Raw genomic sequence first — 72,089 nt, forward strand, 5'->3', positions numbered from 1 at the left:
AAAACTACTTGTGTATTCTTCTTTATGAAATGTAAACGAAGAGGAAGGATAAACTAACCTGTGTCTTGCGCTAGTTTGTTGATCCAATCGCTCTCCTCTTCAACAGCTTCCAGCTCCCTACTCCCTTACTGGCCCAGCTTCACCAAATTCCTGCAAGATCACAGAAGAGAGAAACTACACGAAGATATAGATTTACATTCATAAAAAGCTCAGGATCAGATTAAGCTAAACATGCAAATATAACAAAACATCACTGATACACAAGCATGTAGAAGAAACTCAAATAGTTTTATTAATGCAATAAGAAGATCCAGGAAGAGATACAACCAAGTGAGTCCCGATCTAGTATCTACCTCCCAGCAAAGGAATCCCTTCCTCACCTCCAACAAAGTATAAATCACCCAATGCACTAATCTCAATCTCAAACCAACAACAATTCTCTGCAAAGTACAAAATTCCAGCCTCTAGATCTCTGGGATGAGGGATCCATATATAGATGTATGCAAAGAGGATGAGTCAGCTTATGTTTTGACTTGTGGCTTCTCTCTGTCAGTTCTTGCTTCCACTTGGAGACTAAGAGCATCTTACTCATCACTTGTTGAATTCAGTGAGGCAAGTGTCATTGGAGAAGATTCTGGAAGCTTCCATTATCTTTCCACCTCGTTGAATGACTTCGCCATTTGTCATTTCCCGCTCAACACACCCTGGTAGTGCATTCACCTGCGTTGCAACACACCTAGCCAGTGTATTTGGGTGCTTTGCAACGCAGGCAGCTAGTGGAGCATCTGAATTGATCCTGATTTGACTAGTTTTGAGCAGTTTCTGGTGGAGAACTTCTGGGAGAAGCTGTAATTTGTTGACCTTGTTTCTTTAGGAGCTGGAACAACATCTTTAGGGACTTAGGATCCCTTTGTTTATGGACATTTCATGCTTATAGCTGTAAGGCACAAAAATGTCTATAACAGTTAGGATCTCTACAAAGATAGGAGTAGGCCCTTATCTTAAGGAGGTAGCTCATAGGGAAAAGACCAATAGGCCAATTTGGGAGAATTCGACCTCATCTATGCCAAAAAACCTCCATCTCGCCGCTCTGTAAGCTTCTAGATCACAAAGCTTCTCCTCCTCTTTGGGAAAATTACCTTTTTGGGATCATCACAGGTATATGATGAAACAGAGCAATGCCATCATGGGTCTGGTATAGTGCAACATGTGACCATCACAGTTTTTAGCCTCATAAGGGTGATGATTCTCAAATTAGGGTTTAAGAACTATTTCCTTTAGGGGAATCTCAAGGAATTTTCCAATAAATGTCTTAGGAAGGCTCTGAAATACATATATGAATGAGTACACAGCATTATGTTCATGTTTCAGGCACTTCAAGGTATGTCACAGGGAAGTGTAGGAGGTGTGACAAAACACTGTGTAACAGATGCTCCCTAAAGCATGAAGGAAAAACGAGAAGTGATGGCTGCGATGCTTTACAAGATTTTGTAAGGACGAGGACAATCACTGTCAGGAGACCTGCAAATCAAGGATGCATATACATATACATATCTGATGTCAAACATGAATCCACCGTATGGCCGCAGCCATCCAGATAATAAGGATTATATGGAAGGATCCATGACATGGGCACAACCATCCAAATAAGAAGGATCATATGTAAATCTAAGATCCAAGGTATGGACACAACCGTCCGATATATAAGGATCATCATCATAAATATAAAGTCCCACGGTATGGTCACAGCCATTCGTATAAAAGAAACATGTGTACAATCATGAATAACATATAACTCCACGTAACCTGAGTCATATTAGATAAGACTTAGGGTCTTGCGCTCCATCATGACCCAATCAAAGTACAAATTCTAATATTTGAATGAATGTGTTGAAGTCAAACATGCTAGAAAACCACCTGATTACCAGCCAATGATGTGGACCATTAACAAGTACGCGAGAAACCACCAATAATGACAATGGATCTCAAGGTACAACAATATAATCCATGAATGTGATAATGAAGCTGAAGTCGAACACTCGTGGAATCACCCAATTGAAATCCAATGATGAAGACCTATTGTCGAATGTGAAGAACTGGCCATTAGGGCATGCCAACTCTAAGGTACTGAAAGGGAGTTTCTAAGTCATCTTCTTGGATAATGAGCTGAAGTCGACAAGAAGCGACCCATCGAAGGAGGGAAACGATGAATCCCCCATCATCAACATGAAACAAGGAATAAAGTGGAATAATTTTCAAGGCTGTAACAATGAATCAAAAATTGTATAGGTAAACTAATGCAGATTGAACTTCTCTTGAACACTGGCGACACAACTCTGGAGTGGGGAAATCTGACTCAACATAGGACTAAAGGGCATGATGAAAAAATGGAATAGTCAAATGAGAGGAAAAAATGGATCACCCAAACCCGAGAGGACAAGTGATTGAGTGAGGATATCCCAAACCTGAAACAAGAGAAAAAGAGTATCATGTTCAAGAACGACATGCCGCCTATACGAAGGATATTTCATCTTCACTTTTCCCTGACTATTTCTAGCAAGTACCTTTTTATTTTTACACAAGCTTGAATAGAATACCATATTCTTGTCGTATAAATTCATTCTTCGAATGAATCCATCCTAGTAAGCTTTACGAGCCCTAGGAAGGAGAAACTCGGTCTCATCATGGTGATGATTCTTTCGTCATAAAATTTTAACGAGTCTGATGTAAGACAAACTCAATGTCTTTTTCATGTTTAGAGAGTTTAAAAAAGAAACGAAAAAGAAAAATCCATCATGTCCCTTTTCATAATTTGTCTCTCGAATCTAAAAAGGTAGAAAACAATATCCGAGAGAACCTCTTGACCATGTCACTCAAGGTGTACCTTTTTCATTAATAGTCTATCTCAGTCCGGAAAAGGGTTAAACTTATATTGAGTAGATGTCGATTCATTTACTTTAACAAGTTCGAAAAGACAAGTACTCGATAATCTTTTCATATTTTTGGAGTTTGAAAAGCGCTGAAAGGAAACTCCACCTAGAGGAACGAGTGGTAGAAAAAGGATAGAAACTGGTTTTGGTGATGGTGGAACTGCTCAAAACATGTAATGGTCAAGAGGCTGGATAATAAGACCACTTATCACAGATGTTCCTCAGGCAAGGGTAAAACAACCAAGTGAAAGCATATGATCGGCCAAAGAGATGGTGACGATGGAATGAAAGAACCAAGGCTCATCTGGCAAAAATCCGCTGATAAAAATGGCAATCACGAGATTTAAAATGGGAATGGTTTCATTTTTATACAAGCTTGAAACATGAGAAACTATGCTTCAGTATACTTGAGGATTGTTTCATTTTTTCACAAGCTTGAAATGGAAACAAACTATGCTTAGGTTTGGTTTCATTTTTACACAAGCTTGAAATGGAAAAAAACTATGCTTGGGTTTGGTTTTATTTTTTACACAAGCTTGAAAGAAAGATAAACTATGCTTCAGATAATTTTGCATGCCCCCAGCATAATGACTCAATTCAAGGTACGTGCCCCCCAAGTTTCATGTCAGTCACCTAAGTGGATGGAATGAAGATTCACTTACAAGATCAAGTGAAAGATTCGACTGTGATTTTACGAGATTTGATCAAAGACTCGAATTGGAAGGGGATTTGTTTCATTTTTTAATGAGCTTGACACAAGAAAAGAACCATGCTCATGACACCTTGTTTCATTTTTAAACGAGGTTGACATAGTGAGAGAACTATCCTCATGGGGATCTATTTCATTTTTTAATGAGGTTGACATAGCAAAAGAACTATCCTCATATCCTTTGTTTCATTTTTTTTAAGGAGCTTGACACAAGACAAGGAACTCTACTCCATGGTCCTTGTTTCATTTTTTAATGAGCTTGATACAATATAAGGAACTCTGCTCCATATCCTTTGTTTCATTTTTTAAGCAGCTTGACAAAAGATAAGGAACTCTGCTCCATATGACCTTTCATCACAGACCAAAAGAGGCCATGGCTTCCAAGAGGTTCTCTTCAGATGGGAGAACAACTCTTTGGAAGGGATACATGTCCAGGGATCCAAATGAAAAATCAGGCTCCAATGCCCACAGTAAATGGTGTACTACATCACTATTATACAAAAAAATGACCTCCTCATCAACTCAGAGGTGAAAGATAGGATGATTGAAGCAAAGACCACAATTGCAGGCCTTGATTCCACACTAACGCTGGTTGCACACTGAAAACCTACTTTATAAATCTTGTTACCAAGCCTAAGGGAGCGTTAGTGACCCCACTAACTCATGTTACTAGTGAAGGGGCAGTGTTAGTGAAACTAAGGGAAGTTCAATGGGTCAAGCCAATGAATTGACTCACAAATATCTAGATATTTATCCCTAAATTTGCTCAAGAAAAGCAAGGAAACATCCAAAATCAAGATATTTGGAGGATTTCTAATCTAAGAAAAGAAGGCAAATGGGAAAGAGTTGAAAAGCGGAGCAAGTTCATTGCTTTTGCCCTAGTGAACTCTAGGAGGAGCTTGGAAACCCTAACTTGATTGCTATATAAGCAAAGTGAGGGTTATTGTGAAAGGGGTCAGAGCATTTGAAAGGATAGCCCACTAAGCTGTTGTGAATTGTCATACACTTGAAGAAGTGAGATGAAAGAGAGAGAGAGAGAGAGAGAAGAAGAAGGGGCAAGGGAATATTGATACAACGGATGGTTTTAATCACTCTTCCATTATTAATACAGAACTACAGTTGTGTTCCCTACTCCATAGTGTCGGTAACATTGTTCATTGAGTTGTTCATTTCGATACTTGTTTAGATGAGTGGTTTAGTTGTATGCTAATAGATGTTCATTGTGCATTCTTATATTAGTTTTCAAGATTGTATGCTGTGATTGTGTTTGCCTTTCCTTTGTGCAGGAATTGATTTGGAGCTGGCTTTGAGGGAGTTCTTCTTGGCTGCATAGCGATCTCCAAACAAATCTAGAAGGAGACTTGAGGTAATCCTCTTTCCATACTTTGTTAACTTATATTTGATAGATGAACATGTGTTTAACTTGGTAGCTTCTACAGATAATCTTACAGTTTGTCGAAGGTCCCAGGAAGGCCTTTGAGGGTAGTTTTCATTATCCATACACTGTGCATTTTACCCCATAGCAGAATTGGTTATTCCGCTAAGGACTATACATCTAGTTCCTAGTTTACCCAGACTCTTCTCTGTTCTCTCTTCTTTCTAAGAGCTCCCTATTCTTATGCATCCTTTTTCTGATCCACCAAATATCTTGCTGCATCCTACTAGTGTACATTCATCTCAGAAACTGATCTTGGAAACCATTTTTGTGCAATATTTCCCACACTAACGCAGCTTACTAGGCTACACAGAGCTTTATAAAGCATTGTGCCTGTGTATAGGGAGTGTTAGTGACCCTACTAACTCTCTGTAACCACTGTTACAGAGCGTTAGTCTCCCTTTGTCTTCATTTCCAGTAGTATCTGTGGACCAAAAGGGATGGAAAATCTTCTCATGGGCTGAAATAAGATCTGTAACTATATTATGTCAGCAAAATTGGTGTCCTAGAAATTTATTTTTAGGAAAAAGTTTTGGTTTTTCTCTCTTAAAAAACATTTTTTCTGAAAGAAAGACTGATATTTTGTATTCATCCTTTTGTTTAAATAGTTGTGAGTTGCTTCATTTTGGTTTTCAGTAGTTGTTAGGAAATATTGGAAAAGAATATTTTGGTTATGCATGTGTTGAAAGACTATAGATGCACAGACAAAACTATGAATATGTAGAATAAAGCTTGTTTGCATCAAATTGAATTTTTTTTTCAAAGCATTGTTTCTGCATGATTTATTGAGTCAAGAGTCTCACCATATTTCATACGTCAACACCCCTACCAAAGACAAATAATAAAGTACACATAAAATTTACATTAAAATCAATCAGTTACTCTTTTGAGGAAACCAACATTAGCTAGGCTAGGATCTTGGGATAAGCATGTGAGTGAACTGCCCAAGGTTGAAAACCAAAACTAGTGTCATTAACGAGCGAAAAATTCCTTTTGCACTCATATTACTGGGACCACTCCACTAACAATAGAGAAAAATACGAGACAACATCGGACTGTAATTGAAGGTAGCCCGCCTTCTCTTACAAATCCTTTGGGCATTCTGTGTACTGGGGGTCCCTTCAGGGATTTCAAAACTGAGTCGGGGACTCAGGTATCCTGCCCACACAACATGTTGTCTATGACTATGTTCCCCCTTGTGATGTGTGTGATCTAAGGTATCTCTAGTGGCCAAACTTATAGGGATTTACACAAGGTGACTGGGATGGGCTGTCCTGGTACCTAACACAGACAGACCTACTTTTTCTTTAGTTTTTGGGAGGGTGCTCATCTTCACGAGAGTACTTGGCCCCTCAATCTGAGGTTCAAGCGAAGCTCTAAAGTAACCGTAATTGTACATCTGGCCATCCTTCTCTGTTATTCATTGAGATACCAGGTTTCATCTCTGGTGATCAGTGCTTATCAGACGAGGTATTTTCCCTTTGTTTGCTGATTGATAGACTTAGTGTATTTTTTATATTAGGTACCCGAGTGTTATCATTTTGAGACTTTAACGAACATCATGATAAAATTTATTGATAAAATTAACAGTCACCGTGGCTACATCTAGCCCTCGTCGTCACTCTAGAAGATTGTTAGGACTTCCTCCACTCATTGTGGAGGATCTGCCGAGCTCCAGTGAACCGGATTCCCCATATTCGGGGAATCAGTCTCCGAGATCTCACACGGGATCTATTTAGACAACTGATGATTGAAGTTTTCCAGAGGATTTCTTCACAGAAGGATTTCTTCCTCATTTTAACCCTCCACTCACAAGTCAGTTAGACCCACTCTTGATTCCGGTGGCACCAGTACTTCCTGCTTCGGTAGTTGAAACATTTCCATCTATCAAGTAGACGACTAACAGGTTGTGGAACTTTAGGGACACTTTTGTTCCTTCACCACTCCCCCAGTCGATAGTCTCCACAACAACGGTAATGGCAAATCCTGCTATCTCGTTTGTCCCAGGTACAACCACTCACACAACCTCCTCTATGAGTGGAACCCAGCAGATGCCAGGTTCCACCCCTATGGTGCCACACTGCATACCTTCAACAAGTGCCAATGAAGCAAAGACCACAATTGCAGGCCTTGATTCCACACTAACACTGGTTTCACACTGAAAACCTACTTTATAAAGCTTGTTACCAAGCCTAAGGAAGCATTAGTGACCCCACTAACTCATGTTACTAGTGAAGGGGCAGCATTAGTGAAACTAAGGGAAGTTCAATGGGTCAAGCCAATGAATTGACTTACAAATATCTAGATATTTATCCCTAAATTTTCTCAAGAAAAGCAAGGAAACATCCAAAATCGAGATATTTGGAGGATTTCTAATCTAAGAAAAAAAGGCAAATGGGAAAGAGCTGAAAAGTGGAGCAAGTTCATTGCTTTTGCCCTAGTGAACTCTAGGAGGAGATTGGCAACCCTAACTCGATTGCTATATAAGCAAAGTGAGGGTTATTGTGAAAGGGGTCAGAGCATTTGAAAGGATAGCCCACTAAGCTGTTGTGAACTGTCATACACTTGAAGAAGTGAGCTGAAAGAGAGAGAGAGAGAAGAAGAAGGGGTAAGGGAAGACTGATACAATGGATGGTTGTAATCACTCTTCCATTATTAATACAGAATTGCAGTTGTGTTCCCTACTTCATAGTTTCGGTAACATTGTTCGTTGAGTTGTTCATTTCAATACTTGTTTAGATGAGTGGTTTAGTTGTATGCTAAGAGATGTTCATTGTGCATTCTTATATTAGTTTTCAAGATTGTATGCTGTGATTGTGTTTTCCTTTCCTTTGTGAATGAATTGATTTGGAGTCAGCTTTGAGGGAGTTGTTCTTTGCTGCATAGCGATCTCCAAACAAATCTAGAAGGAGACTTGAGGTAATCCTCCTTCCATACTTTGTTAACTTATATTTGATAGATGAACATGTGTATAACTTGGTAGCTTATGACGATAATCCTATAGTCTGTCGAAGGTCCTGGGAAGGCCTTTGAGGGTAGTTTTCATTCTCCATACACCGTGCATTTTACCCCATAGCAATCATCTACTAGATCATCAGTAGATATGGGCATGGAACAGGTGGCCACATAATTAACCTGTGCCGGGGGTAATACTGCTTGCACATTAGAACCATTTAGGGATGATGGTTGAGTGGGAGTTGATTCAGGACCAAGGAATGTAAGCTGATCAATGATCACAATGCTCCCCTCATGCAGGAAACACATCACTTGAAAGAGGGAAGAGACAAGAGCTCCCATGAAATAAACATAGTGAGGACCAAGGAGTAGAATAAAATCTAAAGGTCCTTGGACAACCATCACATCTATATAGATAGTGTTTCCTCCCAAAGTAATAGGTAACTTAGGAAGGATCCCTAACAGTTGAGTAGTTCCTCTATTAAAAGCTAACATATTCTGGGTGATAGGGACAAGCTGAGGAGAACCTAAATCTTGCCAAGCATTTAAGGAAAAAATGCTAACATATGCACCCTCATCTATGACTGTGCTAGGTACGACCATATGGTAAGCCTGCACTATAATCTGAAAAGGCACATAAGATGGAAGATGATATACTGCTAGTTGACTCCAATCAAAAGTAGTGACCAAACTTGGAGGGGGTGTCGTAGGAATAGGAGAGCTACCCTCATCCTCGATGGGAATAGGAGAAATTCTCTCATGCACCTCAGGAACAGGAGTATTTCCCTCTAGTTCATTCGAAACTAAAGTAACTAGAAGAACTTGAGTGGTATGGGGTTCACTCTCCACCGGAAAGGTACGATTAACTAAAGGTGGAGTCAGTTATACCATTTTCTCAACCAATGGTTGGTCGAGAATGGACTCACGAGACTCGTTTTCAGAGAGAGTGGGGTTGACCAAAGATGAATTTCGATCAATCACTAGATAAACTAGTGAAGGATCAAGGGAAAGCTTTCGATAACTAGCCGGAGGATGAGGTTGGAAAGCAGTAAGGTTTTCAAACTATTTGGAAGCTTCATCCATTAAAGGACAAAGGTGAATGGGATGATTACCTTCACACAACTTACAGGGAAATTTGAATTCTCCCTTTTTCCCATGGGATTACTAGTTGAAGGTTTATCACTAGCATGATCGCTAGAGGCTAATGACAAAGGTTGATGTGAACCTATAGACCACACTTCTAAGACCTTGGGAATACCAGGACAATTACGAAGAAGGTGGTCACCCTTACATAACATGCAAGAGAATTTTACTTTCTGGGGCTCATTGGAAGGTTTTTCTTCATTAGTTTCATCCATAACAATGGTTTCTTGGTTGCCCCCTTGCTTATTTTGCTTCTTCTTCTTCATCCTCTTCTTCTTCTTCTTAGCTTCCTGGTTACTAGAATCTAGACTTTCACCAGGAAAAGAGTCAGAACGAGGTGAAGAAGGGAAGGGGTCAACTTTAGGATCAACATGATGTTGATGTTGTTCAGGTGAAGGAGAACTCGGTTGAAAAGAATTTTGGACATTCGGAACCACTGAGGTCAAAAATAACCAAACTAGCAGACTAATGGTTAATCTAGGAAGGGAAAACATCGCCATATAGGGAGCACCAGTATTTCCAAAAGAAGGAAAAGGACAAGGATTCCCGTCAGAGGGGTTTCCTTGACAGGTAGACTCATGAAATGTTTCCATTGGTATTAACCTAAATAGATCCCGTGTGAGATCTCGGAGTAGCAAGCTAAGTGGGCTTGATTGTGGGGAAAAACTCCACAGTTAAGCGCGCTTGAGCCAGAGGAGTTCTGGGATGGGTGACCTCCTGGGAAGTCCTGGTTATCGGGTGCAAGCCCCGGAAGTGATGATTGATGCTATGTGATTCGTTCTCCACATTTCACTAGTTTCAATCCCACTTCTTCACCCCTGTGAGCATCACCCGATGCAATGAGTGCTAAGTGAACTATTCAAAAATCATGAGAAATTAGTCAGTTATGACTACCTCTCATGGAAATGGTCATACGTTTGAATGACTTACTTAACGCAGTTGAATCCCAAAAATGATATCTAATAGAATGCACTGCGTAAATCCCCCATACTTAAATTCAAAAAGAGTCAAGGGATCTCTACTTGAATGGTTCATGAGGCACAATACTTGCTAAGGTTTTGCAAATGGGGTAGCAAGCTAAGTGGGCTTGATTGTGGGGAAAAACTCCACAGTTAAGCGCGCTTGAGCCAGAGGAGTTCTGGGATGGGTGACCTCCTGGGAAGTCCTGGTTACCGGGTGCAAGCCCCGGAAGTGATGATTGATGCTATGTGATTCGTTCTCCACATTTCACTAGTTTCAATCCCACTTCTTCACCCCTGTGAGCATCACCCGATGCAATGAGTGCTAAGTGAACTATTCAAAAATCATGAGAAATTAGTCAGTTACGACTACCTCTCATGGAAATGGTCATACGTTTGAATGACTTACTTAACGCAGTTGAATCCCAAAAATGATATCTAATAGAATGCACTGCGTAAATCCCCCATACTAAGAAGGATGTTGTTCCGCAACTAATTAATTTTAGAATTTGAAATAAATTTTTTTCCTTTTCATGTTTTAAGAGCCGAGAAAAGGACGAAAAGGTGACTCTAATTGCTTTTGTTGGTTTAGTGATCTCGAAAGGACAAGTGCTCGATGATCTTTTCAAATTTAAGGAGTAAAAAAAGATCGAAATGACTACTCAGGATACTCTAGGCAAAAAGGATTACCAAGTAACTATGAACTGCAATATACACCTCAACAAATAAATTTACCAAGGACTTGATGTACGTGTAGGAAATCTCCCTGAATGCTGTGTTCGGTGTATCACGTTTATAGGGTGGCAGACTCGGCTTCCTATGGATAAAGGTTTGCAACCTATGAGGGTCTCCCTTTATATACTTGATGGTACAAGGAGCACAAGTCTGTGCTAGCACTATCTAATGCAAGAGTGAACGACAGTTGCTGAGTTTTATAGACGCTGAAACACGTCTCTAGCCTAGACCACTAAGTATGAAGCTTTAATGTTTCAAATGCTCCTTAGATTAATTGAGATAAATTTTAAGTTAATATTCAATTATGTTTCAATTTTGAGGCTCAAAACGATGTCACCTAAACACCTATGATGCAACTATATGAGAAAAGGAAAACTTTCAGTTTCAATAAAAGCTCGAATAATCAAGGGAAGGAATTTCAATCAATAATGCATCAAACAAAATGCATCACGCAAAATTCCTTCCACTAAATTTCACTTTCATCTTCCAAATGCAATGCCAAAAGTAAAAAATATTTTCACTTTTCACTATCCTAAATGCAACTTTTCAAAATAAAAATGAGTTTACTTTACAAAGATGCACTTATATGAATTATGTTTTTCTTTTTGTTTTGAATGATTTGATGCACCTAATACAATTTTTAGCTTTTGATCACTAAAAATGTGATTTATTTTCAATGATGAATCTCAAAAGATAACTTTTCAATGAAACTAATCTAACGCATTTTCACGAAAAGTAAATATTGAAATAGAAGCTAAAACAAATGCAAAATAATGTTTTCAATGATTTCCATAGAAAAAAAACACCCAATCAATCAACAAAACAAGCATCTCAATGACACCAACAAGCAACAAGTGATGACCAATTGACTAGAAACTCTAGAACTCAGTCAGATTTCACTTCGAAGCCAATGTGACAAATTTTGCAAATTAATCAAGGAAATCTATCAAAAAACTTTAAAATCCAAGCACATAGGATGGGAAAATACCTTAGGGGCCAAAGACACACTGGATTATTAGGAAGAAACCTAAAAAATTCTCACATTAAAGGATCATTGCTACTTATATACCAAACCCGCGATTACCGCTACTTTGCATAGAAAACTCGCGATGGCATCACTACTTTTTATAGCAAAGGTAGTGTGATTTCAGTGCGACCAAATAAAGAAGAATTTTTTTTCATCACAACTGTAAAGGTAAAAACCACGATGACATCGCAACTATTAAGGCTAAACCCGCAATGGGCGAGGAATATGGGAAAAAACTAAAAATATTCCAATAAATAATCCAGACTTAGCACTCTAAGGCAATAATCAATGATGGTATAAACCTAGAGTGATGCAGAGGAGCTGAAAAATCGACAGTTGGTCAAACTAGTCAAAAGATCAGGGTGAAGGATTCGATGGAAAGGATCATAGGCTCCCCAGTGGAGTCACCATTTTTTTGACAAGGTTAATCCTCTCTGCAGAAAAAGATGATCCCTCTAGCCCAGTGAGTGGGTCTAACAACTGAAGTGACAATCAACTAGATATCTTCCTAGGTTATAATTGAAAAGAAGAACGAAGGAGATGTCCTACCTCGTTCTGATGCTATTCCGAATTCCTTTTTTGAGGACCCTAAATCGCTTGTGTCACGACCTTATTTCTTCTTCTCTTAGTGTTTATGCACCTACACAAGTGATCAAGACACAACAAATCATGCCAAAAAAATAGCAAATCCAATAACAACCTACTTAACTGATCAAGGAATGTTAAGCTAAATGATACATTAACATATACATTTTGGGAAGATGAACCAACAATTGTGTATAATTAGGAAATAAAGGGAAGCTTAAAACCAAAGCCTTGATGTTGAAAGGTTCTCCTTGAGTGGTAATCCAAATCCAAGCCAAGAACTCTCCAAGCACTCCTCCAAGTCAAATGAATAGCCTCTAGGCACAAGTTTAGCATAAGGTTTAAAATAGACATAGACCAACCGAACCTCTAACCTAACCAACCATTTGGGAATGAGAGAGGATGAATATATAGGTTGGGAGAGGGAGTTAAGATCTCTCCAAAGATAGGAGTAGGCCCTTATCTCAAGGAGGTATCTCATAGGGATAAGACCAAGAGGCCAAGTTGGGATAATTCGACCTCATCTACACCGAACAACCTCCAACTCGCCACTCTCGAAGCTTCTAGATCACAAATCTTCTCATCCTTTTTGGGAAAATTTCCTTTCTGGGATGATCGTGGGTATATGAGCAAACAGAGTGATGCCATCGCAGGTTTGGTATAGTGCAACATGAGACCATCACAGTTTCTAGCCTCATAAGGGCAATGATTCTCAAATTAGGGTTTAAGAGCTATTTCCTTTAGGGGAAGCTCAAGGCATTTTCTAATGAATGTCTTAGGAAGGCTCTGAACTACATATATGAATGAATACACTGCATTATGGTCATGTTTCAGGAACTTCGGGGTATGTCACGGGGAAGTGTAGGAGGTGTGACAAACTACTGTGTAATAAGTAGACTTCCTTGTTGCCATAATTTTGCTTTCAAATTTTCTTGCCACTTGGAATGCCTTCCCCAATGAATTAGGTTCCCAAAGGAAACCCTCATGTTGTTTGTTATCCTTTAAAGTCCCTATGAAGACATCAATCCTATGATCCTCTAGAAAATCATTTACCTTGATATTCAATCTTTGGAAGTCCTCAATGTGCTCCACCATTGAACCCTTTTGTTTGAGATTTGTGAATTGGCTAAAGAGGGTATTTCTATTTGTATCCTCATGATGTGCTACCAATTCTTCCATAAAAATTGTCCAAGTGACAATTGATTTACATGAAAAAAACCATCGATACCATACAAACAAATTTTGTTCTAAATATAAAGATGCAATTCATACCTTTTGTGTGTGTGACACGTCAAGTAGATCAAATAATTGCTCCATTTTTAGTATCCATGTTACTTGATATTTGCCATCAAACTTTATCATATCGATATTTTGAATATGTTTGATATCCATCCCCGGTTTAGAGTCTCTAAAATCATTATTCACATTTGTTTTGTTCTCATCAAGAGTTTCATGGACTACCTTGTCACCATTAAGAAGCCTTTCCTGCAACAATTTTGTCAAACCTTTCATGTATTCGTTTAAACCTTCCATGTCACTTTTTATTTTTTCTTCTAAGCCATCCATATTAACATTCATCACTCCCAAATCATTTTTTCTTCTCTTTGTGAGAGTGAAATTTGTTGCACTTGGTCCTGTAAATTTGATATATCATGTTGCATTTCTTCTTCTTCTTCTTCATGCGTCATCGTAGAGATTTCTAGTTGCTTACTAGGTGGATCCATTTTTTTTTCCAAGGCATATTGGAACTAAATAATTATATCTATGCTTCACTATGCCCTTTGAATCACTTCAAACTAAATTTTCAAACAAAAAATTATGCAAATTTTAAAAAATACACATATTTTTTCTTGTTTTTTGTTCTTGATCTTGAAATTGTTGTATCTTTGTAATTTTGGCTCTTCAAGGTCTAAAATTTCATCCTTTGGTAGCCCTCTGAGTCTTATTTCCAATTCAAAAAGTAATACCAATACTGGATTCTTCAAGATAAAGTTATTCCCAATCTCCCACGATGACTTGATTATGGACTGGTTTAGTAAAGAAAACTTTTACAGAATTCCACATGTCAATGTTTCAACTTTTAGGCCTGAAAATGATACACAACAAACTACAGTCCATGCAATTTTAGTCACTTTTGACGAAATTCAAATTTGATGCTTTCAGAGAAATTTATGACAATTTTCCCTAAGTCACCTATTTGAGACTGAATTTTGGAGCATGCGAAAACCCTAACTTATTCAGACCATATCGTAGAAAATATAGCGAACCAAGATTTGAAATTTTTAGACAAAGTTCACCAAGATTTTAGATCCACGTGATTTAAATTTTAACTTTTTAAGCCTCATAGAAAATTTTTATAGTGGAAATTCCAAGATGACCTATTTCAAACAGCGAAACCGTATAATCCAAGCTTTGATACCAAATGTTATGCAACAATATCACAAAACAAAAGAAAAGATAGATCAACGACTTGAAAATTAGCCTCTTCAAGGGGGAAACCTCCTTTACATCACATAAATGAATTTTTTTTGTATTATACAAATGACAAGACATCCTTGGTATATATAGTAGTTTAAGTGGTCACAATATAATCAGAGCCTACGTAACAATAACAACGTAAGGGAAAAAAAATAAAAATAGTGGGCTTCTATGGGGCACAAAAATTACAATATGTGGGATACTTGGGCACACCAATAACAAAAAGGGGGCTACACTAGTATTATAGGACTTAACATAAATGGCATAATAATGTTGGTCTTGTTTCTGCCCAAGGACCACTCCCAAAACTGTGTCCAAGGCACCTGTGGAAATATGAAAAGGTATGGACCAATTAGGCCCCTTCAATATAGGTGCAACAAAACATTTATCTTTCAAAGTTTCAAATGCACATTGGTAATGATATTTCCAAAGAATAGAAACATCTTTAGATAACAACTTAAGTGTAGGTGTGGCAACCTTTGTTAAGTTCTCAATAATTTGTCTGTAGTATCCAACAAAACCAGGAAACCTTATCACCTCTTTTTGTGTTTTAGGAATTGGTAGTTGGGAAAAAAATTCTATCTTAGTTGGATCTACCTCAGTACCTGTAACTAAATGACCAAGCACAACACCCTTAGTTAGTAGCATGTGACATTTTACATTACTCCGAGTAAGATGTGCTTCTTGACATCTAATTAACACTTTCTCAATATTTCTCAAAGCTTCCTTAAAATAATCTACATAAACAGTGAAATCATCCATATATACCTCCACACGGTCATGAATAAGGTCTGATAAAATCCCTCACAACTCTTTGAAAGGTAGTAGGGGTGTTACACAGACCAAAAGGTAACACTCGATAGGAAAATATCCATCAAAGACAGGTAAACATATTTTTCTCCTGGTCATTGGGCACTATTTGGATATGGTTGTATCCATTATACCCATCTAAGAAAAAAAACTATTTTTTTCCACTAGGGTATTGAAGACTTGGTTAATGAAAGGGAGACTAAAATAATCCTTTATGGTAACTTTTTTTAGTTCTCAGAAAATCCACACATAAACACCATTTCCCTGAGGATTTAATTACTAAAACTAAGGGGGAGACCCACTTACTATCATATTTTGGGTAGATTAGATTGGAATCAAGAATCTTCTGCAACTCCTCTTTAACTACTTCGTTGAGTGCTGGGTTAATGTGCCTTTGGGGTTGCCTGAAAGGTCGGGTATCGATCTAAGTATAAATATGGTGCAAACATATCTAAGGGTCGATTCCATTCATGTCAAGGTAGTCCCAAGAAAAGGCCTTTATTTGTTCCTGTAATACTTGAATTAATTTTGTTCATTGATCATTAGTCATTTTGTTACTAATATTAAAAAAACCTCCCAGGACTTGTTTCAACAGGAATAAAATATGGATTTATATTATGTGAAGGAACTAATGTGGTGTTGTAAACTGTTAAATTATTGAATTATTGTACATGAAATTTTAAGATCTATTCCATTGGATTAGCGTTAGAAATATTGAAACAATTAGAATTACACTGGAAAGAATTAAGTTGATCTTCTTCTATACCTTCTTTAAAATTCCTCACCTAATCCATTATACACATCAACTGAACTATCTCCTCATCACTTATTGGATCATCAAACCATGAGACTTCCTCTGACTCCAAGAGAGAATTTGTAGGTGGGTACAATATTATTTGTTTGAGAACCCCTCCATGGGAGATAAACATGCTACTGGATCTGCATCCTATTAAGATGTCGATGGTAGCAGGCCATAGTCTTTCGAATATTATGGGATTCCCTCTTGCTAAAGTTTTAGTCTACAAAACCATAAAATTTACAGGATACTCGCATGAGTCTTAGGAGACAATTATATCATCTAAAACTTCTTTTTTAACCCTAGACATGTCTTCCAAATGTAGAACAATTGGGGTAGGTCATAGGTTTGACAACTCAAGTTGTTTCATAGTCTGGGCAGTCATAATATTAATGGCTGCACCCAAGTTGATCAATGTATTTGGTATGCAAAAAATATTGATGTCCATAGAAATGATAGGATTACCAAGATTTATATACTTCTTGGCTAAATCTTTTCCAGTAATCAAATCATCAAACTCCCCAACAATATGTATGGTAGGTTGATCCTTCCTTTTCCTCCCAGGTATTTTTATGTAGAGATCCCTCACTATTTTAGCATAAATAGGTATGTCCCTAATAACTTGAAGTAGAGGGATCCTAATGCACACATTCCTATGCTCATTAACCAAGTCATATTCGGGAAGGACCATTGACTTACTCACATTCAACCTTTCTAGATAAGGTGGATCTCTCAATGGGAAAGGTTGTTCTGATTGGATATTGTATTGCAAAATATCAATAGGAATTCTACTATAGGGTATAGGAATGGGGACCACTTCTTCCCTTTCCTCTTCAATAATAACGGGGTTGTAATCTTGCAACACCTTCCTACATTTCAAATGGATGTCCTATACTTCTACATGAGTAATAGTATAAGTAGGGAAGGACTATAACTCAAATTGAAAAGTAGGCTAGGCGGGCTTATTATTTGGGTTAGTAATGGGATGGATGGGTAACTAATTCGACTGAGGAGGTTGGGTGGAGGTAGCTAAAAATATTGAGGCTACGTGCTCAAGGCTTGTTGTTGTGATGCAACCATTTGTGGTGGATAATATTGTGGAAACTACTATGGTTGCATCAAATATTGAGGCTGTGCATAATAAGGATGTGGATTCCTATAACCAAACCCTCTCCAACCCTACTACCAAGGTTTATTTTAAGCTCATTGTTGGGGCCATGCTTGCCATGGTGCTAGAACATTATTCCATGGTACATATTGTTGTCCATATAAATATAAAAAATTTGTAGCAGAAGGATCAAAAGGCATACCTTGTGGTTGAGGTTTCCATGGATTTTTAGTTGCCAATGAGTAAAATTGTTCCACTGATTTATCGTCTCCCTGATACACTACTTTAAGCCTTGGTAATGATGGAAAACTATCATTATTATGTTCTTACACACAAATGGAACAAATAGAAACATCATCAAGAGAATGATCTTTTGTTAGGTGCTTCTTTTGACATCTTGGGAAAAAAGATAACAAGGGATGCCTGTTCTTATTCTTGTTTCTTTTTAAAGCTTAAAGTGTCGAGTTACAAATTAAGTGTACTAAGTATACATTGATGGTGCTAGACACACCAACATGTCAGGGGATCTCCTTGGTAAGAAGTCTCGACTAGACCTCTGACCGTTTGGTGGAGTCCCAACAGTGGGTCGTACGGTATCACCTTGACCACAGTTGCGTGTAGAGGCAAGCATGATGTCCTTGTTGGTAGCAAGGGTGTGACCAGCGTAGCAAGCCAAGGAAGGTGCATGAAGGGTTCTAACACACGGAAATCGGAATGAGTGTGCCCCTTAGAAACCTATGGAAACAAGCAGCTTGGAAGATAATGCACGAGAAAAGATACATCACAAGCAGAAAGGCAGGTGAACCAACGATCCAAAGTGATGGTTAAACCAACAACACATCTCAACAAGATTCATAAATACATATATAGAAAGAGTCCATACATACATGCGTAAGCAAACAACTACATATATCATTAGAGTAACCAAGACAACTGAAATACAATAATAACATATGCATGAAACGTGATGGCTTTGTTATATTAGGAAAGTGAAAGTTCCAATCATACATACAACCATCTCCAACTACTAGTCCTGACAACAGAACATTACAGTCACTGCCACCTTCTCCTCCAAAGAGATATACTAGCTCTTCACTGTGGAGAAGCCAAGGCTCGTTACAATACACTCCAATATTTCTCTAATATACACCTATAGGAAGCTTGGCTCCCAAAATCTTGTATAATGAGTTATAAGGTTATATAAATAGAAAAGGGTGGGGTGACCCTTGACATTCCCCTCTGTGACTCTTCACATACCCTCATGACTCTTCAACTACTACATGACTATTACATTGTACTATTGACACTTGGTCTTTCACTTTTACAAGATGTTACATTACAATCTACACATGTACCCATGTGAGACAAAATAGGCTTGAGTAACCCATGCAAGACATCACTAAGACTCAAAAACTGTGGGAAGACCAACTCTTCGACATCCTCATGATGATCAACGGTGGAGAACTGATATCAAGCTTGGTAGTACATGATGGTGTCCGTGTACTCTGTGGTGACATCCTTCTGAAGCGAACTCTTACCTTCGTTGCATCTGGGTACACTGATTTGGCTCCTCTGTCCAACTCCTCTGACAACATGCGCATCATAGTCTTAAGTACAATCAGACCAATAACATACTGATGTATAGTGTCTGCACTGATCTCCAAGTGTGTGCTGAGGGCTGTTCGCATCAACTTGTCGAAGTACATGTCTAGATCCAGTTGAACTTTGTTCTTTGTATTTGCCTCAGATAGTGTGCCAATGGATGAGATCGCCTGCGTGAAAATAATGATATCCATGCTCTTGTACACTCGTGCATGAGATCGATAACACTTCTCACCCTGTCCGGTTTGTGCTAGCTACTGGGATGGGTCTATATCCTATATGGGCATAGTTTCATCAGTTTGTGCATGTTGCGCCTCCTTCTGTACTTGTTCCTATTTCGCTTCCTTCTCTCAGCTGCACAACTCCTGTTTTCCCTTGAGTTTCCTGTTGGCTTGGTGGGGCTTGACCCAGGTTCAGAAGTGATTTAGCCAAGAAAATCCCGGTACTACTGGCCCTTTCGGCAATAGTCTGCAGAGCACGGACTGAGGTCTCACTAGAAGTAGTATGGGAGGGTGCTAGAACCTGGTTTCTGCACCCTGGGGATGTCTGATATGAAGTGATTGGTATGCGATTCAAACTTCGCACTTATTGCACTACGCGCACCAGCGGGTACCCCGTGCCCTGCAATACTGTCTTCGTGTAGTTCTAGCCGTAGCGCGACCCGTGTTATTTACCCAAGTCTTCCTTAGTTAGGCTCTGTTAGTTGATTACTTAGATTATTTTCATATACAGGCATTCATACAAGTATTCATCAATTGTGAGCAGTAAATAAAAAGAGTAAAAGTAATGTATAACAACAAAATACAAATTCAAGAATAGGTGCACAGAGTAAACTTCTCTTTATTAATTTTTAATTCCAAGTACAGACCCGACTCCGCCCTGTGCACTCAACTGCAGGGGTCCACGCACTCAACTACGGACTCTACTAGGCCTCTGTGCACTTAGCTGCAGAGCCTCTTCCTACAACTATAATCCAGTACACTTCAGCTCCAACTCTAACCTCGAACGATGCCTTCGCTATTCTATATATCCTTAGCTATCTTTACACTTAGAGCCTCGCTCTATTTATACAATCCCATGGGTTGCAGAACATGGGTAGGCTGACACAACTTTACATTAAATTACATTATTTTAGGGCGGACAACCCTATGACTCATCCTAGACTTCGCGCTTCGCGCCCAAAATTCGCAGAGTTTTACACCATATTTGACCAAAACTTGGGCTTTGATCCCCAAAACATGCTGTGGGGGGATTCCATGCCCAAAAGGCCCCCAACAAAATCATCGTGACTTTTCCTAAGTCACTCTACTGGTACGGCGATCTTGGCACGGAGCCCCTCCAATTGTGCCTGTGTTGTGTGAAGGTCCGTAGTGCACTTTTCTACCGTTTTTTGGATCTGCTCTACTCTTTCAGCCGAATGCTCGATGTCAGGGGTGAATTTATGTCTTAAGGCATGCATCACCTTCATTTGTGTGAGATTCTCTTCGATATCAGTAGTGATGAGGAAGGCCCCATCAATCCAAGGTTGGACGCATGCTTTAAGTAATGCCTCTTTCTTTCGTGCAACATCCACCTGTTCCTTCAATGCATTCGCCTGTTGTAGCTGCGCAAACCGTTGGGTCAGGGAAACTATCTGCACCGTTCCACACACACTGTCATACTACGCTTGAAGCTCCCGCACCTTTGTTTCCAGGCATTGTATGGTGGGGTCCTCCTGTAGGGAAGTGACGACCGCGAAGGATTCTTCCAACATAGTCGTACAGTTCTGCACTGCCTGTCCTATTTTCTCCAACCCTTTTTGGATAGCGCCAGCGCATTGTTCCCTAACTTCCGGGGGTGTGGATGACTACACCTTTAATCACAGTTTGGCAATATGAAGGTTGAGGTCAAGCTGTATCCTCATTGCTTCCTCCTTTTCCTCACAGAATCAACTGGCAAATCTGTGAATTCGCACTTCTACTGGTAGATCTGCCAGGACAGCCAATTCCGGGACAGTTCTATAAGCATCGTCCATCGCCTGCATCAGTCCTTGAGTTTTCACAACGAGTTCATCATGATGCCAGCTGAGTTGTTCCATATTGATATTTCATATTTTCCTTGCTCAATACTTGTAGCGCATAACCTTCTCTGGCATGAAGCTTGGCTATGACCTCATCCTATAACTGGTACAGTGTTTCTCGTGGAAGGGCAGCCAAGTTTAAGATCAGTCCCTTAATCCTGCCCATCGCAGTTTGGTCAACTTCGTTTTCTGCCGCTAACGTGCCCTCGGGGAACACAAAAGTGTTGGTCACGCAGGCGCATAGAATCTGTTCCATCTCTGATGTACCTATTGCGACATATGGGGCCATCATTCCTATTTGATGGGGTTGCACCTGTAGTCCCTATAACTGCATTTGTAGTGCCCCCAACACAATGTTCTGCTCCACCATCACTTCTTGGAGCGCATCCTTAGTGACATCACGAACCGTTTCGCCAATGTCAAAAAGATCCCTTTTGTAAGCGTGATTGGGTCAACGGACGTCTTGGATGCCTTTGTCTTCTTTCTGGGGACCAGTTTCTCAGGGATGGGTGACCGTTTTAGTTGTTGCGAGGTAGTTTCCAAATCTACACGCTCTTCATCTAGGTCGATGTCCTCAGCCCCCTACCCTGTGGAAATTTCATGGCCCCCTTTAGCCTCTTTTACTGGCGTTGTCATTGTTTTTGTCATTTGTACCGTTGCTGCTGCATCGGCCGTCTTCTGCTGTGTGGCTGCTTCTTGTTCCTAGCGCCTCTTTTCGGCCAGCTGCATGATGCGTAGCTTGGTGTCCTTCTTCCTTTGTTGGGCTAATGCCTTCTCCATTCCTGCCAAGTCTGGGGTGCGCCACTCTGGAGGCCATGTTTCCAATGCTATGAAGATGGTGTCATCAGTAGCAATTAATGGAAGCTTTGTCCATTCCTTTGCTGGATCCTTCTGTGCTCGGACATGAATGTTGTGCATGTCTGCTTTAAACTCTGCAAAGCTCTACATAGTGGTGTACACTGTGGGAGACAATCGTGGCCTTCTATTGATCCATATTCGTATGCTCGCCTCCATCAACACCTAAAAAACCTTGACCGCATGAATTCGCTTTGTGTCCTTCGTGGCCTAGACCAAAGCATGCTTCGCAGCCTCAAGAAGGTCTTGGTTGATAGGCGGGAATTGGCTATCTACCGTAGTTTGCCTGCTACCAGTACAATGGATAAGAAAAACCATGCATAGTGGAAGGTCTTACCCTACTCTTGGGCCTTCTTGTAGTTTATCAAAAATTCCTCATAGAGGAACTCAACCTAGTTGAACTGGACCCCCTACACGCACTGCTCGGCCAACGTAACCACAGGCGCTGGTACTTCATCAGCATGACACTTCCGCATTAATTTTCCGGCCAGGAGCTAGGTGGCTACGCACACGCCTTTGTCCTTGATACTTGCAATTGCATAGCTGTGCTTCTTCTTCTCCGGCTTGTACTTGGTTTTCATGGCTTCCTTGAGAGTCAAATTGCTGCTTTTAACAACTATTTCTCCAGGGTCCCTTCCCTTACAGGGAAGCCGAGAAATCCTATGAATAAGTTCCGCCGTTGGGAATAAGATCATCTAGCCATAGATACCCATCATGCACCAAGCACAATAGCTGTCTGATGACGAAAATGGTGATGGGCGCGCGGTGAAAGTGGGGTATCCATCATAGATGAAGTAACCCGGTCTTCTCCACACTGCGCAGCCATTTTCGTGGCTCCAATGTGATCACTGGACCCTCCAACTTCTGTTTCATCAAGCTTTCCATCGTCAAGTGCAGAAACTTCTCGTTGTCTGCGAGGTCCCAATCTTCGAATTTCAGGGTAGGCACCCGGCTGAGGGGCGGACCTTCAAAAGTAATGCCGTTGGGGAGGAGTGGGGTCTGGAGCGCGCTCTTTGTGGCCTCCAGGTCTTTGGCCGCCCTAACTTTCCCTTTCCACGGAGGGATGTACGTGGGTAACTTTGTTGCAGAAGGCATTGGTGGGACATCCTCCTCCACATTGTCTTGCACCTCTATTTGATCAATTAGAGCCTGTAAGTCTTCCTCCTCTTCATTTGATTCGATGGTGACATCTTTGCCTTTTTCTTCCATTAACAATTTGTCGAACCGTGGGTTTCTTAGGGATACATGGACTAGTCCCATAGTTTGCTTATCTTTCTTCGGTCGCGGTGTCCGTGGCGATTTTGGAACTTCTAGAACAACTGCCGCATCTCTGGGCTCTTCATGGACCATATGGGGCTCCGCAGCCTCACCAGCGGTATCTTCAGTGAATCGCACTCCAGGTTGGGTAGCAGTCATCGTGTTTACATGAGATATGTTTTGTCACATACTCAAAGGTGGTAAGAGTGCTCAACACTCAATGCTTTGTAACTGCTCAAATCTCAAACAACCAAGTGTTGTCTTGTGGCTAGCCCTAGCGGTTTTATATCATCTTTTGAATTTGAATTCGACGATTCCCCCCACTTCCGAGTCATTAATGCCTTCTTGGCGGTAGATTGTCCCAAATCCAGCTCTTAATTCGTGTCTTAATTTCCTGCTGCCCACTCCTCTTTGTCTTAAATTGGATATCTTGTCATGAATAGTGACACCAGCGGTCACTTCCTAGCCTACTCGCGCGGCAGCGCAGCCCCCTCTGCGTGGGCGCGAACTTTGTGACATGCCAATCCTGCTCACAACCTCCTTATTGCACAGCTACCTCCCAGACTCTTTTATAGTCCCGTGCTCTATTTCAACTGGTTAGAGTGCTGAGACTGTGCTCCCTACGGTTAGTCAAGTGGTCGCACCACCTGTGCGAGACTTCAATTCACCTTCCAACCTAGTCCGCGGGCACTCCTCAATTACCATTGCGACAGTTAGCACTGCGCGTTCTTCCTTATGCGGTGCGCTCCCCTGGTCACTTTGTTTGGTAAGGTGCAGTCGCAGCCATGGTAGCAGAGTCACAAATTCTTGGCAACAATCTTCTAATGCAGTAGTATGTTAGTTCATATCTTGTCTTGTCATTCATAGCTTATCGACACGACTGTTTGGTCAATTTAGTGATGTCTAAATTGCAACTTTTAAATGTCAAACCGGGGCTCGTAAGCTGATGAAGTGATATGTACTGTATGTACTTAGGCAACTGTTTCTTACGTTTTTGTCGTTTTTAACTTTTTAAGTTTGTTTTCAAATATATTTCTCCTACAATGATGTGATGGAAATGAAATAAAGTGAGTGAAGTGTGTGTGATTGTGATGAGTTCTAAATGATTTTTTGAAACTTAAAGAGTATTCTAAAGAAAGCTTGAACAATAACTGAAATGGAATCAAAGCTTTAAAGGAAAGTAGAGGCATCAAATAAAAGACCAATGGCATTGGCCCAGTACCTATACTGCTGATGAAAATGAAAATGAAAATGACATCTACATTAACTCAGTTAAAAACAAGAACAACTACTTTAACTCTTCAATTAAATCTTAAGCAATGTAAAATCTAGGTGACAAATCACACTACTTAATTTTCCCTTAACCTTTTTGCCTTCAGCTGGATTGATCATATAAGAAAGAGTTATGAGCAAGTTAGCAATGTGAGTCTTAAAACAAAATAAACCAAGCTGCACTAAGTGATATTCTGGCTCCACTAAAGTTAGTTCATTATGACAAAAAGAGCCATCAAAAGATGAACAACTTGATAAGCTATGAGCAGGAAGTAAAGTGTAAACTAAAGCAATGATACTAATGAAAATCAAAAATAAAGATCAGCAGTCTAGATAAGACGATCACAAATGCCACTAGTTGTAAAAAGAAAAGCAAGAAAACTATCCCGAGCTCGCCTAAGAAACCTGCATAACACACTAATCAGTCATGGACAAAAGTGCAGAAATGTAAATCAGCAGAATTCAAAGTTTATGTACAGCTATTATACATGTTTGAAAAGAAATAACATTGCAGCAAATAAAAAGACATATATACAGCTATTATACATGAAATCAGAAAACGAAATGCAAGGAATTAAACTACTGTACAGTGGCTGTAGTAAACAGGGGCCCTCTGCCCACTTCAGCCAATCCAAAGAACAGTTACACGCTTAGAAACAGAACAGTCTTCTCATGTATTGATTTGCAAGTTTAAAAATACAGTGGGGAGCTCAAAACGATTACAAAAACAACTAACTATCCAGCGTTCAAAGACGCTTTATTTATACAGAGGAAATCAAACTACTTTAACGAAACTTCAGCTATTCAAGCAGCTGTGTCAAAACACGTAATTTGGCTGCGTCCTCGGATTTAGGCAACGGTCATTGTGGGCATTCAATCCGCTATTGGATTCGTGTCTCCCACTGTCTTCATGGCTGAGGAAGGTACCACGTGCTCCAAAACAGAACACGCAGAGCCGTGCCACCGCCAATGACCTCTGGTTGACCGGATTTGCCTCTGCGTTGACTATGGGTTTTTATGACCAGTTTGGGTGAGCTGGAGGGACACACACCATGTCCTTGGTTCCACGAACTTGCCCATGTGGCTCTTCTTCCTGGAGGACACCTGGAACATACCGTTTAAGAAAACAGCTGCGGAAACCCTGTGTGAGCTGCGGAAACGCAGCACTTTGAACCAAAATTCTAAACCAACAACAAGTCATTAGCATAATTAGCAAACCATGTAAAAAGTCCTAAAATACAATGATTTAAGCAATTTGATGGAGGGAATGAGTGACAAAAGGAGGAAATGAATAGGAAAAGGAGGCTGAGAGGATGTGTAAAGAAGTGCAGGTCTGAGGCTCAACATACCCCCACTGTGAAGGTGTTGCATGTCCTCATGCAACCAAAACTTTGTCATTGTTTTTCAGTCCATGTGCTCAGATGCTTCTGCCAAAACATCCAGCCTTCTTCTCTTTCTCCTTGCTGCCAAAATTGTCCTTGGTTTTCTGACTAAACACTTGAATTTCAAATTGATCAAGGCTCTGCTTAGCTTCTTACATTTTCTCTTCTTCTTCTGCCAAAGTCCTAAGTGAAGCATGGTATTGTCATGGACAATTTTGTCCACCTTGCTTTGTTCTTTCAATACTTCGTTTTCTTGTTTAATAAGCTGGTTCAAGACTTCTAGCTCAAACACCTCTTGTTTTAAAGACTGGACCTATTCATCAAGAGGCAATATAGTGCTCGGACCTGCAACTGATTGCTCTAAGGTCTCCAAATAATTGTATGCCTCCTGCTGGTCAGGGTCAATTTCAGGTGTTCTTCTTGGCCTAAACTCGAATTCTTGAGGAGTGTTTTCTCTTTCTTGCTGAAAGGGACTTTCCTCTCGTGGAGGACTTGGCTCAATAACTAGCTGAATTGGAGTCTTTTCAGGTGTGCCTTCTCCCAAATCAATGAAATGTGATTGTTTTTCTTTAGTCACACTCATTTTTTCTTTAAGTCTACCGCTTCTTCTCACTTGTACATTAGTGCTCTTTTGCTGACTACTCTGTTTTTCTTTTTGTTTCTTATTTGAGAGGGCAGTAGCTTGGAGTTGTACTAGTCTATCAGCCAAGGTTTGATAGTCTTCTTCTACTGAAGGTTCAGGTGATGGATATGATTCTTGAACAATTGTTTTCCCTTTATCCTTTTTCTGTTTCTTAGTTTTATCTCCCTTTTCCTCTTCTTCTTGAGCAGTTTCCTCAGTTTCTTCTGTAGGAGGATCTTGGGCTACAGCACCTCTTTCTCTTCTCCTACTTCTTTTTGGGACTCTATGGGAACTGCTAGAAGCTTCAGTTACCTCTTGGAAATGGTTTTTGGTTAGAAACTTTTCCCATGTATCCTTGTTACTCTTTAACTGTTCTTCTATGAGAATTCTAATTAACCCGTGATGATACAAGTGAGATTCAATATGGCCTACATGCTTTTGGACAGTGAAACTCATTTTCTTTAGGCTTGCTAACAGAAAATAGGGTAAATTGAGGGCATGGTCATTCATGAAATTCATCATAATTCTTGCATGGTACATATACATAGTGCCAAAGCGGCCCTCACATGTGATAAACTTTTGAACAAGTAACAACAATGCAGTCCATTCTTCCTTAATGACATGTACAGGAATTTCCTTAGTGAATATTGAAGTGTCCATACCTGGGTTCTTAAGCATGTCTTTCCATCCTTGGTCTTCCACTGTTCTGTTCTTAAACCATCTTTCTCCTTTTTGAGGTAGACTGGTTGCTGTGGCTATGGTGTTCTCTGTTACTGTGAACTTCAGGTCTCCCACTTCCACGGTATTTCCATTGAATGATCGAGCAAATGCCTTCATTACCTCCTTGTTATACCCTCTGAATTTCTGAATAAACTTGAGCCATTGTGCTTTCTTTAGTGCTTCCTTCGTCTGTGGATACCCTTCTAAATACTTCGAACCCTCAGGTTCAGCTCTAAGCAGCTTCCCCATCTTCGGCTTTTCAACTTCGACTGAAGCTTTGACTGCGTGTGAATGGTCAAGGAGGATGCTCACAGGAAAAACAGGTGGATTACAGCTGTAAGTGGAGTAGCCGTAACGTAATGCGAGGCGTATTGCAGAACAGTAGTCGAGATTTGAAACAGAGAACAGAGATGTGGAGTTTGCAACGTAAATGAGAGTGGAAATGGTGTGAATACGAGAGAGTAGAAGACAAACACGAGAAATGAGTTAGATGCATGCAGAGATGGAGTGATAAGTGAACGGATTAATGGCCGAATCCTTGAGAGTCGGGTGGCTTACGCACATGTTTAAACATTGGCTGCGGAAATGACGGTAAGGAGAGCCGTGGTACATGGGGTTACGTCACAGAGGTACGGACAGTAATGGAGGAGAAGCCCCAACTCGAGTTTTGAATTAATGATGATAAGGGAACCGTTAGAAAGGTATGAGGTGGATGAGGCATGATCGTGGAGAAGGAGTGGGATGATCTTGCCGAATCATTGCATTTAGTGGCTCTTTCCACGATTTAATAACTATACGTAAAATGACATTAAATTGTTGTTGGGAAAAAAATTTGATCATACCTTCATAGATTTGCCTTTTGTTGATTAAGGTTGCTGACCCCTTATTGCTTTCTTATCTTGCAGGTGCCTCCCATCCTTGTTGCCCTTGGTGATGTTGATACCTTTGACTGTGATTTTTGAAAACAGAGTACTGCTGCTGTAGAGACAGAGTGATGCTGGCTGCGGAAACTGGTGCGAGCTGCGGAAACAGTTCTCAGCTGCGGAAACTGAAACAACACCCTTCTGTCTATACCAAGAAGTAGTTAGAGAAGACTTAACTGAATGAAATAGTCCTGAGAGGGACTTTTATTGATGAAATGGAGTGAGATGAATGAAATGGAATGAAAATGAAGTGGAATGGAGATGATGGGATGGATGAACTGAAATGGCGAATGAGATGGAAAGAGAGAGAGAGAGATTTTTTATTTTTTTTGGAAAACACAAAGTGTCAGGTGCCCCTGATTTTCACCTTATATTTTCTGCATAAGACTGCCAATTCAAGATTGGTTTTCAGGCTTATACAAGAGACTTTTTTTTTTCTTTTTTTTTTTTTTTTCAACTGAAAGAAACAAAGACTAGGCTGATGGAGGAGAAGAATTCTTCTCCACCAGCCTCATTGCAGAATCTTCTTGGAACATTTTAACAAATTCCTCCTTTGAGAGTGGCTTGTGGTAGACTTTCAATCGGTGGCCATTCACAATGAGAGGAGTTTGAAACTCATCAATGGTCTTTACTCGAACTGCTCCATTGTTAAAGACTTCATCAATCTCATATGGTCCAAGCCAATGAGTTTGAAATTTTCCTTTGAAGTCCTTAAACTTGGAATCAAACAATAGTGCCCAATCTCCCTTCTGAAACTTTTTCTCTTTGATGTGTCGATCATGCCACTTAGTTCTTTGGTGCTGAACTAGATCAGTCCTTAAAATTGCATCTTGTCTTATCTCATCTAGCTCATTCAGCTGCTCCATTCTGTGCTTTTGGGCTTCTGATAGATTCATCCCCAACTGAACTGCCATCTTGTAGGTCTTGATTTGAAACTCAATGGGGAGCAAGACTTCTTTCCCATAAACAAGTTCATAGGTAGAATGTCCTGTTGTGTTCCTCCATGTAGTTCTATAGGCCCATAAGGCTTCAGGAAGCCTTTCTGCCCAATCTCTTCTGTGGAGATGAACAGTTTTGGTGATGATGCTCTCAAGAACTTTGTTTGTGGATTCCACTTGACCATTTGCTTGCGGATGGTATGGAGTAGATTTTCTATGCTTGATTTTGTATTCTTCCATCAGCTTCTCCATCAAGTTAGATGTAAATTGGCTTCCCTGATCTGTCACAATTTCTCTTGGGACACCAAAACGAGTAAAAATATCCTCAAAAAGAAATTGAACAACTGAATTTTCAGTGGCAGAAGGCAATGCCTTTGCTTCTACCCATTTAGTAACATAATCAGTACAAACCAATATATACTTCTTTTGCTTAGATGGTGGGTTAATGGGTCCAATGAAATCTAAAGCCCATTTTTCAAAGGGTTCGATGCATACCTATGGCTGTAATGGCATTTCATTTGAAGGAGTTGGTCTCCCAACTCTTTGGCAGCTGTCACACCTTTTGACATATTGTTTTGCATCTTTGAAGAGAGAAGGCCAATAATATCCTAAAGAAAGGATTTTATAGGCCGTCCTCTTGTCAGCAAAGTGTCCACCGCACAGTTCATCATGACATGCCTTAAGGATGTCAGGCATTTCATCTTCCCGAACACATCTTCTGATCACACAATCTAGCCCTGTTTTGAACAATTCATTAGAAATCTATGAATACTTTGAACTTTCCTGAATGATTTTCCTTTTCTCATTAGGAAATAAGTGTGGAGGTAGCTTCCCTGTAACCAAATAATTAGCAATGTCTGCATACCAAGGGGTTTTAGTAGTTATTGCAAACAAATATTCATCTGGAAACTTATCCTCTACAGGAGAATCTTCATTAGTATTTTGGATTCTAGACAAGAAATCAGCTACTGTATTTTGTTTCCCTGGTCTATCTAACACAGTAATATTGAATTCTTGTAAAAGTAAAAGCCATCTTGTAACTTTGCCATTAGTAACAGGTTTATTCATGAGATATCTAATTGCAGAATGATCAGTATGGACAAAATTTTCATAGCCAGTTATATAATGTCTAAACTTGTTGATTGCATGAACAACGGCTAAGAACTCTTTTTCAGTCACACTATAATTTAACTCAGTGGGAGTCAAATTTTTACTGGTGTAGTAAATGGCATAAGGGACCAAATCCTTTTGTCCCAAGACAGCTCCTAGAGCTGTATCTGAAGCATCTATAGAAATATGGAAAGGAAGTTTCCAATTTGGCCCTCTCAAAATGGGTGCTTCAGATATTCTAGTTTTTAAAGTTTCAAATGCAGATTGACAGTCAGGATCCCACTTGAATTCACAGTCTTTTGTAAGTAATTTGAAGAGCGGAGATGCTATCTTGGTGAAGTTTTCAATAAATCTTCTATAATATCCAGTAAACCCAAGAAAACTTCTAACATCCTTTTGACAATTTGGAATAGGTAACTTGGAGATGACTTCAACTTTTGATCTATCAACTTTAATTCCATCTCTTGAAATATGATGTCCTAAAACAATCCCTTCAGTAAACATCATAAAACATTTTTCATGACTTAATGAAAGATTTGTTTCTTTACATCTTATAAGGACTTTTTCCAAATTTTCTAATGCCTCTTCAAATGAATTACCATAAACTGTAAAATCATCCATATAGACCTCTACACAATCATGAATTAGATCAGAAAAGATTCCTAATACTGCCCTTTGAAATGTTGCGGGTGCATTACATAATCCAAAAGGGAGTACTCGGTAAGCAAAAGTTCCCCATGGACAGGTAAATGTGGTTTTGTCCTGATCTTCAGGTGCTACCTGAATCTGATTGTAACCACTAAAACCATCCAGAAATGAGAAATACTTTTTACCTGCTAAAGTATCTAATACTTGATCAATAAAGGGCAAAGGAAAGTGATCCTTCAAAGTTGCTTTGTTCAATTCCCTATAATCAATGCAAACCCTCCATTTACCATTCTTTTTAGGTACTATAACCAAAGGAGAAACCCACCGGCTATCTGAAATGGGGTAAATGAAGTTTACATTGAGTAACTTTTGGAGTTCTTCTTTCACTATCTCCCTAAGGTTTGGATTCATCCTTCTTTGAGGTTGTCTGATTGGTCTACTATTTTCCTTAATGTAGATGTGATGAATGCAAGTCTTAGGGTCAATGCCTTTCATATCAGTATACTCCCATGCAAATGCAGTAGAATGTTTTTGCAAGATTTTGGTTAGTTCTCCCTGTTGTGATTTTTCCAAGTTTCTGTTGATGTTTAGTGTTTTTCGTGGAAAGATCTCAATGGCAGAACTACCAAATTCTTCCATAAAGAAAAGAGACATTTGTCTAGATGATAGACACTCAATGTCAGAATCCAACTGAAATTGTGTGTGGTCATATTCTGAAGATGGTTCAAAGTTTTCTAATGTGTTCAGAATTTGACTATCTTCACTAATCTCAGAAATGGTAAAGACAGGTTGTATAGTATCTTCATCATCAACCCACTCATTATCTCCTATTTCTGTGATTGCTTTTGCTAGAGGATACAGATTGAACTTCTTTGTCGAATTACCATCAGAAATATACATATCCCCAGACCTACAACTTATGAAAGCATCAGCTGTGGCTAGCCAAGGTCTTCCTAAAATAAGAGGATGTCCTCCTAGATTACTCTTGGGAGTTAAAATCATGAAATCCACTGGATATTCCCAAGAGTCTAAGGAGACTGGAATGTCTTCTAATACACCATCTGGTTTAATAATGGATCGATCTGCAAGTTGCAACAAGGTGGGTGTAAAAAGAAGATTAGGAAGTTTTAGCTGTTCCATAGTCTGTCTACTCATAATGTTGATAGCAGCCCCTAAATCAATCAAAGTATTTGGTATTTCTACCCCATTGATATGTGTTTTCACAATTGGACTACCGGGATCTACATATTTCTGCATAGTAATTTTTCCCATCATGATATCTGCAATTTTCCCCACCAGGTGGATCCTTCTGGTATCTCTTGGTTTCCTTCCTGGTCTTTTAAGACTCAACTCCTTTATTGTTTTTGCTAGAATAGGAATCTCTTTAATGGCTTGTAACAAGGGAATCTTGATACAGACATTCTTCAATTCATTTAGAAAATTATAGTCAGGCAACCAAATTTGTTTTTCCACTCCTTTGTCAATTTGTAATCTTTCAGGAAAAGGAGGTGTGGATAGAGATGTAGGTTGCTCAACTATGGGAGTTGTGGGGGTTAATTCTTTTTCTTTTCCTTTTTGAGTGTTTGGGTTTTGAAGAGATGCTTCAGAACCCTTATTGGCATCAAGAGATTCTTCCTCAAAAATGCTTTGCTCTTGAGCTTTTATAGAAGGTTTGTCTAAAACTCTACCTGATCTGAGTTGTACTTCGTTGAGAGGAACAATCATATAGGTAGGAAAAGGTTGTCCTTCCATCATGTAAGCATTTTGAGGATTTTTATTGTTGGGGTTTGGCAATGGCTGAGAAGGAAGTTGATTTGACTTCTGTTGGAATGGAAGCAAGAGTTGAGAATTGGGATTCTGTTGAGAAGGTTGTTGTTGTTGTGGAAATGGTAATGATAGTTGTGGATTTTGATTTGGAAGTTGTGGAGCTTGTTGGTTTTGAAAAAATGGAGGATATTGGTAGAACTGAGCAAATCTCCCATAAGGATTCTGCATACCTTGTACCCATGCTTGAAAAGGATTTTGAGGTTGGGGCCAAGGTTGTTGCCAAGGATTCCAATTTGGTGGAGGTTGAAAATTCATAGAGTTGTTAAACCCTTGATTTTGTTGCCCCTGCCAAGGTCTCCTTGCAACAAAACAGAGAGATTCGTGTACTTGGATCTTCTTGAAAAACAGCTTTGAGCCCAGGGATTGAAGGACAATCCTTGGTCTCATGATTCTTTGAGCAAATTACACATGTCTCTACAACTTTTGCTTCCAAGGGACATTCCCTTAGAGCATGTTTCTTTCTACACTTTGGGCAAAAGATGGCCAAAGCCTCAGCTTTTGCTTTCTGCTTATTGTGAATCTTAAGAGTGTCTAGTTGTTCACTAAGACTCCCTAAGATGTCAGTTTTAAATTCATCAAGCATACTGCCAATCTCAGCCCTACTTACTGATCCAGTTGCAGATTTGTTTGCTCTGAGGAGAGAAGGATCTCTAGGCCCTTTTTGAGTTTTTGATTTCCCCCTTGAGAGATGGACACATAGCTCTGCTATATCATTGAGTGAAAGTTGAGATATATCTCCTTTCCCCATCATGTTCAGAATATCTATCCATTCATCTCTAATGGCTTTTAATAGGAGGGCTTTCAAGGTCTCCTCATCTAAGTTACTCATTTTTGCTCTTTTCAGGTTGTATTGAAATCTTTCAAGTAAATCCTCCAAGTTTTCATCTTCTCTTTGCACCATTTTGAATACTTCATCCTTGTGATTGGTGGGCATACAATAGTCTAGGTACCTATCCAAAAATGTTTGTTTCATATCATTCCAAGACCTAATGGATTGAGTGAGTAATCCCATGAACCATTTCAAAGCTTGTCCTTTCAATGTTGAAGGAAACAATTTGAGTTTTTGAGAGTCATCCAGATAATCATAAGTTCGACATACGACTTCAAACTCAAATAGAAATGTTTCAGGGTCCTCATTCCTTAACCCATGGAAGTTTGGGAGGACAGATGGTGAGATGTTTTTCATGGTGGCTCGAGAGTCCTCATCGACTATAGGAAATCCAAATGAGTTATCTCCATCCCTATTTCCTCCAATGTTACCTCTACCTCCTCCATTGTTTCCTCCTCCTCCTCTACCTCTACCTCTACCAAATCCAGTTGATCCTTCCTCTGTCATGATAGTTCCCCTGGAGACTTCAGAGTTTTTTGGTTCCTCTACTAAGGGTGAACGAGAAGGAATTTCTCCCTCTTCTTCAGATGTTTCTACTTCTTCAATTACAATTTGTCCTCCTATGGAAGGAAGAAAAGGGTCTCTTTCTTGTTCAGATTCGATGGATGGTGTGGGAGAGTCAACTATTGCCTCTTGAATTCCAGGAATCCTAGGGCTAGGAGTGTCAGTTGGAGATGAGGGAGGTGTCTCTTGTCTATTCCTTGAAGTAGATGGACTTGTAAAAATCGAACTCTTAGCTCTAGCTAAAAACCTTCCCCTAGAATCTCTTGCTCTATGCATGTCATTTTTTTTTATTTTTCTTCAAGTCAGGCTAATAATTCTCTTTCTGATCTTCCAGGTCACTCTAGGTGCAAGAAGAGAGCATACTCAAGAAACTATTAAACCAATAACTTTCTCTTTTCTGATCCTCCAGATCACTCTAGGTGCAAGAGGAGAGCATACTTCGAGAGGTTATCAATTTCCCTTTCTTGAAATTTTCTTAATTTTTTTAGAAATTGGCTACCTAATTTCAGTTCCCCGGCAACGACGCCAAAATGTTTGGTCAATTTAGTGATGTCTAAATTGCAACTTTTAAATGTCAACTCGGGGCTCGTAAGCTGATGAAGTGATATGTACTGTATGTACTTAGGCAACTGTTTCTTACGTTTTTGTCGTTTTTAACTTTTTAAGTTTGTTTTCAAATATATTTCTCCTACAATGATGTGATGGAAATGAAATAAAGTGAGTGAAGTGTGTGTGATTGTGATGAGTTCTAAATGATTTTTTGAAACTTAAAGAGTATTCTAAAGAAAGCTTGAACAATAACTGAAATGGAATCAAAGCTTTAAAGGAAAGTAGAGGAATCAAATAAAAGACCAATGGCATTGGCCCAGTACCTATACTGCTGATGAAAATGAAAATGAAAATGACATCTACATTAACTCAGTTAAAAACAAGAACAACTACTTTAACTCTTCAATTAAATCTTAAGCAATGTAAAATCTAGGTGACAAATCACACTACTTAATTTTCCCTTAACCTTTTTGCCTTCAGCTGGATTGATCATATAAGAAAGAGTTATGAGCAAGTTAGCAATGCGAGTCTTAAAACAAAATAAACCAAGCTGCACTAAGTGATATTCTGGCTCCACTAAAGTTAGTTCATTATGACAAAAAGGGCCATCAAAAGATGAACAACTTGATAAGCTATGAGCAGGAAGTAAAGTGTAAACTAAAGCAATGATACTAATGAAAATCAAAAATAAAGATCAGCAGTCTAGATAAGACAATCACAAATGCCACTAGTTGTAAAAAGAAAAGCAAGAAAACTATCCCGAGCTCGCCAAAGAAACCTGCATAACACACTGATCAGTCATGGACAAAAGTGCAGAAATGTAAATCAGCAGAATTCAAAGTTTATGTACAGCCATTATACATGTTTGAAAAGAAATAACATTGCAGCAAATAAAAAGACATATATACAACTATTATACATGAAATCAGAAAACGAAATGCAAGGAATTAAACTACTGTACAGTGGTTGTAGTAAACAGGGGCCCTCTGCCCACTTCAGCCAATCCAAAGAACAGTTACACGCTTAGAAACATAACAGTCTTCTCATGTATTGATTTGCAAGTTTAAAAATACAGTGGGGAGCTCAAAATGATTACAAAAACAACTAACTATCCAGCGTTCAAAGACGCTTTATTTATACAGAGGAAATCAAACTACTTTAACGAAACTTCAGCTATTCAAGCAGCTGTGTCAAAACACGTAATCTGGCTGCGTCCTCGGATTTAGGCAACGGTCATTGTGGGCATTCAATCCGCTGTTGGATTCGTGTCTCCCACTGTCTTCATGGCTGAGGAAGGTACCACGTGCTCCAAAACAGAACACGCAGAGCCGTGCCACCGCCAATGACCTCTGGTTGACCGGATTTGCCTCTGCATTGACTATGGGTTTTTATGACCAGTTTGGGTGAGCTGGAGGGACACACACCATGTCCTTGGTTCCACGAACTTGCCCATATGGCTCTTCTTCCTGGAGGACACCTGGAACATACCGTTTAAGAAAACAGCTGCGGAAACCCTGTGTGAGCTGCGGAAACCCTGTGTGAGCAGTGGAAACGCAGCACTTTGAACCAAAATTCTAAACCAACAACAAGTCATTAGCATAATTAGCAAACCATGTAAAAAGTCCTAAAATACAATGATTTAAGCAATTTGATGGAGGGAATGAGTGACAAAAGGAGGAAATGAATAGGAAAAGGAGGCTGAGAGGATGTGTAAAGAAGTGCAGGTCTGAGGCTCAACAACGACATGCTTGCGTGATTTCATTTTCCAGTTTTTTGATCTCTGCATCCATTAACATGCTTTTCCTCCTCAGTCATACCCAATCTTCTTTGAGTTCGTGAAGCTTAAGGTTCCCTCGCCGAATGGCTTCCTGAATCTGCATATGTTCGCCCTCATGTAGCTACATAATTCCTTCGTCCTGGTTCTCACGTACTGTCCCGACTGTGGGAGCTATTTCTTGAGGATTCCTTTCCTCCAAAATTTTGGTCTCAACTCTACTCCTCAGCTTCAGAATCATCTCCGCGCTCAGGTTTTTACACACGGTTCTATAGGCCCATTGAATCGTTGGCACATGCAGGTCCCAATCAGTTCGTCTCGCCCGATGAACGTTGTTCAGGACTCCACATGCCTTATTGAATGCTTCCACATGGAACGTTTGTTGTGCGCATTGCCTTTCCTGCTGCTACGTCCTGTTCTGATTTTCAATCTTGAGTTTGGGGTGTGCTTGTGTGGGCTATATAGCACATGTCTATACCAATCGAGACAGGTGCGCGCAAGTTGCTCCGTCCTTGCTGACCAACTCTTGCTCGAAGCGGGGGGCTTCCAAATTGTAGGTGCATCATCCTTCTACATACGCTCCAGTCCTCAAAGTTTCCTTGATGTGTACCCCACCATCATGTGGGGGTTGCGCGCAGTGCCCCCTTCAACGCATCGAACCGCTGCCGTTTCAGTACTGAGCTTTCAAATTTACCCAGGAATTCATCCACTGCTGTCAATCCATCATATGTCGGTAGCTTTCTTGCCTCTGTTGTCACACAACGTAGTGATCTAACCATCATGTTGCAATTCAACGTCGTTACTTTGTGCAACCGATTCTGCCATCGCTCTACTTCTTTGTCTGAATCTGAAGTGCAGGAGCTTTCATGCTCCCACGAGATCCTCCCATCTGTAGTTGGATTCACCCAATCCTGGTCTCGCGCAGTTATCTTGTAAATACAATCAAGATCATTGTCGCTATCATCATCGCACATTGGTTCAATGTAGCGCGCTCCTTCAGCTGTGTCCAGTGGGACTACTACGCATATTGAATTCTTCTCGAAGATCATTTTGTGATTCTTCAGGTTGATGACTTCATTCACATCGATGGCCCAGTCTATTCCTAACAATGCGAGATAGGTATTGCTGTCATCGACAATCTCTACTACTTAAAAATCTGCCTACGTGCTCGTACCTTCAATATCAACTGTTACCCCTTGTAACCTCCCCATTGGAAAAATCTTCTGTTGGTTTGCCATTCGTAATTGAATAGGGGACCATTGTAACATGGGCCTGCCCATGCGTTCCCATGTTTTCTTTGGTAATACATTCGTGTCCAAACCCATACCTAGGATTACCTGATCCATTTCATACTCACCAATATATGCAGTCAACTGCATTTCCCTTCCAGTGTGCAATGCATGCTTCCCCAATTTCCAGACTACACGTGGTTCTCCTGACTCCACACACCTGGTGATTAGTTCCTGTAGTCCTTTAGCTGCCTTGCTGTCGCGCAGCAGTTTCATGCATGTCTCCAGAAAGGTAGTGAGCATTGAAGGATCCATTCCTGGCTCTGGTTGATCCTTACTACCTGAAGTGGAGGCCTCCGTGAATCTCTTCTTAGCTTCCATGAATGTCTGCTTTGCGCATTCTAAGTCAAACTCGGGTTCCTTTGCAGGAGCCTAGCAAACCCACGTACTTTCCTATGGTTGCTTCCTCGTATCCTCTCTTGTGGTCGTACCGCTTCTGAGCATCATGTTTACATTCGGGTCCTCTTCACGTGGCTCAGACCTCATCATTTGTATATTCTGAGTCAGGGGAGGCTGGAATACCCCTTTTTCGTGCATCCTTGTGATCAACGTAGGACAGTTTATTGTTTCATGATCAAACTGATCACAATAAAAATAGGCTATCCTCATTAGGTTGGTACAATCGCGGGCATAATGCCCTGGTCCTCCGCAATTGTAACAAATTAATTGTCCACGGTCCCTTCTTGGTCCCATTCCACCTCTTCCTCGACCTCGCCCTTGAAATCCAATGCGTGCCATCCCTACATCTGGGTCGAGGGCTCGTGTTTCAGTTTGAATCCTATAGGTAGGGGTCCAATCCATCATTAGCTTGTAACTACAACAAGTACGCTCGTTGTGGCTTACCAACCTGCAGAAATTACAAAACAATTGTTGGGGTGTCTGTGTATATTTCTACAACAAATGACAATTATCTGTCATGTGTTTCCCTCCTATCTTGCAGATCACGCACCATAAAGCAGGTGTTGCACTCGGCCCTTCTTGTGCCTCCGGTCTCAACGGCATTGGCCCTCCTCCTGCTAAGTAGTTCGCGAACACTGGGTAGTGATCCTTGTCATGGCCCTGGCCTTTGTATTTTATTCACCATACTTCCTCGCGCGCCTCTGGCCGCGGTGCCCTACCCTACTTCAGACTTTGCATTTCCAAACACAGATTTTGTAGTTGCATGTGGATTTGTTGAACTCCCAACCCAGGGTCTTGTATCGAGGTCTCATGTAATCTCATTGCCATTTCAAACGCTTCGGCCTGGGTAGAAAGTTTCTGCTGTGATAGCGCCGTCCTGAAGTGCAGTGTCAGAGATGCTACAAACCATGTGCAATGCTGTCCATCTGTCAATGTCATATTGGCTTCACGGATCATACCCTTTAGCCATTGATCCAGATCCCAAGGAGTCTCGCCCGTGAGCATTGTGATTTCTTTAAACCTGATGATTGATTGTGTTTCTAACTTTGGGTTGATAAATTCCTTGTTCAACACATTCTGGATCTCTTCTATCCCTACATTTGGGTGGTCATTAGAGTGCTTGATATACCATGTTAATGCATGATCTTGCAACGTGCTCACTAATGTAGCCTTCTTAACATTGTCGTCCGTGACACCTTGTGCTTCCCATACTGCTCTTACCATGAACCAGAATTGGTCTGGATCTTCATTCCCTACTCCTCTGAATACTAGTAGTTTGATCGCACTCACCATACTACACTGTGGAGGTGGTGGAGATGGCATGGGTGGAGATGGAGGTGAGGGGGGTGAAGCAGGTGGCGGTGTAGGTGGAGGTGGTAATCGCGGAATGCACTGTCTTATCAAACTGACCACACTTCTCGGAGAGACCTTAGCAAAATCTTCCTCTCTCCCTCAGGAGGGTGAAATTAAGGGACTTTTTTCTAATTCTTAGCTACTTTTTTATATCTTTCTGCTCCACGTAGTCTCAAACATTAATGTATTCGCATGATCCTTTTTTCACACAATAACATCTTAATCCAAGTCTTCAAAGATTTAATATACTTACCTCATGGTCCTTTGAGAAAGCGTCGATCTGACTCGTTGTAGCTCACATTCGTGTCTACCGCAAACTCAGTGAGAAACCCCCCTATTATCCAGTCGAGCCAATGGTCCACAGCTCATGCAATCTTATCTTCTGATGCTTCTAATATGCACACTAATTCCGAAGTCCACACTATCGGTTGGTCGAGCCTACACCTTCCCTGGCTATCGACTAACCTCACAATCCACTCATACAATTTAGAAGGAAAGGATGCGAAGAAAATATCGTGGATTTCTGTATACACATAGCACTCCAACCACTTTTCCTCAGATACTTGTGGAGTTCTGTTTTCCTGTGTCGCGAACTCGTGAATCTTTTTGTCCAACCACTCTTCAATTTCCTTCTTTGTTGAGTTCCAATGGCACGACATCAGACGTCCCTTATGCAGATCCTGGTCCCGACAACAAAACCATTTGTTGGCTTGGTGGGGCCTGACCCAGGATCAGAAGTGATTTAGCCAAGAAAATCCTGGTACTACTGGCCCTTTTGGCAATAGTCCGCGGAGCGCAGACTGAGGTCTCACCTGAAGTAGTATGGGAGGGTTCTAGAACCAGGTTTCCATAGCCTAGGGATGTCTGATATGAAGTGATTGGTACGCGATCCAACCTTTGCACTTACTGTGCTACGCGCACCAGCGAGTACCCCGCACCCTGTGATACTATCTTTTTGCAGTTCTATCCGCAGTGCAACCTGTGTTATTTACCCAAGTCTTCCTTAGTTAGGCTCTGTTAGCTGATTACTTAGATTATTTTAATATATAAGCATTCATACAAGTATTCATCAATTGTGCACAGTAAATAAACATAGTAAAAGTAATGTATAACATCAAAATATGGATTCAAGAATAGGTGCACAGAGTAAACTTCTCTTTATTAACTTTCAATTCCAAGTATAGACCCGACTCCACCCTGCACACTCAGCTGCAGGGGTTCGCGCACTCAGCTGCAGGGGTATGCGCACTTAGCTGCAGACTCTACTAGGCCTCTGTGCACTCAGCTGTAGAGCCTCTTCCTACTACTATGACCCAGTACACTTCAGCTCCAACTCTAACCTCGAACCATGCCTTCGCTATTCTATCTATCATTAACTATCTTTACACTTAGAGCCTCGCTCTATTTATACAATCCCATGGTCCGCGGACCATGGGTAGGGCAACACAACTTTACATTAAATTACAATATTTTAGGGTGGACAACCCTATGACTCATCCTAGACTTTGTGCTCCACGCTCGAAATTCGTGGAGTTCTACACCATATTTGACCAAAACTTGGGCTTTGAGCCCAAAAAAATGCTGCGGGGGGATTCCATGCCCAACATTGCCGCTTCAACTCATGCAACTCCTTCTTTGTTTCCTCGATCCTCTGTTTCTCTCTTGGCCTTTGCGCAATCCTCTTGTTGTGCTGTCACCTCTGAGTCTTAATCTCCAAAGTTGCTTTCATCACAAGTGAATCTTCTTTAAGCTTGTAGCTTTGCTCCGCCTCTACGCTGTTAACAACCTTCCTCTTGCCTTGGTCATGCTCAAGCGTGCTACCCTCTGTTGCTGCTAATGGTGTTGCTCTTTGCGATGCTGCTGCCATTTCATCTTGATATCCTTGTCTATTAGCATCTTGGTGTCTTCATAGATAGGAAATCTCATATACACTTGCTCAGCTACATCTCTAGTTGCGCTCTGAACGGTGTCCTTTGACCCTGCTCTCTTGGAGGCCATTGTACCTATACTACTGAGAGGCAGACAAAAACCTGTGATACCTGGAGACATAGCAACACTCATGGAAAGAAATATGTCAGTTGAAAACCAAAACAAAATGGAGGACTAACATGCAACATACCTATTATTGTCTGTGAAGATTACATAATTTTCACCGGGAGGCTGGGAGACTAACTACCAAAACTATGGAAGGCACAGTTTGGGCTGTTAAGAGGTTGACTGACTACTGGAACTGTGCAATGCATAGTCCATCATGGCTCGCTGAGGAATGAGACGGCGTAATTCGCAATTTCAGTCAACAATGACATGCAAACCAGCAAACTCCATTGTGCAGTTTCTAGGGCCAGCATGGCACTTGTTGCAGGTGAAACCACCCTAGGGATTTGGGTTGAGAACCCCAATAGAGCAGAGGGAAAACCACAATAAGAAATGCTTAGGAAATCAACCTAAATGCTTATTCTACTGAGTTGTGCAGGAGTGTCCTTACCCAGATGTCCTACATTTGGGTAGATCCCACAGGGTGCAAACCCTCATTTTCTCCTTATGTTCTTGAAACCTGAAAATTATTCAAATGGAACATATACAACAGTAGAAACATAAATAATGTTCATGATATTAACCTTAAATCATATAAATGAATGACCATTTATACACCAATATAAGATTCATACACAAATTACAACATAACTTGATCCATAAACACATTTAATATCGGAAATAGAACAACATTCCTTTTATTGAAGTTAGCTACAAGTAAAGTGGAGAAATATGACCTGAGTTCTTCTTTGGCTCCAAGTGGAACCGTCCTTCAGATTTGTCCTTTCCTGGCCTTCAACAATCTTCCTCCATCACCAATACAAGGATATATCAAGCAATATGAAGGATATCTATAACAAGGAAACAAGTGTTTCCTAAAGCTTTGAGGAGTGTAGGAGGCACAAGGATTCATCAGACTCGATTAGGGATAATCTCACTATAGTATCAATATTGCATATCTTCCCCCTTAAGGCCTTCCCATGGAGGTTTATTTATACTTCTCCAAATTAGTTTTTTTATTTGGGCCACGGGAAATAGGAGGTGGGTAATAGGTAAAACTTGTGAACTGCACCCGAAATTAAGGAATGTTTTTTTTTTTTTTTGTTTTTTAACATATGTACACGGGTTGGGTATTTTCTGACCCACATGTACACACTTTTATCACAGGGAAAAGTAGCGTATATGGAATAAAACACTATTTTTTAGATTTTGGACCAAGTCTGGAAGGAAGGGTTGCCCTAGGCCATAATTAGAGCATCAGATCTACCAAGAGTGGTAAATGGTGCTATAACATATGCCCCCTAATATATGAGATTAGAAGGGGTATATGATGGCCGAAATGTATTAAGTGTATAGAAGGAATCATGCCGAGACCGAGGAGGAGTTCACCAGAATTCATCCTGCCAAGCCATCGAAAGAGATCAGAAAGAAATTGTTGTCTGAGGCGGGCATACCCATGCTCAGAAATAGTAAAGCATGTCCACATGTCAAGTACAAAAGAATATCCAATATGCATACAATTATAAAGGAACTGAAAATACATAATGGATCATCTGATCATAATCAAGAAAGTACATGTCTGAGTATGACATATAAAGAGATGATAAATGATGCTGAAGTATGAAGCTGATCACTGAAGTCAAGAAACTGATCCAAATAGTACCAAGTGAACATGATGGAATAAATGGTACTACACCACAACTCAGGTGCCAATATATAATATGTCGTTGTAAAGAACTGCAACATATAAGGTGAATGGTGTCAACTAGCAGAAACATGAGCAATTGACAAGTGAACCAAGACATGTTGATGCAAAACCGAGGTCTTCACCGATTGCCATGGTACATTTCTACACAATGGGAATGAATGATATGAAGTTGACCACATGAGAAATCGTTTGATTACTGGTCATTGATGTATACCGTTAACAAATGCGAGGCTACTCACCAGTAATGATGATGAGAGTCAAGGTACCTAGTACAATCTAACAAGTGTGAATAAATGAGCTGTAGTCGAACACTTGAAAGAATCTATCAATTAGGAGACAATGATGTTTTCCCACTGTTGATAGCGAAGGAATCTTCCACTAATGATTGCAAACCCTAAGGTAATTCCAAATGGACTCTAGATCTCTTTCCAAAAGCAATGAGCTAAAGTCGATGGGAAAAGATCCACTAGAAGGAAAGCATTAAGGCATCCTTCATCAATCTAGCACAAGTGTAACCCGTAGGCCAATAATGTGGAAGGAATCAGACGAACAAAGATGTAGTAACCCAACCGAAGCACGTTTCTGGTGTACACAAGATGTGGCTAGCACGCAATATAAACCCTCTGAACCAACCAATAATGAAAGCTGACACAGAAGCGAAGAATCAACCAATAGGGTGAAATGGAAACCAAGGCACTGCACGAATCCCAATGTGTGATAATGAAAGATTATGTCGAATACAAGGGAAACCACTTAGTCAAAGACCCATGATACGAATCAATGCTGAGCACAAGGTGACCTATCAATAATGAAAATAGGGCCAGGGTGTGGATCTAGATCTGCCCTCAGAGCAATTTGTCATAGTCGATAAGAGAAAGACCCGCTAGCAAGAAGTCAATGGAGACCTTCTCAAATCGGTAGGAGTAGAGGACCAATAAAAATGATGTAATTACAAACATGACGCTGAAAACTAGGGATGGCCAACTAAAAAGTAGGTCAAGAGACACCGCAGAGAGGCCGACTAAGGTTTACTTCCCTTGAACAAAAGCATGACTCAACTGTGACTATATGGTAGTATATGATAACTTTGTATAAGTTTGTCATGCAGGAGGCATAAGAAAACTCTCCCTATGATTGGAAGAGGTAACCAATCAGAGGAGTACCGACTCAATAACAAGGTTAAAGCTCTTCTAACAAACTAAAGTGCATCCTGATGGAGGAAAGACTTATTTTTGAGTGCTTTGTTCAAGGGCGACACAATTGACTCTAGCTGCCATCAAATATGGAAATAATGTCCTGTTCCTACACTTTTTTGGAATATATAATTTTTTTTCTTTTTCTTTTGTATGAAGCTTGAAAAAGAATAAAATAATGCTATAGTACAGTAGAAAGAACAAGTGTCAAAAAAGCAGACGGTCTAGTTCCTGGGAGGGGAACATTCCTATGCTCAATGCAAGAAGACGAAACTGGTCAAGGACACTCAAAGGAACGTTCTTTCCATGGGTAAAAGGGTGTGTCAAGTTGCAGAGGCTAAGTGATTTCAAGGTTGATTTTACAGAAGACATGGTCGAAAAAGTGGCTTAAACATGAGTCCAAGTGAAGCTGGCTCAAGGCCAAAAGGTGAAAATAGTCAATAGGCAATGCAGTAGTACGACTCAACACAAAGGAGCCTCTAGGGTATAAGGCAAGAAAGTAGTGCAGAAGAATGAGAATGAGTCTTCAACGTATAAGTCATGGCGGGACTAAAGAGGAATCTTGAGCCTACTCAATATAGCAGCATGGACAACCAATGTCAGCGAGGATCTAACTAGGATGCCCATGTAAATGTTGGCTCTATCATCGCATCATGATTTTTAAAGTCGGTGAGTGAAAATGGTTTGTGAACCAAGACACGATGGGGTTGACCCTATGGCTATCATATCGCAGTATGGAGGCTAGTATGCAAAATGTAGCGGAAAGTGGTATTCCCTAACCTATATGCCAGTAAGAAAATGATAAATTCCATGATGGGTCTGCAGTCATGGGACCAAAATGATTTCTTGAAATATTTCCTGTAAAGACAACCCATTCTTGACACTCCAAGCAAAAGGTTAAAAATTTTATAAGATAAAAAGCAACTTTTGAAAAAATAATTTTTATTTTTCAACTTATATAAAGACTTTTGGACTCACAGTTTTGTCATTTGTGTTTTGAGAAAGGAGCTGTGGAGACAAACTCAAACAAGCTTCCTATGACCAATTGAACCATTCAAATTGTTCCAAAACTTCTAGGTAACCCTTATATCATGCCTTTAATTATTTGTGATACTTTTTAGATGTTTTTTCCAAGTTTTGACCATAGGAAAATATGTCAAAAATTTCAACTCTACATACACGCGGGTTGAATACAGGTAACCCGCGTATACGAGGGCCCTACATGTGACTGTGTAAAAAGGCAACCTGCATGTGTGCGAGTAAAAAATTTTAAACATAAATCTAATGGTTTGAAACATATTTTTTGGGTAGGATGACCATCACCTAGAGAGAAAGGGAGCATAGTGCTATTGATAACCAAGTACTAGAGGACGAAAATGCCTTGGATGCTTTAAGAGGCTATGGCTTGCTAAAATTATTTAAAATGCCAAATATGAAAGCAAACACACATTTTCTTGAGTTGCTGATACATTACTGGAGTGTAGAGGATGATATATTCATGATCGATCAGATGCCCCTAAGGATTGAGATTGAAGATATTTATTTCATTATCGGTCTTTCTCGAAGGGGGGAGGTAGTGCATTCTATTGGCAGGATGAGGGGTAATCTTAGTGTAGAAGACTATGTCCACATATATTGTCCTGGTCATCCTGAAAAGATTGGAAGTCAGATTCCAATCAAGCACGTAGAGAGCTTGTCCTTGAAAATTTTGTTATTTACCATTGCCAGGGTAAATGGTTCTGCTACTTTACATCAAGCCTCATGGGTATCAATGAGCCTAGAAGTGGAATGTATCACTACTGTGTTTGATTGGTGCACACCTCTACTGACCAGTATGAAGAATCAACTTACCTCCATTCAAAAGGGTCAGCCAAAGAATTTTGGGTATGGCACATTCTTATGCTCATTCTTCTTTGAGAAAGTAGCTAGGCTTCAACCCAAGGTATTATTGACTATCAACATCCCAAGGGATCCACGGATGGGCAGATGGGCTGACCTGATGAAACGCCTAGGGGGTGGTGATGTCCCCAGGACGACTTTTGATGATGAGTTTTTCACATGGTGGGATCAACAAGTCATTGCAGTCGATGACTACCCCTATGCCGAGATGGATTTTTGAGGAGATCCAAATTTAGCATTACCACCGAAAGTAGCATGGGGCACCATAGGTAACAATTTTTTAATTTTTAAATTTCTTAACATTTTTTGGATTTTTAATATAAATGAATTGAAAAATATTTTTGATGGGACAAGACATTTACAGAATATATTGATCATGTTTCAGATCTGGGGTCAGTGAGACCTGACGGATTTCCCCGACATAGGCATCGTGGAAGAGACACCGAAGGGGCTAGAGTTGAGAAAGAGAGAGTTCTCCATGCAGTTCAGAGGAACTTAGTGAGACTGTCTCACCAAGTACCCATGATAGCCATAGAGGACTTGCTCGAGGAGATGCAGCATTGCGTGGTAGGAGTACCACGAGACTAGGTATGGCTCTTTTGAAGTGTGGCCAATGTCGTTGTTTATTTTCTAGCTGCTCATCCTAAGCCTGTTAGATAGATGATCAGATCTTTTTTATGATTAGACATGATGATGGGCATATGCCCAAATTTTGTAGGGCATTTTGTCCCAATTTTTGTATATTATTTTGGACACAAACACTCTATCTATGTACATGCCATTTTATGATGATCATATATACATATGATACTTCAATTATTTTTGATGTTTTTTAATTTGATGAATGATTTATATGCCAGTCCAAGGCTTGATTAGGAATAGAATCAGCTAAGGAATTTTCTAATCGTGGAATGTGAACATATGTGATATAAATAAATGATCATTGCAACAATCATACTCTTAGAAATTGGCAATACAAATATGGATCTCATACCCGATAAATGTTATTCAGCTAAGATACCATCAATTGCGAGTCTAAATAAACCACTAATGAATCAATATCAAGAGATATCACTTTGGATAGCAAATTAATAACGGCAGTATATTCGACAATATTATTTGAAGCAGGACCAATACATACTCCTCTCGAAACCATCAACTGGCCAGATGGATAATAAGTCACCAAAGCTGCGGAAGCAAGGTTCCTGGTATGCCTACTCACAACATCGATGAATCCTAGATATACTGAATCTTCCATCAATACCTGCCAAAGTAGATAAAAAAATATCGACATCACTAAAACTGATAGATAAATATGTACAAACATACAATATACACAAACAAGTAAGTGCTCAGCCAAAGCCTAAGCAAAGTACTTCTTAAGTTAGAGCCCGTTTCTAGGCTCTCCCACCTTGTTTCCTTCAAAGTCAATTAATTCATAATCTCCCTTTTTCAGAACTTGCTTGACTATAAAGGGATCGTATCACATAGACTTAAACTTGGCTGCCCCCAAGGCGTCTTTGTTTTGATCGTAGACCAGGACAAGGTCACCTTTAGAAAAATTTCTAGGATGGATGACTTTATCGTATTGAGTTTTTACCCTCTTTTTATGGGCTTCATTTATTGTGGAAGCATCTTGACGCTACTCATCAAGATGCTCCAAATGAACGAGGCGCTCCTCGAGACTAGAAGTCTCTGGAAGAAGTTCAACAACTAGTTTAAGGGAAGGAATTTCACATTCAACAGGAAAGATAGATTCCAACCCGTAAACCAGTTGAAAAGGAGTAAAGCCAGTGGCAGTCTTAACTGACGTTCGGTATGCCCAAAGTGCCGGATACAACATGATGTGCCAATTGGATCGAGCTTTGTTAATTGTCTTTTGCAGGATAATTTTAAGGGATTTGTTCATGGACTCAACCTGCCCATTGGCCTGAGGATAATACGGAGATGAATACTCTTGCCGAAAACCAAACTTGAGAGCCAATTCAAACATCAGTTGATTTTGGAAATGATTGCCATGATCAGTGACAATCTGCTATTTCATTGTCATTTTTAAAAGTAGGCATGGCCTCAACCCACTTCGTAAAGTAGTCTATGACCACAATGATGTACTTGTGATTTCCTGTCGAAGGCGGATTAGAAGTAGGAAAATCAATGCCTCGCTTCATGAAAGGACCGACGGTGATAACAGGGAAAAGCAGAACTAGATGTGCACACATTTTTCGAGTATAGACTTGACAAGGATGGAATCTTTTGACCACTTCAACACAATCTTTGAAAATCAAAGGCCAAAATTAGCCTGCTCACAAATTTTTTTGGGCTGTTGCAAGCCCAGATAGATGATCACCACAAGCTCCACTGTGGCAATCATTAAGAACTGACTCAACTTCTTCCAAAGTTAAAAAACACCTAAGGATTGAATGAATCCTGCGATGATATAATGTGTCACCTATAATAACATAATTCTTAGCGAGGTGATGCAACTTTCTCTGCTCATATTTGGAAAAAGCGGGCAGAAACTTCAAAGTTTGGAGATATATAATGATATCCACATACCGAGGATCTTGTGAAGAAATAAGAAATAAATGTTCATCGGGAAAATTTTCCTAGTGAATAATTTCTTCCTCACAAGGCAACTCTGATATCAACTCTGCAAATACTAAAGATTTCTTAGATTTAGCTGACATGAATTCGAGATAAAATTCTTGCAAAATGATAATCCATCTATTATATTTGCCCCCAATCACTCGCCTACTGAGAATAAACTGAAATGGATTGACGGCTGCTAAGACGAACATTTTTTGAAGCAGAATGTAATATTGAAATCGCTGGACAACATGGATAGCTTCCAAAGCCAATTTCTCGATGGGAGAATAGCGTAGCTCAGGTCCTACCAAGCCTCAACTTAGATAGTAGACTACATGCTCAGATAAGGCATCATCTTCTTGAAACAGAATCATACTGATGGTTGATTCTGTTGTAGTGAGATACAAGAGGAAATCTCTACTATAATCAGGTGGACTCAATAATGGAGCAAAGGTTAATGCTTTTTTTAACGCATCAAAATATCGTTGCACAAAATCATCCCATAAAAATGGGACTCCTTTCTTAAGCAAACACATAAATCCTTTTGTGATCTCGGCATAATTGGCTATGAATCTCCTCAAGAAATTTTCCTTTCCTTGGATACTTTGAAGTTGACGTATGGAAGATGGGGGAGGCCACTGAAGTATTGCCTCAACCTTGAAGGGATCAACACGAATCCCCTCCATTGATACGATGAATCCTAACAACCGACCTGATGTGACTGCGAAAATTCACTTATTCGAATTCAACCGGATTTTATAAAAATGACATCGCTAAAAAACCAAGCGAAGATTCTTAGGATGATCAATTATCTTTCGAGAACGAGTAGCTAAATCATCCATGTATGCTTCGATAACATGTTTGATGTCATGAAAAGCATAAGACATGGCCTACTGAAAAGTGGCTCCAGAATTTTTGAGGCCAAAAGGCATCTTTTTGTATTCAAACATACCCCAAGGACAAATAAAGGCTGCCTTGTGCTGATCTTTTGGATGGATAGTAATTTGATTGTAACCAGAGAATCCATCCATGAATGAAAAAGTTTCATTACCCACACATTCATCAATAATTTTATCAATAATGGGCGTGGGATAATGGTCTTTCAGACAAGCCTTATTTAGGTCCCTAAAGTCAATACATACTCGGATCGTTCTTTGCTTTTTGTCTACTGGGACTGGATTAGAGACCCACTCTGTTAGAGGAATGGGGTATATAAAGCCCGCCTTGAGAAACTTTTCAACTTTAGCTTTAATAGCTGCTACTTTTCTAGGATTGATGGGTCGAAGCTTTTAACAAATAGGTTTAACATTTTTGTATGTCTTGATCTCTTGATGGACTATAGATGGATCAATTCTAGGCATTTCCTCATAAGACTAAGAGAACACATCATGAAACTCTTTGAAGAGATTGATATAAATTTGAATTTCTTTAGGGGAACAGCTAGCTCCGATGAAGAAATTTTCGATTATGTTAGGATTCCTAGAGATTTTCACCGGTACAGTTCGTGAGATGACAGACATGTTACCTTCGACAAAAAACTATGCTGGGGCCAAATGGTTTAAAACTATATGAACATCACTAGTAGAAGGATTGGAAAAACTTGACTCAATTTTTCCCAAATGAGGGAGGAAATATGAACAATGATGTAAATCATCCCATGGTCTATCAACACCCATCATTGCTTCAAGAATTGATTCCTCAGATGGTAAAACTATATTTAAGCAATCCTGAGCTGAAGTTGAATCGAGGGTCCAGGCCAGAGCCACATCTCCATCTAACTCCTCATGTGAGAAAGGAGTAGGATGGGAGTCTGTAGAGTTAACAATAGACTGATAAGAAATTTCCACTGCAGACATAGGACATGCCATTCCACCTACCTGTCCTCCATCTAATGTGGTGGTAGATGAGGGTAAAGGCCAAGGGTTCGAAAAATAATGAGTTCGAAAGAACTCTCTTCGAGAAGGTCCCTTGGAGGATGAAATGACATTGATTCCTGCTGAAGGAGCAGGAAGATAAAAAATACCCATTAAAGAAGAGTACATTCCAACTCCTAAATTATTAATAGGTTACAGGAGATTGTCCACTAATGGAATAGTAGAGTCAGAAGATGCGTGGGAGTCACCCGGAGAATAACCCATTTGATCCACTTTTATAATCCTTCCCTCATGAGGAAAACAAATGATGCGAAATAATGATGAAACTATGGCATCCATATGATATATCCAATTCCTTCCTAAGAGGAGGTTGTAATCCAAGCTGGCATCGACTATTTCTACCTCAATATTTACTACCATTCCCCCAACATAGATGGGAAAGGCTGGAATAATCCCATGCTGCCTATGAGAATGTCCATCAAATGTCGTCAATAGAGTCGGTCAAGGAACAACTTGAGGCAATCCAATGGCCTTCCAACATGACATGGACATCAAACATGTGGAAGCTCCCTCATGTAGGACACTTCGAAAGATGTTAGACTTTCGATATGTAGACTTTATCTAGAAAGCCATATGATGGGGAAGTCTCTTTTTGATGTTTGACATATCAAAAGTGAGCACAAGAGAATTTTTTGGATCTACTGCTTCGATTTCCGAGAGTAAAGCACTCCTCTGAGCAGGGCACGACTGGAGTACCTCTAACACTGACATAGCACAAGGACTCTGAGCCAGATTTTCTATAATCGAGTAGTTCTAGGCTACCCTAGCATTAGGGTTGATGGTCAAGTGCATTGCGAAGCCTTTCGGCATCCGAGGTGTAGACTCAATAGAGGGCCTATCAATATGGAGCAGTTCTGAGGCATCAGAGGCAGACTTAGCCTTAGATGATTTCGATTCACCATAATCACACGATCATGTAGTGACATCAATATGCGAGCTCATCATGAAGACATTTGACGAATTATTCCCTTACTGGTTGCCCCTGTGTGGGTACCAACATTTGAGTTCGCGCCAGCATGTAATTACTACCCTTGGGGAAAAGGGTTAGTGAGAACAACTTGGGGGCTAGAAGACCCTTGCTGCACTAATAAGCGCTGAGTGTCTTGGATCTTAGGGCAGAGATAAGTCAAATGATATCCATTGCATAACTTGCATGGAAATTTTACCTTTTTCTTGGACTCTTTTCTACCCCCTCCAACATCATTGCCGGGTTTGTTTGCATTGCCCTTCCCATCTTGGTTCTTCTTCCTACCTTGTCCTTTGTTCTTCCCATCGGATTGTTTGTTTCCTTTGGGGTTAGAATTTTGGACGATGTTTATAGATGTAGGTTGAGAGGGTGTATATACAGATGGTGATGCCATAGAGGAAGCAATTTGTAAAGACAATTTTTGCAATTGATTCAGAAGGTTAACCATGTTAACATCAATTGATGAGACTAACCCATCGATGTGGGGACCTGGTTTCGGTTTTGCTATATCCACCTTAGATCGAGGAGTGTCAGGTAGAATTTTTTGAAGAACCCCAGATTGAGAATAGATCAATTCTAACTGTCGGGCCCTGAAAATAGCCTGCTCTTTAGTGAAAACATCGGAGAGGGACACGTCCTTAGAGATCTTAGGTTTTAATGATTTAAGAAACCATTCAAGAAGGAATTCTTGTGGGATATCAGCTTTAATGAGCCTCTTCCTTCTCCTCCATTCCTGGATATGATCCAAAATGTGCGTTGCCTAATCCTGTTGGAAATTAGCCAGAAGCTCAGTTTCGACATCATATCAGATAAGCAATTGGAAATGGTTTAAAAAGATAGTAGCCAAATCACCGAAAGAAGTGAAGGTGCCCCCTGGAAATTCTATGTACCACTTAGCCACATTTCCAGTTAGGGTTCATTGAAATAATCTCAACCTGATTGAATTATCTATCAGGGATTTGGACGAATACCATAAGTAGAAAGTGGTTACATGGTCACTCAGATCTTCACTAGCCTTCCCCTCAAATTTTTGTATATCGGAGGGAAGTTTGGTTGGGACTGGAGGCCAAATCAGGTTATACCTGTTGGGCATGGGATACCCCAAAGGCAGTTTTGGGGCTAAAAGCCCATATTTTGGTCATAATTTTGTAATCCAAGTGTAAAGACTCCGCATTTTGTGGTCGTGGAGCATGTAGATGTTAAAGAGCCATAGGGTTGTCTGCCCTTATTTTGGAAATGTAATGTCAGTTGTAGAAGATCTACCCATGGTCTGTGGACCATGGGATTATATAAACAGAGCCAAGCTCTAAGTAGTTAGAAGAATTAATCAATCAAGAAAGATCGAACATGTATGAGAGATAGCTTTGAAGTAGAAGTCTAAGTATTGGGTCGTAGCATATGTAGAGGCTTTGTAGCTGAGTGCGCAGAGGCATAGAAGTCTACAGTTGAGTGCGCGGACCCCTAAAGCTGAGTGCGCAAGGCGGGTTGAGTCTGTGATTGTTTGGAATTATCAATAAAGAGAAGTATTCTACAATTTTTGCGTCTTTATTTCCTGTTTATGCATCTGGTTATGTTGGGTATGAATTTCACTTATAATTCTTATATGATGCGTGAATATATATAATTTTATTGGTTAAGTGAATGCAAGTAAGAACATATGTTTACGTGAAGCCAACTAAGATCTGTTAATAAGACAAGTAAAGACATTTAGCCTGGTTTGAGAAATATATCAACCCCTGGTTAGCGCTGCACGAAAACTGATTGTACCCTTTTGCGAAGGTACTGAAGGGTGGAACAGAGGGCTAAGAAACTTGCATGAAGGCAGGTATAGCTGGAATAAACTGACATCACATCCATCTCAAGGGTGCGGAAACTTGGTTCCAACATCCCACCCCCCCCCATACTGCTTCGAGTGAGACTTCAGTTTGCGCTTCGCGGGCTGATTTCGAAAGGGCCAGTATTGTAGGGATTTGTTTGGCTAAATAACACTGAACCTGGTTCAGGCCCCCTCAAGACAACAAATGGTTTTGTTTCTGGGACCGGAATCTACATAAGAGATGTGTGATGTCATATCACTGGAATCCAACTAAAAAAGAAATTGAAGGCTGGTTGGACAAAAGGATTCATGAGTTCATGGCATAAGAAAGCAAAAACCCGCGTCTATCAAAAGAACAATGGTTGGACTGATACCTGTAGATGGAGATCCACGAAATATTTTTCGCCTCATTTCCTACTGAGTTATACGAGTGGATCGCGAAGCTAGTAGATAGCCAAGGAAGGTGGAAACTTGTCAGTCCTATTGTGTGGACCCTAGAGCTAGTGCAAAGGTTGGAAGCATCAGAGGATAAGATCGCACGCGTCGTCGACCATTGGCTCGATCGCATCATAGGAGGGTTTGTTACTGAATTCGCGGTCGACATCTCAGTTAGCTATGGAAAAGTAGAGCGACGCTTTTTCAAAGGACCATGAGGTAAGTACGTAAAGTCTATGAATACTTGGATTAAAATGTTGTTGTGCAACAAATAGCTTATGCAGCTACCTTGATGTTTGGGACTATGTGAAGCAGAAAAGGTTATAAAAATGAAGGAAATAAGGGTACAGAGTATAGCCCCTTGATTTCACCTCCGTGAGGGGACGAAGAAGGGATAACGAAGGTATCTCCACAAAGTTCTATTCAGTTGATACCTGCGAATACCACCTCAATCCACACCACCTCTGTCTTCACTACCATCACCTCCAACATCACCCATTCCACCTCCACCTCCATCATGATTCAGTATGGCGAATACAATGAAGTTGCCTTTGTTCAAAGGCTCGGAAAATGAGGACCCGACCCAATTCTGGTTCGTTGTCAGGGCTGTATGGGAAGCTCAAGGTCTTACAGATGATCATATAAAGAAGGTGACGCTGGTTAGTGCTCTACAATATCGCGTGCTAACCTGGTACATTAAGTATTCTAACGATAACCCGAATGCTAGAGTAGCAGACATCCAAGCAACACTAAATAGGGAATTTAGCAGGCCTAATTCCGAGTCGCAGTCAATTGTGGGATTCAAAGAGATCACAATGCAACCAAGCGTGTTAGGAAACCAGCTCACAAAAAGATAGAAAATATAGATCAACGCCTTAGAATTCAGCCTCTTTGAGGGGGCAACCTCCTTCACATTACACAAATGAACAATTCTTGGATGATACAAATGACTAAACCTCCCTTCTATATATAGGAGTCTAAGGGGTCACAATATAATCAAGTTGACGTAACAGTAATAACATAAGGGCACAAAAATAACAATAGTGGGTTTCTATGGGGCATACTAATAACAATATGGGGACAATAGGGGCACAATGATAACAATAAAGGATACAATGACAATAGTAATGGGGGAATCACTAGTATTATAGGGGCCTAACATGCCCCTCTCCTTCTGAAAATTGTTGTCCTCAACAATTGAGTAGTTCTGGATGCTTCTGTATAAAATTCTCATCCTCCCATGTGGAATCTTCAATGGATAAGTTCTTCCACTTGATGAGATACTTCGAAATTGATTGATTTCGTAGCTGTCAAGTTCTTGTTTCTGTGACTGCTTCCGGTTCGAATATAATTTTTCCTTCCTCGTCAAGTTATGGAAATATTGTTTGAACTAGGATCTTGTCACCTATAACCTTCTTTAAACATGAAACACAAAAAATTAGGTGCACTCGAGACGCTGCAGGAAGCTCCAATTTGTTTGCCATAGTACCAATCTTTTGCAACACCTTGTATGGACCATAATACTTTGGTGATAATTTATTATCCTTCTTAGCTTTCTTGAGGGACATTTGTTTATATGGTTGTAGCCGTAGGAATACCCATCAAAACTTATTTCGCTGCGATGTTGATCTGCCTATTGTTTCATTGTATTCTGCGCCAACGTGAGGTTATCCTTTAAGAGTTGGAGAACTTGTTATTGATGCTCGATGTGATGTTCCAATGCTTGAACCTTAGAATTTTCTCTTAAATATTATGTGATGGATGGTGGATGATATCCATAAAGTTCGATAAATGGGGTCATTTTTGTTGCAGTATGGAAGAAGTGTTATACCACCATTCAGCCAGAGGCAACCATTTGACAAATTGTGTTTGTTTATAAGATACAAAGCAACAAATATATCCTTCCAAACATTTGTTTACTATCTCAGTTTGCGCATTAGATTGAGGATGATAAGATGAGCTATGAGCAAGCTGAGTACCGAGACAAGAAATAATTCTGTCCAAAAATTTCCAGTGAAAATGGGATATCTGTCGCTTACAATAATATTTGGGTTTCCATGTAGCTTTTGAATTGTTTCCATAAATGCAGTAGAAACTGTACTGGCTCTAAATGGATGTGATAATGCACAAAAGTGTGCATACTTGGTAAGTTTGTCAACTACCACCATGATGACACTCTTTCCTTCGGACTTGGGTAAACCTGTGATAAAATCCATTGAAACCTCCTCCCAACATTGGCTTGGAATGGATAAAGGTTGTAATAGACCTGGGGTCTTAATTGTTTCAACTTTATTTTTCAAACGTTCCACCAAAAACTTTTGAATATCTGATTTAAGGCCATCCCAAAAAAATTCCTTCTTAACCCTATGGTAAGCTTTTAAAAATCCTGAGTGCCCTCCTAAGAGAGAAGTGTGCAATTCCATAAGAATATTTTGTTTAAGTTGGGAATTCTTACATAGGTATAAGCGATCTTTGTAACATAAAGAATCATTTTTCCAGCTAAATGTGTCAGATGAACTGGGATCTTGTTGTAACTTTTGAATGAGTGCCCACACTTCTTCGATACAATATGACCTAGATATTCCACCTCTTGTACTCCAAAGAAACATTTGGAGCTTTTTGCATATAATTGTTTCTCCTCCAATAGTTTGAGCACGTAGTCAACATGTTAAACATGATCCTTCCAGGACTTGCTGTAGATTAGTATATCATCAAAAAATACTAACAAAAATTTTCTAAGGAAGGGTTTGAAAATGAAATTCATCAAACCTTGAATTGTAGAAGGTGAATTGGTAAGGCCAAAAGGCATGACCAAAAATTCATAATGACCCTCATGAGTTCTAAATGTTGTTTTCGGAATGTCTTCAGTCTTCATTCTGATTTGATGATATCCTGAACGAAGATCCAACTTGGTGAAGTAAATTGATCCATGCAATTCATCCAATAATTCATCAATGACAGGAATGGGAAATTTATCTTTAATAGAGCTTGTTGAGCTCCCTATAATCTGGACACATGCACCATGATCCATCCTTCTTGTGTGCAAATACTACTGGAGCAAAGAAAGAATTTTGACTAGGTTGAATTATACTAGCCTCTAGCATTTCTGCAACCATACGTTCAATTTTACTCTTTTGGCCATAGGGATATCTGTATAGCCTGATGTTTGGAGGAACACTTCCTGGAATCAAATGAATAGCATGATGATGATCACGAATAGGTGGGAGACCTTTGGGAGTCTCAAATACCTTGGAATGATTGTCCAAGTCTTTTTGGAGATATGGAGAAATAGATGATTTCGATATGGGAACCTCTAGCGAACATAATTGTGCAATTACACCTCGTTGTTCCTTCTTTAGAAGCTTTGTCATACCATTAGAGCTGATTATCTTTCCCAGTTTCCCTGCAATACACCTTAATTCAACTTCCTTTCCTTCCAGACAAAATTTCATGAAAAGTTCTTGAAAATTAAAAGCTATTGTACCCAAGGATTGTAGCCATTGGACTCCTAGTACAACATCAGCACCACCCATTGGAATGGAAAGCATTGGGATATTCAATACATATTCTCCCATGGATAGCTTAATATTATGGCACTTTCTAGAGAAATTTATGGTTCCTCCACTTGCAACCATCACTTGACACTCTGGTGCTGGATATAGGAATCAATTCAATTCCTTTTCTATCTTACAATGAATAAAATTATGGGTACTTCCCAAATCAATCAACACTATTACCTTTTTCTTCTTGATATGTCCTTCTATCTTGATATTTTTAGGAGTGGTAATTCCAGCCAATGCATTACAAGATATGGTCGGATTCATTTCTTCTTTATCTAGGGTTTGTTCCTGGAGTATATCCTCTTATTTTGACATTTCTTGTTCCTTTTCTTCCTCCTCTTTGCAATCTATGTAGAATAATTTCTTCTCAGCACACTTATGACCTTTAGTGTATTTTCTATCACAACTGTAACAAAGTCCTTTTGCTCTTTTTTCTTCCAATTTTTGTGGTGTCAACCTTGTAGGTTGTGGAAGGCTAGGGGAAACAACACTTCCATCTTTATAGTTGTGAGTGGTAGGCTTCCTGGTTGCCATAATTTTGCTTTCCATTTTTCTTGCTAACTTGAATGCCTTCTCCAATGAATCAGGTTCCCAAAGGCGGACCTCATGTTGGATATTATCCTTTAAAGTCCCTATGAACACATCAATCCTATGCTCCTCTGGAATATCTTTTACCCTTATGTTCAATTTTTGGAAGTCCTCAATGTGCTCCATCATTGAACCCTTTTGTTTGAGATTTATCAATTGGCTAAAAAGGTGTTGCTTTTTGTATCCTCATGATGTGCTATCATTTCTTCCATAAAAATTGCACAAGTGATAATTTGTTTACAAGAGCAAAGCCATTGATACCATACAAACTGATTTGGTTCCAAATATAAAGTTGCAATACGTACCTTTTGTGTGTTTTTCACATTATGGAGATCGAAAAATTGCTCCATATGTAGTATCCATGTTTCGGGATCCTTGCCATCAAACTTCATCATATCGACTTTTGGAACATGGTGGGTCTTCAATCCAACATTAGAGTCTATGAAATCATGATTAACATTTCTTTTGTTCTCATCATGAGTTTCCTTTACTACCCTTTCACCATTAGTGACCATTTCTTGTAGCAACTTATTCAAATTTATCTTTAATTCTTCCATCTTATCATCCATGCCATTCATCTTAGCTTCCATTCCATGCCATTCACTATTCCCTTAGAATTCCTTCAAACTAAATTTTCAAACCAATCTTATGCAAAATTTGAAAAAAAATACACACCTTTTTTTTCACTTTCTAAGATCTCGATATTGAATCTGTTGTGTCTCTATAACTGTGGATCTCGAATATCTAAATTCTTGTCCAGTGGTAGCCCTTTGAGTCCTCTTTCTAACCCTACAAGTCTGATCAAGATTGGATTCTCCAAGGAAGAGTTGTGCAAATTTCCCCACGGTGACCTCATTATAGACTAGTTCAGTAGAGTGAACTTGTATGATGTGTCACGTCTCACTGTTTTGACCTTAGTACCTGAAACTGATACAAAGAAAACTATAAGCCATCCTCCTTCTGAAACTTCTTACGAAATTTCAATTTGATGCTCAAAACAAAAGTTATGATGATTTTCCCCAGGTCACCTGTTTGGAATGTAATTCAAGAGTTTGCAAAAATCCTAACTTCCTCAGATCATATCTCCACAAATATAGTGAGACAAGCTTTGAAATTTGGGACCAAAGTTCAGAACTATTTTTGCTCAAATGGTTTTTTTTGTAGCTTCTGAAACGTCGTAGAAAAAAAGTTGTATCAAAAATTCCACGATGACCTGTTTGGTGCAGCGAAACCCTAGAATCCAAAGCTCTAATACCAAATGTTAGGAAACAAGCACACAAAAAGATAGAAAATATAGATCAACGCCTTAGAATTCAGCCTCTTTGAGGGGTCAACCTCCTTTACATTACACAGATGAAAATTTCTCGGATGATACAAATGACTAAACCTCCCTTCTATATATAGGAGTCTAAGGGGTCACAATATAATCAAGCCGACATATCAATAATAACATAAGGGCATAAAAATAACAATAGTGGGTTTCTCTGGGGCATAATAATAACAATATGGGGACAGTCGGGGCACAATGGTAACAATTAAGGATATAATGACAATAGTAATGGGGGAATCACTAGTATTATAGGGGCCTAACAAGGCTAGATGCCATGCGAATTGGATCAAAGATTTAAGTGTCAATTCATGAAGCCAATATGAATTTGACAGATGGACAACATCGCGAGTGGTTTGTGGCTTCGCTACTACCCCACTTAAGGAGTGCACTATCGTAGCAAAACATAACAACTCAAGCAGAGGCCTTTGAGATTGCCATGAGACTACATGAGACTCTGATGAAAGCTCCTAATCTAGGAGTTGAGCAGATCCACACGCAGCTGCAAAATCTGTTCTTTGAGATGCAAAGTCTGAAGCAGGATAGGATGATTCGACCAGAGGTACACAAGGAGGTATGGTGCTTGAAATGCAAGAGTTAGGGTCATGAAAAAGACCACTGCCTGGTCTTTACAAATTACCTTTCAAGAGGAGGATTGATACCTTTAAGGCCGGAAGCTCAAGCAGGACCTAGCGCGACACCTACTTTATGGTGCACTATCTATCAGGTAGCTAGAAAGCATGCTGCAGATAACTGTCACTTGCTACAGAAGTATGTGCAAACATCACAACAATTGTTCTGCAACTTTTGTAGGTCGGTAGGACATGATGAGTGTACTTGCAGGAGCTATGAATTAATGATGGATAGAACTCCCACCTACAGGGTTCAGGCCAAAATGCGGCCCCTTGACCAGAATGGAGGGATGGTGCGGATAGGATTTCAGGGGCGCAGACGAGGCTGAGGCAGAGGAGGACCTGGTATAGGTCTAGGAAATTTGATTTGCTACAATTGTGGAGGGCCAGGACACTATGCCCACAATTGCACTAATCCAACGCGCCCATCGTGCAAGTATTGCACACTGTTTGATCATGAAATAGAAGATTGTCCTACGCTCATAGCTAGGATACGTGACAAAGTGGCGCTACCACCTCTCCTGACTCAGAACCTATAGATGATGAGGTTTGAGCCAGGCGAGGAAGATCCGAACATAAATATAGTGCTTCGAAGTGGAATTATGATGAGAGATGACAAGGGGAAACAACGAGAAGACAGTACATGGGTTTGCAAGGCCCTAGCAAAAGAGGCAGAGTTTGATTTGGAGTGTGCTCATGAAGCATTCATGGAAGCTAAGAAGAGCTTTGCTGAGGCCTCCACTTTAGGAAGCAAGGATAAACTGGAGCCGGAGATGGACCCCTCTATGTTCACAACTTTCCTGGAAACCTGTATGAAGTTACTGCACGACAGTAAGGTTGTGAAAGGATTACAAGAACTCATCAATAGATGTGCTGGGACTGCGCCAAGTGAATCTTGTGTAGTACGAAAGATCGGTAAGAATCATACAAGGATGGGGTGTGAAATGAGACTCATCGTGCAGATCAGAGAATACGAAATGGATCAAGTCATTCTGGATTTGGGATCAGATGTGAATGTTTTACCAAAATAGACATGGGAGCGAATGGGGAGACCTGTGTTGCAATGGTCTCCAATTCAGATAAGGATGGTGAATGAATAGAAAATCATACCCATGGGGCAGCTGTAGGGAGTAACCGTGGATATTGAGGGAGTGAGCGCGCTGGTAGATTTTGAAGTAATAGAGATTGTTGATGATAGCAATCCCTACCCTGCGCTCCTGGGAATTGACTGGGCTACTGATATGAATGGGGTAATCAATTTGAAGAAGCAAAAGATGATCTTTGAGAAGAAATAACTGTGTGTAATAATACCCTTGGATCCTGCTGAGGGATTGCGCTATACGGAACTGGTCCCCGATTATGAGAGTGATGATGATTTAGACTACATCTATAAGATAACAACGTGATGCCAAGACTGGGTGAATCCCACCATGGATGGGTGGATTACATGGGAGCGCGAGAGTTATTGCACTTCAGACTCCGATGAAGAAATAGAATGCTGGCAGAATTGGTTACATGAAGTAACTACGTTGAATTGCAACATGATGACCCGGTTGCTACGCTGTGTGTCGTAAGAGGTAAGAAATATGCTTATTTATGATGGTCTAAATGAGGTAGATACCTTCTTCGATGCATTTTAAAGGGAGCTTCCAGAAAAACAACGCTTCCAGGCCTTGGACTAGGCATTGCACGCTACGCTTGAAAGATGGTGGGGTACATACAAGGGAAGTTTTGATGATTGGCGCGAATGTAGGAGGATGATGAGAACATAGTTTGGGAAGCCTAAGATGTGACTGACAGACAAGTATGATGGGCAGAATGATCTATGCGCACATTTGGCCAAATGGATGCAGGCCTATGGAGAAAATCGATAACCTGAATGGGTGCACCTATTCTCTCCTACCCTGTATGTTATCCCAATGAATTGGTATATAGAAACAGAGCTCCTCCATGGGAAAGGTGAATGGGATATCCTACATGAAGGATTCATGATGACATTTAGTTTTGAGTACGAGTCTAACGGTATTGATGAAGCACTACAAGAGGTGAAAGAAACCATCTTTAGGATATTGTAGGATCCTTTAGACCTGACACAACTTGAATGGGCTACTCAGCTGAGTCGCGCACTGGAATGTTTTAACGTAACTGCTAAAGAGAGAGATGAAGATCCATGGAAAATTAACATTCCAAAAATAGAAGGCCACCGCGAGGTTCAAGGACCACATATTGAGAACCCTGATATAACTACACCGGTGAGAACTAAACAGGTGAACATTGGTACAGAGACAGAACCTAAATTTTCAAAGATTGGAGACTACTAGGATGACATGATGGTGGATAAGGTCACTGAATTACTCCGCGAATAGCAAGACTTATTCCCTACCAAGTTTACGGATTTGAAAGGAATAATCAGAGATCTAAGAGTGATGAAGATCACGTTAAAGCACGATGTGAAGCCAGTTAAGTAGAGGCCTTACCTCCTAAATTTGAAATACAAGGAGAAAGTATGCTTAGAGCTAGATAAGATGCTAGCGGCCGACATCACTGAGCCTATGGAAGAGTCTGATTTGGTAAGCCCATTGGTGGTGCAAGGGAAGAAGCAGAAGGATGAGATAAGGATATGCATGGATCTTAGAAAATTGAATGACGCTTGTGGGCATGATCCTTTCCCAAATACATTCATAGATGAAGTATTGGACAATGTAGGTGGCTAGGAAGCATACTCTTTCATTGATGGGTTCTCTGGGTACCACCAAATAAAAATTGCACCAGAGGATAGGAGCAAGACAACCTTTGCGACTAAGTGGGGTTGTTTTCAATACACTATAATGCCGTTTGGATTGAAGAATGCGCCTGCTATATTTTCGCACATGGTTGTCGTGACATTCAAGGAATTCATTCATAAGTTCCTGGAAGTATATTTTGATGAATGCACTGTATTTGCGCTGGTTAAGCACCATGTAGTGAGCTTGCGCTTGATGTTGGATACCTATCGAAGTTACCAGATTGTGCTCAACCTCAAGAAGTTTTTGTTTGCATTCCTTTTGGGAACTTATTGGGGCATGTGGTTTGCAAACAAGGGCTGATGGTAGACCCCACGAAGATCGCGGTGATTCTAAACTTGGAAACACCAAGGAGTGTGAAACAGTTGCGCACTACTCTGGTACATATGGGATATTACAGAAATTTTATCAAAGGCTATGCCTAGATCACTATGCTGATGGAAAATTTTTTGAAGAAGGATGTCTTATTCTGCTGGAACAATGACTGTAAGAAAAGCCTAGATATATTGAAAGAAAATATGGTTATCGCGCGGATTCTAGTCTTCCCGAACTGGAAGAAAGAGTTTCATGTACATGTTGATGCGTCATGTATAGCGCTGGGGGCAGTACTAACATAGGATGGAGGAGAAGGATTGGACCACCCTATTACATTCACAAGCTGCAGATTATCCAAAGTAGAGAAGAACTATTCCACCACTGAGCATGAGTGGCTAGCTATGGTGTATGCACTCCAGAAGTATCGACACTACTTGCTAGGAGGTCACTTTAAGATGTATATGGATCACTCAGAGCTAAAGGACCTGGTCAATAAGCCTGTGTTGGGAGGGTGAATTTGCAGATGGCTCTTATTGTTCCAAGAATACGATTTTGAAGTTGTTGTGAAGCCTAGATGATTGAATGCGAGACCAGACCATCCGTCACTCATCAAAACAGGGAAGGAACCTACTAATTTGGAGGAGGGGTTACCTGACGTGTAGCTCTTTGCTGTGTGCGTCACAGATGGTCATTTTGAGGATATCATACACTTCCTAACAACAAGAACTACGCCGGAAGGATACTCTGTCCACCAAAAGAGGGAATTAGTTGTGTGCGTGACATATTTCTCCGTCATTGTTGGGCATCTATACAAGATGGGGATTGATGAGATATTACGCCAGTATGTACCTGAGTTTGAAAGAAGCATCATCCTCACAGATGCTCATGGGGGCACTGCGGGAGGAAATTATGCAAGGAGAGTAACCACGCAGAAGATTCTACGTGCAGGGTTATGGTGGCCAACCCTTCATTAGGATTCAAAAGCATATTGCAAGGCATGCGACGTATGTCAAAGAACATGCAAGACATCATGAAGGGATGAAATGCCTTTGAATCCACACATGACGTTGCAACCTTTTGAAAAGTGGGCAATAGATTTTGTAGGACCTATTCAGCCCCAAGGAAAGACAAGCGCGAGGTACATTATCACTGTGGCGGAGTACTTGACTCGTTGGGCAGAAGCGCAGCCGGTGAAGAATCGTATGGGCGTGACGGCTGTGAATTTTATATTTGAACATGTATTGATGTGATTTGGATGTCCAAAGATCTTGATGAGTGAGCGTGGTACACACTTCTTGAATAAGACGATCAGCGCACTAACAGAGGAATTTCAGGTGTATCACCAAAAGAGCACACCTTATCACTCACAGGCTAACGGGACAGTGGAGGAATTCATAAAAGTGCTTGAAACCACGTTGAACAAGGTTTACAATGCTCAGTGAAGTGATTGGGACATACGCATACCTGTAGTATTATAGGCTTATCAGATGACGTGCAAGAAGTTAACGGGACAAACATCTTTTAGGCTGGTATACAGGGTTGAAGTAGTAATGCCTATGGAATACATCGTACCTAGTCTATGCATAACAATGCTCACAGGTATGATGGATCGTGGAGCCCTGGAAGAGAGGCTCGCGCAGTTGGATGAGCTTGAAGAAGAGAGATTTTTCGCTGGATTTCACCAGCAGGTCCAAAAGCAACGCGAAAAAGCATGGCATGACTGACATATTAAGCTACACACCTTTAAGGTGAATGACTTGGGGCTGTTGTATGACAGTAAGTTTGATAAATTTCCAAGGAAATTCAAAATGCATTGGCTTGTGCCCTATGTTATTAAGTAGATTACCGACGGTGGCGCGGTCCAGTTGGTTAAGTTGAATGGTGATCCCTTCCTAGGAAAGGTGAATGGCAGTCCATTGAAGCCATACACAAATGGCCTGACCATCTTACTAGGTGACAAAAGAAATATTAACACTCCAGACAGCTGAAAGGAGGCGCAAGACTATAAACTGCACTGCCCGAGTTGGGGAGCTTCATGATTTCAGAACTGCAAGCAGCGAAGTGTCACAGGGTCCACAAAAATGCAAAGACAGGTACGCTAGCACGCAAGTCCATTGGAAAGTGACCATTAAAGTCACTATTCATGATTTGATGGTTGGTTTGAGGCCAAATGGAGCAGGCAGAAGGCATTTAAGGTGAACTTTATGGCTTGGATTCTTGAAAATATGCCGCCACTCTAGCATTAATGGGCCGAATTTAGGGGGAACGGTCGAATTTGAATTCAAAATGACCTATAAATTACAAGTGGCTGTCTAGTGAAAAACACTTAGCATTTTGAGAATCCAGCTGTTGCGCTATCAGGTGTGTATGGACCTTACAAATTTTGAGGCTTTGAGAGCATGTTCAGTGTTTACGACATTGCCGAATGAGACGCAGGACCTCTTGACTGGAATGATGTTGACACCCGAGGAAGCCGCATAGGAAATTGCTGTAGTAGAAGCTCCAGAGAGTGCTAGAGTAATAGTTGAAGTCCCTAAATCCCCGAGAACACCGAGATATAAGAAGGATAAGCAGGTTATGATCCTAGTGCACGTCTCACCAAGAAACCCACAGAGGACCAAGCTCACCTTGCAAGAAAAGGGGAAGGCCATTAATCTAGAGGCCGATAGGAGGAATATGAAGAAATCCTGGTGGATGAGGAGGACATGGAAATGGATGTTGAAACCTAGGGTGCAGGCCCTATTACCCGGTTACCCAAATATGTTCCTTCGTGCAAGGGCAAAGCCAAGGTGTTGAAGGACATATATGAGAGCAAGAGCTCCTTGAAAACTTCATTGCTCCTAGATGACCTTGTTTTTGTGGGGCCATAGTTAGGGTGAGTTCCTGTACTGAAGTTTGAAGATTGGGACCTTGCAGATTAAGAGAAATTCTCGCATTTAGCGACTGAGTAGCTAATGTGCCAAAGAATTGACGCGACGGCTGGAATGATTGAATTGGAGCCATGCACATGGCTCAAGGGGTAAGTGAAAGTTGGGTTGCTAAACCTACTCTAGGTGTCACAATACCACCGCACCCCAATGACCGTCTTCATCATTAGGGAGATGATGTGCTTGGTGCATGATGGGTGTTTATGGCTAGAGGAGCCCATTCCCATCACAGATCACTTGATTCATCAGACCACACGGCTACCTTACTCAGGGGAGGATCCAGCCAATATATCAGAGGGAAAAGGTGGCGATTTTGCCCTCGTGGAAGCAATGAAGAAGAATCTCAAGTTGGAGAAGAAAAAGCGAGGATATGCCATCTTCAGCATTAACAACCTTGCAGTTAAGGTCGCAACACAAATATTAGCAGGGGAAGTGATGCAAAAGTGCTGCACAGATTAGGTGCCCACACCTATGGTTGCGCTAGCGGCCCAATGTGCCAAAGGAGTCCAGTTCAACTTGGAAAATTATCTATGTGGCGAGTTCCTTACGAATTGTTGCGAGGCACAGAAGCAGGGCAAGACATTCCACTACACGTGGCTTTTGCTCTCGGTCATATTGGTCGCATGGGAGCTGCCCAAAGATAGCCAATTCCCTTCAGTTGTGCCAGACCTTCTATAGGCAACGAAGTACGCTTCGTTGTGGGCAACCAAGGACGTGCAACATATAAAATAAAGAAAGATATTTTGGATCTTGATGGAGATGAATATTCGGATGGGGATCAATCTCAATCCATGGTTTTTTCCCATAGTGTATGCCAGTTTGCAGAGATTTGTAGAGTTCAAAGCGGATTTCCACCGTTTCTTTATCAGGGAATGGAAGGACCCTACGAAGACATGGCATGACCTACCATATTTGGTGACTGATGATGTAATTTTCGCAGTCCTTGAGTCTTGGCCGTTAGAGTGGCATGCTCTAGCTGGCTCCGTGGTGGAAACAGACAAGTCTGCTATGCAGCGCAAGAAGGAAGAAACAAAGCTCTGGATGGTGCAGCCGGTGGAGAAACACAGAAAAGAGGAAGCAGAGGATAAGGCCCAGGTAGCACATGACGCTGCGAAATAGGCAGGACAACAAAAAATAGGAGGAGAAGAGCATGAAGGAAAGAAGTCACCTTCACCCGGGGTTGAGACAGAAATAGAAACAGAAAAAGGTGGTGCGAACCCTCAGATGACGTCCACCCAACTAAAGTGTAAACACCCACAAGAGAAGGTAGCCTTGCGGAAGAAAACCAGGGCTTCAAAGACATCCTTGGACCCAATCACCCTCACTAAGGGGTATTTTCATGACATTGGCGAAATAGTGAGGGATGTCACCACGGAGGCCCTCCAACAGTTCGAAGAACAACAACAGTTGGTATTGGGGGCTCTTCGGACAGAGCTGCAAGAGTTGCAGGTTCGCACTCCACAAGTTGGCACAATGTCTACCATCCTCATGATCAGAACTTCAGCTGTCGAGGAGATGTTGCACACAAGGGTGACCAACATGATAGTGCTACCAGATGGGGCACTCACTACAGAAAAGGAGGCCGATAAGCCCATGGTTAGTAGTCTGAAAAGGGTATGACTAAATATGGTTGTGCTCCCTCCGGAGATGCTCTACCTCTTACAAGATGGAGTCACCGTGGAACTCAGGGCCTGGGAGAGTCGCGCTCTGTAGGTGATGAGCGAGTTGTGCATCAACATTGAGTAGTTGGGCCTACAGTGCAAGGAGGTAGTGGAGCAGGACAAGCAAATAATGTAGGTAGTGGAGGAAGCCTGCTAAATGGTCTCGGAGTTGGACATTCAGGTAGAAGAACAGATAGAGGTGCATGTCTGCAAGTTAGCCACAGGGGTGCCTGATGCTTGAGTAGAAATGGCTTGGGTTCAGTTGGAGCTGAACCTATAGATCATAGAATTGAAGTTGAGGGCTTAGCCTTCAACTCTACCAGAAGTTAGGGAACAACGTACCACCACTATTAAAACAATAATAGAGGTGATCGACATTGCAGTAGAAGATTGCATGTAGCTTTTTGAACAATCATTCAAGGTCTTAACGACCCTACAGGAGGACCCGAATGTAGAGCACCTAGAGACAGAGGCGTGTGAACTATAGAAAAAATATGACGAGGTCGAAGGGACCGCGCAAGTGGTTTCCCTTACATAGAGGCTCACACAGATGCAGGAGGCAAAGGTGCTCAAGGAATAGGTGGATGCTGCTTGGCATAAAGAAGCGGTCTTAAAAGCATGCCTACAACCATGGATAGACGAGGCTTATTTGATCATAGCCTCCATTGAAGGAAGTTCGCGCAACTGTAGGCAACTCAAAAGAAGATTCAGGGCAGTAAATTAGCAGCAGTCACCAAGCAGCAGTGCACTGCCAAAGTTACAGTGATCCAAACAGAGCTAGGAGGTCTTCACGCTAAGATCTACGCACCTATAGAGTGACTTGAGGGTGAGTTATGATGTTTGTGTTGGGGGCCTATTGGGCGCAGGATCCCCCAAGGGTAGTTTTGGGGCTAAAAGCCCATATTTTGGTCATAATTTTGTAATCCAAGTGTAAAGACTCCGCATTTTGTGGTCGCGGAGTGCATAGATGTTAAAGAGTCATAGGGTTGTCCGCCCTTATTTTGGAAATGTAATTTCAGCTGTAGAAGATTTACCCATGCTCCGCGGACCATGAGATTGTATAAATAGAGCTAAGCTCTAAGTAGTTAGAAGAATCAATCAATCAAGCAAGATCGAACATATATGAGAGATAGCTCTGAAGTAGAAGTCTAAGTCTTGGGGTGTAACATAGGTAGAGGCTTTGCAGCTGAGTGCACAGAGGCCTAGAAGTCCGCAGCTGAGTGTGCAGACCCCTGCTATTGAGTGCACAGGGCGGGTCGAGTCTATAATTGTTTGGAATTATCAATAAAGAGAAGTATTCTATAATTTCTGCGTCTTTATTTCCTGTTTATGCATCTGGTTATGTTGGGTATGAATTTCACTTATGATGCTTATATGATGTGTGAATATATGTAATTGTGTTGGTTAATTGAATGCAAGTAAGAACATATGTTTATGCGAAGCCAACTAAGATCTATTAATAAGAGTATATCAACCCCTGGTTAGGGTTGTGCGAAAGCTGATTGTACCCTTTCACGAAGGTACTGAAGGGTGGAACAGAGGGCTAAAAAACCTGCGTGAAGGTAGGTATAGCTAGAATAAACCGACATCACATCCATCTCAAGGGTGAGGAAACCTAGTTCTAGTATCCCCCCATATTGCTTTGGGTGATATTTCAGTCCGCGCTCCGCGGGCTGATGCCGAAAGGGCCAGTAGTGTAGGGATTTGTTTGGCTAACTAATGTTGAACCTAGGTCAGACCTCCTCAAGCGAACAATACCTAATTGGATCATTAGTCAATTTAGAGAGATTTGGAAAGCTTAACTTTTCCAGAAAAGGGAGATGTGGCGGACCCTGAGGATTCCACCCAGTGTGGGCAGAACTCCCAACATTCTGAAAAGAATGGACTGGATTTGTGAAGGCACCAGGTTGCCAAAAGTAAATCATAGACTTGAATAAACTGTAAGGAGCCCCTTATGGTCTAGAAAAATTAAGAGTTTGACCAACTCTTGCCAAAAAACCTTCGTAACTAGTAAATTTTTCCCTAAAGAAGTGTTAAAAGGGGCAGAGAGCCCTTGATAAGGATTCCATGCATTAGCATAGGGAGAAATTTTTTGGAAAGAATTGACAAAGGAATATGACATATTTGCTTATTGGCCGAAATAAGATTGATTCCCCACTCCTAACCCACTAACGCAGGGTTTGTCCAACTTTGAAATGGATTATAACTTTGACCTGTAAAGGAAAAAGGAATTGATCCCATAGTTGGGTTGGAATGTGGTATATGACTAACCCTAAATGGGAAACCCTAAAAAGAATCTGATCCACTTGCCATGGATGTGGAGGCGGCTGATGGAATACTCAATGGAACCGATGGAATCGTGCTAGTCGACATTCCAAGAGGGAAAAATCCAATGCCAGAGGCAACAACTTGAGAACTTCCACTCGAAGATGGAATGGAAGTAGAACCAAATATAGCAGTGTTAGGAGTAACATAAGGTATAGACATTGTTCCTCCTCCTTGTACATATATATGAGTCTGCATACTCGTGGCACTTTTTGTGGATGCTGTTAGCCTCCTGTTGCAACAGGTGTTCATCTTTCATGATTGATAGTTTTACATTATGTCATACTTTGCATACTGCAATGCTCCATATTTCCAAAAAGAGATCAAAAAAGAGACCATGAAAGTGTGCCAGTCTAAATGCCACTGCTGTATTCCAAATTTTGATGAGTTAACCATTTTTGAAGAGTGTTCTGTTAAGGGAAGTCAAAACAGCTTAATCTTGGCTTCCCTAGGTTTCAATTTCTCGTTTTAGAATATAGAGAATGAATATCTGTCCAAACAGTTTAATCTTGGCAGATTTGTAGATAGGTAGAGAATCAAAGGAGCCCAACTGCTTAATCTGGGCCCTTGGAAGAAATAAGTGTAGATTTAGATAGGAGGGCAGTCAAAAGAAAAAAGGATAAGCAGGGTCTACAAGCCTAAGTGCACCCAAACCAAAAAGGAGAAAAAATGCTAGGTAAGTAGGCTAGGTAGGTAGTTTTTGAGGTTGCAGAATGCTGATTTGTGATCAATTTTGTGTTTCAAAGTGATATTGTACTTCAGATCACAGGTACAAGGCAGTTTTCATTTGGAAGAACTCAAGCGAGGCATGGCTAACTCCCCTTTCTTCTTATTCCCCAAATCACTCACTAATTTCCTGAAGAGGTCAAGATCTGCTTGATACCTCTTAGTTTCATCATTTTCCATATCATTTGCCTTGGTGAAGATCTGCTTCACTCAAGGATTTCCATTCTTCCTCTTTGAATCACTTTTCCCCTCTTGATAGCCTAAGATCCACATACTTAGCGCTTTCTTGTCATTTCCATATTAACTACTAACTCTATTATTTAGCTCCCTAAATCATTTTCCTATCCCCTACTATGCAAAAATATATAAAATCCCAAAAATGTTAAATAATCCTCCCCTTGGCACTATAGCCATATTCTTCTAAGTCCGGGAGGCAATAGTCCATCTGGGGCTCCTGCTAACCCATCCGTGTCCTAACTGGAGTTAGTCTGACACCTGGTCATGCTAACAACCATTCCCCCTTAACCCCAACCCTACAGCACCCATATCCCGCCCTTATCCTAAAGTTTTACATGTAAATATCTACCCCGCCCGGTTATAACCCCGTAAACCCACTTTTCTAATGTTTAAACCCCCCCGCCATTTAATAAATTATTCAAATGTGCCCTGGGCCCCGTCCATTATCCCTCCGCTGCCTCATCTGTGCCGCCGACCGTCAGATCTGGCGCGCCGCAGATCTACGGTGGGTGGGTGTTTTCATGCCCGACATGCCGAGGGTTAACACCCGGGAGATCGGCGGTTTTCCCATCGTACTCCCGCCACGCGTCGCCCTCTCGACTGTGGCGGAGCCCCCTCTGCCGAAACCACCTATGCGGAAGGGTGGTGCACCATGAAACCGGATACCGCCTCCGCCGAGTGACGTCATCCTGCCACGTCATCAAACTGCGTCGGCCTCCTACCACCGTACTGCCAAATCATCCTGCCACGTCTCTGCCACCGTGTCACTGCCATGTCATCCACCGTACTACTGA

This window comes from Pinus tabuliformis, chromosome J, assembly GCF_031772625.1.
Source record: "Pinus tabuliformis cultivar Carrire ecotype Pingquan chromosome J, CPIR1, whole genome shotgun sequence".
NCBI classification, from domain to species: domain Eukaryota; kingdom Viridiplantae; phylum Streptophyta; class Pinopsida; order Pinales; family Pinaceae; genus Pinus; species Pinus tabuliformis.